Source organism: Apodemus sylvaticus, chromosome 19 (genome assembly GCF_947179515.1).
Source record: "Apodemus sylvaticus chromosome 19, mApoSyl1.1, whole genome shotgun sequence".
NCBI lineage: Eukaryota > Metazoa > Chordata > Mammalia > Rodentia > Muridae > Apodemus > Apodemus sylvaticus.
The window spans coordinates 6,436,346-6,506,618 of record NC_067490.1 but is presented as its reverse complement, the minus strand read 5'-3'; the positions used below and the strand labels follow the sequence as shown (position 1 = coordinate 6,506,618).

General features: G+C 51.5%; 1 protein-coding gene and 2 long non-coding RNA genes across 5 annotated transcripts; 1 reads left to right on the top strand and 2 right to left on the bottom strand.

Moving 5' to 3' along the window:
• Positions 1-41,632: 41,632 nt before the first annotated feature.
• On the bottom strand, positions 41,633-60,735 carry Fgd2 (FYVE, RhoGEF and PH domain containing 2). 3 transcript variants are annotated; one of them, XM_052163011.1, is made up of 16 exons: positions 60,524-60,734; positions 57,715-57,949; positions 56,593-56,673; positions 55,986-56,134; positions 54,268-54,424; positions 53,994-54,132; positions 53,172-53,230; positions 52,826-52,972; positions 52,358-52,450; positions 48,210-48,289; positions 48,086-48,116; positions 47,455-47,547; positions 46,562-46,693; positions 44,169-44,315; positions 42,867-43,013; positions 41,633-42,343 (listed from the first exon to the last, which is right to left on the bottom strand). In XM_052163011.1, exons 1-16 carry the CDS (start codon positions 60,586-60,588, stop codon positions 42,128-42,130), a joined length of 1,971 nt encoding a protein of 656 aa, XP_052018971.1. In that variant the 5' UTR covers positions 60,589-60,734; the 3' UTR covers positions 41,633-42,127. The 3 variants fall into 3 exon arrangements, with proteins under 3 accessions (XP_052018971.1, XP_052018972.1, XP_052018973.1); XM_052163012.1 differs by having other exon boundaries at positions 57,715-57,946; XM_052163013.1 differs by lacking the exon at positions 56,593-56,673 and having other exon boundaries at positions 60,524-60,735.
• LOC127669148 (uncharacterized) lies at positions 50,563-52,204 on the bottom strand. The gene is made up of 2 exons (XR_007974321.1): positions 51,321-52,204; positions 50,563-51,202 (listed from the first exon to the last, which is right to left on the bottom strand). It is a non-coding gene; the product is annotated as an uncharacterized LOC127669148 (long non-coding RNA).
• Positions 60,736-60,809: 74 nt separating the features above from the next.
• Positions 60,810-67,254, top strand: LOC127669147 (uncharacterized). Its single transcript, XR_007974320.1, has 3 exons — positions 60,810-61,296; positions 61,863-61,944; positions 64,405-67,254. It is a non-coding gene; the product is annotated as an uncharacterized LOC127669147 (long non-coding RNA).
• The last annotated feature ends 3,019 nt before the right edge of the window (positions 67,255-70,273 follow it).

Genomic DNA, 70,273 nt, shown 5'->3' with positions numbered 1-70,273 from the left:
AGGAAGGAAGGAAGGAAGGAAGGAAGGAAGGAAGGAAGGAAGGAAGATGTGTACTCTTGTAAGACCAACACTCAGTAGGCTGAATCAGAAGAATCGGAGTGGGAAAAAAAGCCTTCCTTTCTTCCTTTAAGACTGGGTTTCTCTGGGTAGCCCTGGGTATCTCGTAGACCAGGCTGACCTTGAACTCAGAAATACGCCTGCCTCTGCCTCCTGGGTGCTGGGATTAAAGGCATGCACCACCATGCCCGGTGAGACTTTTCCTAAAACAGACCAGAGACTCCTAGAGATGACGGAGAGGGGGGACACTCACCCAGCTGGGAAGTACCCTTCTGGTTAAAAGCTGCCCTTAACCTGAGCCCTCTGCTGCTGACCTGATTTCTTTACCGGGGTTCATGATGACGGGAGTTGGGGGAATAAGAAGAAACCAGCTAGACGACAGGGAGTCTGAGGGGAGAGGCCGCAGAGAAAGCCTCAACTCCGTGTAGGGTGGAGCTGGCCCAGGCCCAGGGCATTAGCTGCGTGCCAGGCCCTGCGAACAGAAATACAGAGCATCGATTTCCCTAGCCCTTCCTCCCCTCCTTAACAGACTGTAAAGAACACACTCCAAAAAACTAGGAGTGGCTTCCACATCCTTGAGTCTGTAGTCACCATAGGACTGGGCTCTCTCCCCTCTCCCCTCAGTCAAAATGCCTGGTCTTGGGAGCTGGAGCGAATACCAGTTCAGCAGCTGGGGGCACTGATGACTCCTGTAGGGGAACCAGGTTCGATTTCCATGCCTACATGGTGGCTCACAACTATCCCTAAGTCCAGTCCCAGGGCACCCAATGCCTCTTTCTGACCTTGCTGGGCACATGGTACACATATGTACACACACGCAGGCATTCCTACACATTAAATAAATACATCTAAAATGCACAGCACTAACAAGCAGAAATGAAGCCAACACCCATGTTTCCTAGCAGGTGCAATGGTTACATTGTTTCCTTTTTTTCTTTTGCGATGCAATCTTGTGTATCCCAGGCTAGCCTTAAACTTGTTTCACAGTCAGGGGTGATCTTGAAGTTCTATTCTCCTGCCTCCATCACCTGAGTACTGGGATTAGTTGGATATATTTTTATTAAGTTTTGTCTTAGTTAAGGTTTCCATTACCATGACAAAACACTAAGACCAAAAGCAACGTGGAAGGAAAGGGTTCTTTGGCTTACATACCCTCAGTCTCAGCCCTCAAGGGCTATCAGCGCAGCAATCAAGACCAGAACCTGGGGAAGGCACGAAGCAGAGGCTATGACCACAGCGTGCTCAGTATGCTTTCTGATATAGCCAAGGACCACCTGCTCAGGAGGATACCTCCAAGAGTGGGCTGAGCCCTCCCGGGTCAATCGATCTCTGAGTTCGAGGCCAACCTGGTCTACAGAGTGAGTTCCAGGACAGCCAGGACTATATAGAGAAACCCTGTCTCAAAAAACAAAACAAAAAAAAGGAAATAAGGATTTCCTCTTCCTAGATATGTCTAGGTTTGCATCACACTGACACAAAGGACTGTGTTTATTTATTTACTTATTATTCCTTTATATGTTATGTGTTGTGTGTGGACACCCGCATGCCAAGGCTACACATTTCAGGAGTTCTCCCTCTACCACGTGGGTCCTGAGGCTTGGACCGGGATCAGGCTTGGTGGCGCGTGCCTTTCTCTTACTCCGGACCCATCTCGCTAGCCTATGTTGTGCTTTCTCAGGTATGCCTGTGTATACAGGAGCTCACCTCCATGTTCCTGCCCGTCAACTTATTTTGAGGTGGTTTTCATGTATCCCGAGCATAGCCTCGAACTTCTGGCTCTTCTGTCTTTGACTCCAAATGGCTAAGCATACAGGACTACTGTGTCATATGTATGGTTGTGTGCTGCACTGGGGACGGATGGTAGCAAACGCCGTCACCTGAGCCACATCGCCAGCCTCCAACAGTCGCACATATCAGACTGTTTCCGTGCAGGCGTGAGGCTGTTCATCACAAAGCTGTTTCGAGAGAAACTCACGGAAGACAATGCTAGTGTTCAGTGACACAGCGTGTGCAATTGGCGCTGACCGCCCTGGGTGAATAATGCATGTCTTACTGTGTGTGTGAGCGCTGCATGACCCGCTGTGCATGGAGAGACGGAAGGACACCTCGCAAGACTTGATTCCTTTCTTGCACCTACTCACTAGGTGGCTCCTAGTCCTAGCGGGGACCCCAGAGACTGAACTCAAGTCATTAGTCTTGGCACCTGAAGCAACTCAGCTAATTTGCATGTCCTTTACCCCCACGGAGCTGCTGCCCAGGTTTGAACTTGCTATTCTCCTGCCTCCGCAGAGAGAGAGAGAGAGAGAGAGAGAGAGAGAGAGAGAGAGAGAGAGAGAGAGAGAGAGAGAGTGGGTTTCTCTGTGTAGCCTTGGCTGTCCTGGAACTCACTCGTAGACCAGGCTGACCTAGAACTCAGAAATCCGCCTGCCTCTGCCTCCCAAGTGCTGGGATTAAAGGTGTGTGTCACCACTGCCCAGCTGGCTATATTGAGTTTTCTAAATTGTCTTTTATTTCTGGACATGATTTCTTGATTAAGGGAAAGGGGAAACAACCCATGAGAACACCCCAGTTTTTAGGAAAAAAACTGGGGACTCATCCCTTTTGAGCCCAGAGGAGAGTGACACCCCCACCCCACCCCACCCCACCCCAGCTAAAGCCAGGTCCTTATTTGGGCAGTGCGGTCCCCAGTTCAGTTTCCATCAGGAATCTCTCCTCAAGCATCCCTCCTCCCTTTCACCGCGTGGCCAGCTGCAGCCAGCTCTCTCTTGGGGCCGGGCCTCCCTTCTTGGTAGCGGCGGTGCAGGCCAGGCTGCACATATGTACCTCGTTAGAGGCGGCCAGCACCAAAGCCGGCGCATCTGGCTGCGGCGCGACTGAGTGCATTGCGGGGCAGCGAAGGGGAAGGTGCACGTCAGGACAGGGCCGCCGGGTCCGCTGACATCTGGACGGTGGAGGGCGGCCGGTGACCGGCTGCAGGCGGTGAGCTAGCCAGCCTGGCCCGGGTCCCTGAGTGCGGCAGGGCAGAACTGTTGCTGCCTGGTCTTCCCCACCTGCAGGCTTTGCAGGCTGAAGGCTGCAAAGGGTGGAGGGGCGGGTACTCTGCTGCTTGGGGAGGCTTGAGCCGGGGGACCTACTGTGAGAACTGGAGCAGCGACTACCCCCAGCTTATGGTGGCCAGGCCTTGTGGCTGCAGGCAGCTGGGGCTTCATGTAGATGGACGTAGATGGGCGTGTTGGAAGGAAGACCGGTGGGTCTCTCCTGGACTCCGGGGCACCTGCAGGCCGCGTGTTGTATCACGTGACAGCTTCAGGGCCTGAGAAGCTCAGGGTCAGCAGTCTGCCAGTTCCTGCGTGCCTTCCGGCTACAGCAGCTGCTCCTAAGGTCCTCTTCTGAAGTTGGCCTGAGATGAAAATGACTGACCAACCAATGAAAGGCCAGAAAGCAACGAGCAGCCCCAGCCCTTCCCAGCAGCTCTGCAGCCTCGGGCCTCACTAAGTCTCTCCTGGAAGGGGCCCAGTTATCATGGTTATCATAGGAACCGCCAGCTCCCTCAGCCTATGCTCCCCATCCCCCACCCCATCCCCATCCCCACCCGTGTGGGCAGACGTAGCTATCCTAGAAAGAAGACTCAGGGTTGGGGGCAGCCATTAGGATAAAAGCTCAGAGATGAGAGAGAGCGTCCAGGAAGAGGGCTCAAGCTCTTCACTATAGGCTAGAATCCCACCCCTTCTCTGAGGCAGGATCTCATGGAACTCAAGCTGCTCTTGGACTGTGTAGCCCAGGCTACCCCTGAATTCCCAATCCTCCCTGCCACCAACTCCCAAGTGCTGGGATTACGGGAATGTGCCACTATATCCGATTTTAGGGTGGAACTTCTTACAAAACTATTTTAACTTCTGTGATAAAAATAATAATAATAATCAAAGAAGGGGCTGGGGAGATGGCTCCGGGGTTAAGAGCACTGGCTGCTCGTCCAGACGACTGGGTTCCATTCCCAGCACCCACACAGTGGTAGACATCCATTTGTAACTCTCGTCCCAAAGGATCTAACACCCTCTTCTTGGCTTTTATGGAGGCAGAAAGATCAGAAGTTCTAGGACATCCTGGGTTTCTGAGATACATAAGGTCGTCTCAAAAAAAAAAAAGACATTAAAAATATATACTCTGTAAGAGGGATGTAGTATTACTACATACATTACATACATAACATGCGGTATTCTTTTATACTTTTCTTTTCGGAATAATTTTGTCTTTTTTTTTTTTTTTTTTTTTTGGTTTTCGAAACAAGGTGTCTCTATATAGCCTGGCTGTCCTGGAACTCACTCTGTAGATCAGGCTGGCCTCAAACTCAGAAATCCTCCTGCCTTTGCCTCCCAAGTGCTGGGAATAAAGGCATGCACCACCACTGCCTGGCTAATTTTCGATTTATAGAAAAGTGGCAGAGATTTCCTCTAAACCCTTTGCCCGCCCACTTCTTCAAAGACTAGTGTGTTGCGTAACTAGGGTGCATTTGCCAAAGTTAAGAAATTAACCTTGGCATAGAACCATGAACTAAACTAGACCTTTCCTGTCACTGTTTCTCCAATACATATGTGACTTAACGCTTGCTAATTATTCACATTAGGAAATTAGGAATGAATATATATATATATATATTTTTTTTTTTCTGGGCATCTGTAATCCTAGAACTTTAGGGTATGTTGGGATACGGAAGCAGAAGAATCAACAGTTCAAGATCAGCCTCAACAATGTTCATATACATATACCCACACTTAGAAACACACACACACACACAAACACACACACACCACCCAAACCTTGGTCTTCTGCAAGAGCAGTTCATACTTTTAACTGCTGTACCATCTCTTGGCTCGGCATATTTTTGACAACAGAATCGAGTACCAGTTGTTAAATTTAAGACGAAGTGAATGGGGCTGGAGAGACGGCTCAGCCATTAAGAGAACTTACTGTTCTCCCGGAGGTCCTGAGTTCAAATCCCAGCAACCACACGGTGGCTCACAACCATCCGTAATGAGATTGGATCCCCTCTTCTGGGGTGTCTAAAGACAGCTACAGTGTGCTTATGTATAATAAATAAATAAATCTTTAAAAAAAAGATTAAGTGAATGGCTCACCATTGTGTAGGTGCTGGGAATAGAAGCGTACAGAGTAGAACAACTTGATGCCAAGGCTGATGACCCAAGAATCATCCTTGAAACCCACTTGGAGGAAGGAGAGAGCGGATTCCTGCAAGTTTCCCTCTGACCTCCACCACGTTCATGCTGTGGTTCACACACATGCTCCGCCCCCATCGCCCCCACCCCATTGCCACCCAGCAAAGAGGTAAGTGTAAAAATCTTTTCCAAAGGTTTTGGAAGTAACTTTGTTTCTAACTAGTTTCTTAGTTGCACCTGCCAGGTTTTGAGCTCGGGACAGTCACTCCAGCCTTTGGCTACTGGCCACCATGTTGGTCAGCTCAGGTCTGAGGAACTAAATGTGCTCCTGTGAGGGGCTCTAGTCATTCTTAGAGATTCAGTCTGTTCCAGGAGCAATCCAACGTGCTGTATTTCATTGATGTGTGTGTGTGTGTGTGTACACTGCAATTGTGCCCCAGAACTATGCATGTGGAGGACAGAGGACACCTTGAGGACTTAGTTCTGACACATCGGTCCCAGGGATGGAATTTAGGGCATCAGGCTTGGAAGCAATTACCTTTCTTCATTAAGCCATCTGGACAGCCCCACCTCACTGTCTGAGGCCGGGTCTCTCAGGGTGGATCTGAGGCGCATCGGTTGAGCTTACCTAGCTGCCTGCTGAGCTCCTGCTCTCCCCCACCCCCACTTTGACTTTACAAGCATGTGCTGTTATAGCTGGCCTTTTACCTGGGTGCTGGGAACTGAACTCTGGTCCTCCTGCCTCTGTGGCAAGCACTTACTGAATGAGCTATCTCCCTAGCCCTTGACTGTTTGCTGTTGTTGTTTTTGTTGTTTGTTTTGTTGTTGTTGTTGTTGTTGAGATATGGTTTCATGTAGCCCAGGCTATGTCAGAATTAAATATGTAAACCGGAATGACCAGGAACTTCTGGCCTTCCTGCCCCATGGACTGAGTGCTGAGATTCTAAGACCAGGCCTGCTCTACTGAACCTGTTTAAAGCGTACCACAAAGCACGCTACCAACAGGGCCATATCCGTCCCTGGCACTCTTTTGCTCTCTGATGGAATTACAGTCATGAGACAAAAAGTTTAACTCTTTTTTTTTTTTTAAATGATGTCTCCTTTTGCAGTTCTAAGAATCAAGCCCAAGGCCTGGGTAAGTCCTCTCCCTCTGAATGACTGGGGTAGTCCTTGACATTCCAGAATTATTCAAATCAAGGCTATTCAGCTGCTTCTCACCTTTCCCAGAGCAGCCAATGCTAACACGTTTCCAAAGAGAAGGAGAGACTGGAGAGGGCTGGCTCGTCTATTCATAGGACACGTGGGAGCTCTTGCGGAGTCGGTAATATTTGTGCCCACAGGTTGGGACACCCTCTTCCCGTCTTGAGCTACCTAGGAAACCTAATTAATTATGGAACTATGGAGCTTGGTTGAGTTAATATAGAACCAAGGCAGAGGGAGTTAGGTGTCTGGGGGATGTTTATGACAGGCTGCGGGGTACTCTGGTGAGTCACCACTGCTCCTTAAGAGGACACAATTGCCTCCCCTGAGGCAACAAGGCCACTGGGTCTCTCATCAGGTGTCCTCTTCCCAGGCAGGGCTGGAGAGGCTGGCAGGGCTGGCAGCCCTCCCCATCCCTCCCTGCTTCCTCCCCTGGCTCCCATGAGAGACTGTTCTTCTGTCCATCACAGCAGAACTTCCCAACAACGGCCCACTTCCCAGACTGCAGCCAGGGGTGCCACAGAGCAGTTGGACCCTGAGGACATCTCTCTCCCTAGAGTCCTTCTGGGAAGGTTTCCTGTGGTCAATCCCAGATGCGCACACAGGCTCCCTCCCAGCCTCCGTCCCGGCCAGTTCCTGTGTTCAGAAAGGCCAAGGCTGTAGAGAGGACAGATGTGCATAGTACCCCTTCCTGCACCCCTTCCATCCCTGGGCCGTGTTCTAGGCCAGGACTCTTGACCTCTTTCAACCTGCTCAAGAGTCAAAACAAGCTGTGTGGTTGGACACGGTGGTGCCTTCTTTTAATACATTCAAAGGCAGAAACAGGCAAATCTCCATGAGTTCAAAGCCAGCCTGGTCTATATAGTGAGTTCCAGGGTTACAAAGTGAGACTCAGTCTCAAAATAAAAATTAGTAACAATGTTCAATAAGTTTAAAGTCATTCTCAGGTACTCGGTGAGTTCCAGACCAGCCTTAGCTACAAGAGACTCTAAAACAAATGAAAACCAAAAGAACCTCACAAACACACAAAAAACTCAAGTAGATTCAACAAGCTGAGACCTAGTAGATGAAGTCAGAGGCCAGTTCACTCAGAGAGAGAGAGAGAGAGAGAGAGAGAGAGAGAGAGAGAGAGAGAGAGTAGTGACAGAAATCCCACAGCACAGGGAAGCAGCCATCGAGGCAGAGGCGGCTCCTGGGTGTGACATAGGCAGCTGGGCTTTGGGTGAGCAAGCCTCCCTGAGTTTCTGCTCTCAAGCCCCTCAGGGACTTGTGTCCTCCCCAGAAATCTCCCAGGGCCCCACTGGGCTTCTGTGAGAAACCCAGACCCACTCTGGCCACCGCCAACAAAGATTGAAGATTCCTAAGAGAGCTGAACTTCAAAGGTAGAAATCTAGGGAGGGACCCCAGGTGACACAAAACAGCTCTGGGCCACCCAGATTCCTTCTCAAGCCTTGGGAACTGAGATGGGAGTCACCTATAGCCATTGATTCACCAGTCCCATTGTCTCTGCGGCCTCCTGGCTTTTACCTCAGTATTCTTGCCCCCTAACTTTTACCACGGCCTCCCCACCTGCCCACTGTGGCTGGCTATGTCCTAGGCATCCACAGCTGTAGTGGGGAGTGGGGCCCCGCTGGCTCGGGACATCATTGTCCAATACAGAAGATCTCCCAGTGCGGTTTAGTAGTCCTCCTCCCCGCCGGCCTACTCAGCTTGTAAATAGATGCCTTGTGTCATCTGGTTTGGGCTTGGTGGCTAGGGTGTGGCTCACAAACTCAGCATCAGAGGGAGTGCCTGTGGGCGTGGCAGGTGCAGCTCACCCTCAGAGAGAGGCTGCCATCATCCCTTCATCCAGAAGGAGAACTAATTTTAAACAGGAGAGCCTAACTCAATTCATGTAGTCAGCTACTGGCTCCTGCCTGTGCAGGCGCCCACCTCGCCTCACGAGCTGCCGCGGGAGGGACAGCAGCAGGTCCAGGGTTCCCCAAGGCCTCACATGGAGGACACCCCCTTCTCTCTCTATGGTGCTCTCTGCCTCAGCCTCCTATTGTTAGGCCAATCTCTAGCCCTATGGTTCAGCCTGCTCTCAACATGTCCTTCAGAGGGTGGTCACCAAAACACTGGGCAGTTAGGGGAGCTCAGAGCCAGCTTGTGTATGTCAGGACACGGGACTGCTTACCAGAAATGGGTAGCTCTCTGTCACCGGGTGGATAGATGCATTAATATCATGTAATCACATGGCTGGAGAGAGGCCTCCGCAGTTAAGCGCATACGCTGCTTTTGCAGAGGACCCAGGTTCAGTTCTCAGCACCCACACGGTGGCTTACAACCAACCACCTGTAACTCCAGCCCCAGGTCGACCTGTATGCATGTGGATACCCCCGCCACACACACACACACACACACACACACACACACAGGTACACAACATTTAAAACTAAGTCACATGACCAAAAAATATTTGAGAATATGTCCCAGTTGGTAGAGTGCTTTATGGTGTGTCCAAGGTTCTGGGGGCTTCATTCTTGACACTCTATAAACCTAGTGTGGTACCCCATGCCTGTGAGCCCAGCACTTGAGAGATAGAAGCCAAAGGGTCAGAAAGATTCAAGGCTATCCTTGGCTACATAGTGAGTTCTAGGTAAGCCTGGGCTACACTAGCCTCAGGGTTTTTTGTTTGTTTTTCGTTTTTTGGATTTTTTTTTTTTGATTTGGTTTTTTGAGACAGGGTTTCTCTGTATAGCCCTGGCTGTCCTGGAACTCACTCTGTAGACCAGGCTGGCCTTGAACTCAGAAATCTGCCTGCCTCTGCCTCCCAGAGTGCTGGGATTACAGGCATGCGCCACCACCACCCGGCTAGCCTCAGTTTTAAAAGGAGGAAATAAAGACAAGAACACTAGCATCGCTGTCTAGGAATGTGGTTTACACCAGTACCTGTAACTTACAGAAAGGGTTGAAGATGTATGAATATTTGGTTTTTGGAGCCACTGTTTATGTGGTTTATAAAAGCTTGGTTCTGGGGTCCCAGTGTATGTCTTCACCCTTGCCCTGAAACCCTCTTACCACCTCAGCCATCTCCCTCGTCCTGAAATGGTGCGTGCTTGCGCATGTGTGTGCATGTATGTGTGGTATGTGCATGTGTATGTTTCTGTCTGTGTGTACATGTGCATGTATATGTCTTCACCCTTGCCCTGTAAGCCCTTTATCACCTCAGCTATCTCCCTGGTCTTGAAATGGTGCAAGCTCACATAAGTATGCATATGTGTGCACATGTGTGTGATGTGTAAATGTGTGTGGTGTGTGCATGTGTGTGCAAGTATGTACAACTGTATGCATGTGTGTGTGTCTGTGTGTGCATACATATGTGTGCATGTTTGTAGTGTGTGTGTTTGTGGTCAATCAGTGTAATAACTGGGATTTTTTTTTTTTCAAGACAGGGCTTCTCTCTAAACTGTCCTGGCTGTCCTGGAACTTACTCTGTAGACCAGGCTGGCCTCAAACTCAGAAATCCACCTGCCTCTGCCTCCCGGAGTGCTGGGATTAAAGACATGCACCACCACTGCCCGGTTTAATAACCAACATTTTATTTCCCTTCTGGGACACACCAGCTCTTGTCTCCTCTCATGGGAAGAAAAGGAATCTTCCAGAATTCTCTGTCAGTGCAGCTCTCCACAAAACCCGAGGGAGGGAAGAACTGGGCAATGGTGGGGGTAGAGGGGGAGGGGAGGGCATGTGTGTTCAGCTTTGTCTTTAACCATTTACTTACATTTGTTTTTTTTTTTTTAGATTTACTTATTGTGTGTGTGTGTGTGTGTGTGTGTGTGTGTGTGTTCTGCTTGAATATATGTCTCTGCACCATGTCTGTGTGCTGTCTGCGGTGGCCACAACTGGAATCGGCTGTAGTGTGGGCGCTGGTAACTGAACTGGGTCCTCTGGAAGACCAGACAGCGCTCTTAACCACTGAGCTGTCTTGCCCGCCCCGGTATTTGTCTTTTACCTTCTGTACTTTATTGGGTTGAAAGAAGACAGCACATGGGTGGAGATGTTTTATATACAATGTGGGGTTCTGTTGTTGGTTGGTTGTTTAGTTTTTTGGGTCTTATGATTTTTGTTTGTTTGGTAAGCCACAATTTTTGTATTTTGAATACAGGTTCTTTTGTGATCAGGACGTTATTAAAAAAAAAAAAAAAAGAACGAGGGGCAGTGGTGGCGCACACCTGCAATCCCAGAACTCTGGGAGGCAAAGGCAGGTGAATTTCTAAGTTCCAGGCCAGCCTGGTCTACAGAGTGAGTTCCAGGACAGCCAGCGCTATACAGAGAAACCCTGTTTTGAAAAAGCCAAATCCAAAAAACCAAAAAAAAAAAAAAAAAAAAAAAAAAAAAGAAAAAGAATCAAATAGATGTGGTTGGCCACTTGGTGGTCATCCTGTTGCCTGCTTCTGCAAACTGCTGGTTACAGCCACCATTCTGGGCCAGCATCCCTGGGTGGAGAATACAGGGCAGAGGTCCAGTGGACTTGGTTCCCACTGTCTCAGTGACCCCCAGGGGACAGCAGACACAGAGGGCTCAAACCGCTTCATGGCCTGGTGTCCCTAGCCTGACCCCATCGATGCTTGCTGCCAGGTCTCCTTGCTTAGCTGGACTCCAGCCTGACCTTTCTGATTGAGACGAGTCGTTTTTTCTGGGCCAGGCAATGAATGGCACAGTGTGGCACTTGTAGGCTTGGCTGGGCACTCAGGGCTGGCCCTCCATCTGGAGAAGGCATCTCCTGCCCTCTGGGGTCAGGGCCTACCTTAGTTTATATGGCCTTGGGTTGTAACACCGGGCCAGGTGGACACGGGTTCCTGAACCTGCCAGGGTTCCCAGCCCTCACTTTACAAGGCCACACTGATGGGGGCGTGTCCCGAGACACCTGGAATCAATGCTGGTCTGTCACATCTGATCATTGCTACCTCAGCTGTGTGACCTTAGGGGTGTCCTTTGGAAAGTTATCATGGACCTGGTGCTCCCCACATATACTCCACCGCAGTAAAACCAGAGACAGGAGCAGCCCACGACTGTACTGTGAAATCCTGTTAGGAGATAAAACGTGTTCTGGGGGTTGATTTGTTGTCCAAATCCATTCTGGAGCCAGGGATGTGACTCTGTTCGTAGAGTTCTTGCTTGGCATGCTCAAAGCTTTTGGGTTTCATCACTAGAACCATATATACTAGGCCCAATGATGGGACCCCTGTAAATCCCCCACCCTTGAGAAATTCAAAACCATCTGTACCTACACACCAAACTTGAGGCCAGGCTGTACTACACAGGTCCAAACAAACCAACCAACCATCCTGCAAGTGTGTTGCCTGCTGACTGTGTGTGCCTGGCACTGGGTTCAGTTCCTCTGACGAAGGCAGAAAGCAGGGGCCTGTGGACCTGTGGCCACAGAATTTATGCTCCCTTAAGAAACAAAGCCGGTGCCAGGCGGTGGTGGCCCATGTCTGTAATCCTAGCACTTGGGAGGCAGAGGCAGGTGGATTTCTGAGTTTGAGGCCAGCCTGGTCTACAGAGTGAGTTCCAGGACAGCCAGGGCTACACAGAGAAATCCTGCCTGGAAAAAAAAAAAACAAAAAAACTAACCAACCAACCAAATATCATCATCATCTTATATAATTGATAATTTTATATCATTTAATTGGTTAAGCTCCCTATGGATGGATGTATTTTTTTAAAGATTTATTTAGGACTAGAGAGATGGCTCAGCGGTTAAGAGCACTGACTGCTCTTCCAGAGGTTCTGAATTCAATTCCCAGCAACCATATGGTGTCTCATCTGTAATGAGATCTGACGTCCTCTTCTGGTGTATCTGAAGACAGCTACAGTGTACTCATAAATAAATAATCTTTTTTTTTTTTTTTGGTTTTTTTTTTTTCGAGACAGGGTTTCTCTGTGTAGCCCTGGCTGTCCTGGAACTCACTCTGTAGATCAGGCTGGCCTCGAACTCAGAAATCTGCCTGCCTCTGCCTCCCAGAGTGCTGGGATTACAGGCGTGTGCCACCACTACCCAGCTAATAAGTAACTTTTTTAAAGGTTTGTTTATTATATGTAAGTACACTGTAAATATGTTCAGACACTCCAGAAGAGGAAGTCAGATCTCATTACAGATGGTTGTGAGCCACCATGTGGTTGCTGGGATTTGAACTCAGGACCTTTGGAAGAGGAGTCGGTGCTCTTAACTGCTGAGCCAGCTCTCCAGCCCGGATGTATGTATTTTTAAATTTTATTTATGTATACGCGCTTTTGGTGATAAAGTCTTACTAGGTAGTCTTGGCTAGCATGTAGACCAGGTCCACTGAGATCCCACTGTCCTGCTCCCTCTGAAGCTGGGGTTAAAGGTAGGTGCTGCAACACCACATGAGTTTCCTTCTCCTTCAAATGTAAATAAACAGGATCATGGAGCTGTTGTGAAAGGTCTGCATGACTGTCAGAGTAGCTGCTGCCAAATTGTTCTAGCATCTTCCAATCACAAGGTTAAGAATGCAGAGAATGAGATGGGAACCCAGTCGGTACAGCGTTTAACCAGCACGCAGGAAGTCCCGGTTCTGTCTCCAGCACTATCTAAATTGGGCATGATGATACACACTTGTAATCCTGGCACCAGGATTACATCCTGGAGGAGGAGGCAGGTCAGGAGGTCAAGATCGGCCTCAGTGGCATAGGGAATTCAAGGCTAGCCTAGGCTACATGGGAGCCGGTAGATGGATGAACAGATAGATTGACAGACGGATGATAGACACACAAAGAGATAAAAGATGGGTTTGTCGCTGGTAGGGAGAAGAGAGATCAAGATGTTTCTGGCCAAAGACCTCACAGGGAGACCCGTGAGGAGGCTCCCGTTTCTAGGCTCTCTTCATGTCCTCCCCGATCTTTTCCTGGCTTCCCGTGGCTCTCCTGCTTGGGAGGAGGAGTCCTACATTAATCTGTCGTTTTCCACTTCTCAATGAAAATGTCTCAGAGACACAGAGTGTCTTTAGGCTTTGAAACCATCCCGGTGTCTAACCGAGCCCGGAGAACTAGTGGGTAGCCAAGCGGCTGAAGGCTTAGGCTAAATGGAGACACCTCAGCAGGCGGCCACAGGCTGACTTTGATTGTGGCTGCCACCTGGGGGCGGGGGCATTGTGAGGTCCAGAGTTCTCTGCAGGTAGCTCAGATACCACTCAGCCAGCCTCTTCCTTCCCTTGGAAGTCTCTGGGCACACCTGTGCTGGTAGGTCTGGGTGGACATGTGACCTGGGGCAGCAGAACCCACCTATCTATCTATCTGTCTGTCTGTCCGTCCGTCTATCAGCCCGCCTGCTCATCCATCCACCCACCCGCCCGCCCATCCATCCCCCCCCCCCCAGTGCCACATGATGTGTCCCAATGTTCTCACACTTCTGTGCTTTCCAACCCAGACCTGCTCTGTATCCAAAAAAAAACCCAAACAAACAAAAAACAAAAAACAAACAAACAAACAGATCCCGTGAGCGCCATTGGTTCAGGAGGCGGAGACATCCCTTGCCCCTCACAGGGCACGAGACAATAGGAGCTGGACCGGCAGCCCAGGCTGAGCTTGGGGCAAGGCAAGACCCTCTTCCGAGGGCCTCCGTGAGCCTAGCCTTTGGTCGTGAATGCCTGTCTGGGCCATGACTTTTCTCTGAGAGTCAGGAAGTTTCGGGATTCCGAGGTTCCTGCTCCTTTCGGGACTCTGGGCAGGCACTGTTTCCATCCACGGACATGACTTTAAAACAAGGAAGAAAAGCGAGGTGGGGCTTTGGTACCCACTGAGGCAGGAGCCAGGAAGACAGCTCAGGAGCCAGGACACAGGACAGTGAAGGCCTCACCTGCTCTCCCCAGCCCAGCCCCAATACAGCCTGCAGAAAAACCTAATAATCAGAGTTTTGTGGAGGGTTTGAGGCTAGCCCTCAGCACTGGGGTCTATCTCCCAGCTGGGAGGTGGCAAAGCCCCGAGTGGAAGTAAGGGGTGACTCAGGATAAGTCACAAGGACCCAGGATAAGAACACGCCCTGCCCCCAGCATCCCCCGCCCCGTTCCCCCCCCCCCCCCCCCACAACTTCCCCCATCTCCCCGCTGGCCATGAAGCCAGGATTTCTGCTTCCCATCAGAAAGCAGGGAATTTGAAATTTTTACTTCGGGACTTTGGTAAAATTCTGCAGAATTTTTCAGAGAAAGCATCAAGCCTTGGGTATTTTTGGGGGGAAGTTACTGAAAAACAAAATTAAAAGCAAAGTTCACCTTTATATCTGTTTATAAATTAGCTGTTTCTCTCTCAATTCCAAATTATATTCATGTCTTATATATTGTTGTTGCTGGGGTTATTTTTTTCTTTCTGGGACAAGGTTTCTCTGTGTAGACCTGGAACTCACTCTGTAGACCAGGCCAGCCTTGAACTCAGAGATCTGTCTATCTCTGCCTCCCCAGTACTGGGATTAAAGGTGTGCCCCCACCGTGTCCAGCTTCTTTCCAGTTTTTAAAATGTGGGTTCTGGGGATCAAAACTCAGGTCTCTGGATTTGCATGTGTGTAAAAAATAAATAGGCAAACATTTTAAAATTATATTTCCTGGCCTGCTGCTCTTGAGAACTCAACTTCAGACTCTACCACCTGTGCCATATAACTTCAGCTCCGTGGGAACTGCCAGCCTCCTGTGACCTCTGTGGGTTACCACACTCACATGGCAAACACACAAACCACACACACACAAATAATAATAATTTTTAGAAATGACAACTCCCATCTCCTAGTCTCCTTGGCTTTATTTTTCACTATAACATTATCTACAGGAGATTATTATAGGGGCTGGAGAGACGGCTCAGTGGTTAGGACCACTAACTGCTCTTCCAGATGTCCTGAATTCAATTCCTAGCAACCATATATTGGCCCATGACCATTCATAATGAGACCTGACACCCTCTTCTGGTGTGTCTGAAGACAGCTACAGTGTACTCACATACATAAAATAGATAAATTTTACAAAAAAAAAAAAAAAAAAGCCGGACAGTGGTGGCGCACTCCTGTAATCCCAGCACTTAAGAGGCAGAGGCAGGCAGATTTCTGAGTTCAAGGCCAGCCTGGTCTACAGAGTAAGTTCCAGGACAGCCAGGGCTACACAGAGAGACTGTCTCAAAAAGCCAAAATAAATAAATAAATAAATAAATAAATAAATAAATAAATAAATAAATAAATAAGATTATTATGCATTGGGCATGGTGGGACAATGCCTTAAATGCTAGCACTTGGGAGAAAGAGACAGATGGAGGTCATCCTGGTCTATGTAGGCTAGCCAAGGATGCATACAGAGAGCCTGACTCAAAAAAAAAAAAAAAAGGGAGCAGGGCGGTGGTGGCGCACGCCTGTAATCCCAGCACTCTGGGAGGCAGAGGCAGGCGGATTTCTGAGTCGAGGCCAGCCTGGTCTACAGAGTGAGTTCCAGGACAGCCAGGGCTACACAGAGAAACCCTGTCTCATAAAAACAAAATCCAAAAAACCAAAAATAAATAAATGAATAAATAAATAAATAAATAACAAAACAAAAAACTCACACACAAGAAAGATCCTATAAGCCACTTATTTATTTATTTATTATTTATTTATTTAGGTTTTTTGTTTTGTTTTGTTTTTTTGTTTTTGAGACAGGGTTTCTCTGTGTAGCCCTGGCTGTCCTGGAACTCACTCTGTAGACCAGGCTGGCCTCAAACACAGAAATTTGCCTGCTTCTGCCTCCCAAGTGCTTGGATTAGAGGCGTGCGCTGCCACTGCCGGGCTCACGCATTTCTTTATTATTCATATATCTATTTAGTTTATGTTGAGCCAGGGCTCACTGTTCTGGGTGTCCTCGAACCCCCGGGGCTCTGCAAAGCCTCTCTCCCAGCGGCTGGAATCCTATCCATCTGCCGACTTTCCAGCAGAGAGGACTGGGGTTTCCCTGGTTTCTTCTGCGCCTCCCACACTAAGCTCAACGCCTGAACTACAGCGGGTACTCTGTAAATACTTGCTGATCGAATGGAAGAACTCTAAATTCCGGGTGGCAGGCGGGCGGGCGGGCGGGCTCTGCCCTGGGCATCGCCGGGGCGGAGGCAGAGCAGCCGGAAGGACTCTATGCCCGCCCGTCGAGGTTGCCTGTTCAGCTGGTTCCAGTGGCGGGGAGACAGGTCCTTGACAGCCTGGTGAGTTCTGGGTGAATCACCCCTAATGAGCCGGTGAGGGCCACGCCAAGCCGCTTCCCACACAGGCAGCCTGCAGGTCACTGCCTGTCCCCAGGAAACTCCTCTGTAAGGAGCGAGCAGGACCCTGAGCTGGGGTGGAAAGAGCGTCCTGCCTTTTGTCAGACCCCACCCATTCCCGAGTTCTGAGTCGCTCCCGCGGCTCCTCTGCCCAGGAGTTTCCATCCATCCTGCACCCATCCCTGGCAGGGCCTGTGTGTCCACTGCTCCATCTGGTCCCTAAGACAGCAGAGGGAAGAGGTGAGAGCAAGGGGGAGCCCCCAAGCGGCTCAATGGAGACTCAGCCGACCTGAGCGAGGCACAGGACTGGGTCTGAGCAGCTGGGCTACTCAGCCTTCTGAGCAGAGTAGGGTAACCTCCAGCACCACGCTACACCTGATCCACTGGCACCCAGGACCTATCGGAGGGCCTGCCCAGACCCTGTCACCACACAGGGGAAGGGAGTCATGCCCCTGTCTTTGGCAAGGGGCAATCCCTCCTGCTCTGCTGGGTGAGGTCCTGAGCACACACAGGGAGGAATGTGAGTGGGCAGCCTCGCCTCCTCCCTCAGAGGGAAAAGATGTGACCAGTGTGACAGGTCCCCAGGAGGAGGCTGGCCAGGCCCCATCCCTGAGTTAACTTAGCCAGCCTTCCTCCTCCTCCTTGGTGTGACTGAGGCTCCCCACCCCAGAACCTGAGTGACTCGGCCCCCTCTGCGTGCAGTATGCTATCCACTGTGCATTGACAGCCCTTGATTTCCTTAGGTGCCTAGGAAGATTGGCACTATGGAGATGCAAGGAGGGGCAGAAGCACGAGCCCTTCTTCAGGGAGACCCCGAGTAGGAACCTGCAAGAATAACAGGGGCTGGGCAGTGGTTAGTGGTGGTGCACACCTTTAATCCCAGCACTTGGGAGGCAGAGACAGGCAGATTTCTGAGTTCGAGGCCAGCCTGGTCTACAGAATGAGTTCCAGGACAGCCAGGGCTACACAGAGAAACCCTGTCTCAAAAGAGAGAGAGAGAGAGAGAGAGAGAGAGAGAGAGAGAGAGGAGAGAGAGAGAGAGAGAGAGAGAGAGAGAAAAGAAAAGAATCATAACAGGATAACAGGGACTCCACCCCCCACCACACAATCCTCGTGGGACCCTTAGGGGCTCAGGGGAGGGAATAATTGCTGGGAACCCACATCTGGAGTCAGGCAGCCTGTGTCTTGCTAACCGACATCCTTCTCGTCACCGGCTATCGCCAGAAACACAGGTATAGTCATGCCCATTTATGAGTGACACCATCAAGGCACAAAGAGGTCAAGAGAGACTCACCCACCCCCTTCAATAGTGTGAGTGGCTGATCCCGCCACAAGAGCGAGACAACCTTGCCTAAGCAACTGTTTGTTAGTTGGACCCAGAGCTTCCTGTGGGCCAGGCAATGGCAGACTCTAGGGCCCAGCAGATAACCAGTCTTTGGAGTCCTACAACCACAGGGGCGTCCTCTCAACAGGAAGGCAGTGTGATGGGTGGGTCTGCAGAACCACACAGGGTGTAAGGAGTGAAGGCTGCCCCTGATCTCTGAGATGGGGCAGGTAGGGGGAGTCTTGCCATTTGATCAGGGAGCCCAGCATCCATCTGAGGGGAGTGTGTGGAGGGGGGTCATGTGTGTGAGGCAGGCTTGAGTGTGTGCGGAGGGGGGGGTCATGTGTGTGAGGCAGGCTCGAGTGTGTGTGTGTGTGGGGGGGGGGCTCATGTGTGTGAGGCAGGCTCGAGTGTGTGTGTGTGGGGGGGGTCATGTGTGTGAGGCAGGCTCGAGTGTGTGTGGGGGGGGTGGGGGTGGGGGGGTCATGTGTGTGAGGCAGGCTTGAGTGTGTGCGGGGGTGGGGGGGGGTGGGGGGGGTGGGGGGGTGGGGGGTTGGGGGGAGATGAGGGTGGGAGGGTCATGTGTGTGAGGCAGGCACGAGGTTGGAGTGGTACAAATCAATTGGCTCGCATTTCGCGGGCTCTCCATGCTAAGAAATGATTGGTTTGTGATTCTCGGGCTCTGCCGTAAACTTATAAAAGCTGTCTCAATTCGGCACTCGGGGTCCATAGTCCTCTGACCCTGCGTGGTGCATTGCTACGGAACCCAGAATTCTGGAATAAAGAAATCCTCATGTTATTGCATCGAGACCGTTTTTCTCAAGTGATTTGGGTGTCGCCTTCCGGGGTGTGGGGTGCTGGGGTACCCTCGGTTTTTGGGGTCTTACATTTCGAGACGGGGCCTCTCTCTCCTTAACTGTTTAGGCTGGACTGGCTGACCCCTGAGTCACAGGAAGCCTGGTGCCTCCCCTCCAAGCTCTGCCATCACCAGGCCTAACTTTCCACGGGCGTTCCAGGAGTGGAAGTCAGGTCTCCTGCAAACACTGGACAGATGAGCTCTCCCCCAGCCCTTGCTTAGCCTGATTTCAAACTTGCTATGCAACCGAGAAAGGCCTTGACTTCCTGAGCTCTCTGCCTCCATCTCTCAAATGTTAGGATTAAAACACACGGCTCCTTGTTCAGTCTTGGGGGCGGGCAGGATTTAATTGTAGCCCAGGCTGGCCTCCATGTCACAGTTCTCCTCCTGTCTCTAAATCAGCTTCCGAGATTACAGGAGTGAGCCACTGTGCCCAACTCTTTGTTAGTTTTGAGACATGGTCTCACTGTGTTGCTGGTCTGGAACTTGCTGTGTAGACCAAGCTGGCCTAGAAGCTCACGGTTCTAGGGCTGACAGCACTCACTGTCACTCACACCCTGCTTCCTGGCTGGGCTTTGGAGAAATTCCTGGCCACGTGGAGGGTGGAGGACCTGCCAAGGAGACTGGGGATGGAGCTGGGGGAGGTGGAGAGAGGCTATGAGGTTGCTGAGTAAGAGGTGGGGTGGGGGCTGGAGAGATGGCACAGCGGTTGAGAGCACTGGCTGCTCTTCCAGAGGTTCTGAGTTCGATTCCCAGCAACCACATGGTGGTTGGGCTCTCAACCACCTGTGATGGGATCTGATGCCCTCTTCTGCTGTGTCTGGAGACAGCTACAGTGTACTCATTTAAAAAAAAAAAAAAGAGAGGTGGGGTAGGGGATATTGGGGGGGCTGGTAGGGGGTGTATTTTGAAGTTCTGTGTGCAGACTGGTCTTGGTTAGGGTTAGGGTTAGGGTTAGGGTCAGGGTCAGGGACAGGAAAGGTGACCTGGACAACCTTGGCGTGCTTCAGTGTACAGCTGGCTGGCCTGTGCCAGGTGATCGCCTTGTGTGTGTGTGTCCTTCAGTATCTTCCTGTATCTCCCAGGCAGGCATGAGTTGGTCTAGCAGGGTTTGATACCACTGACAGCTGCCACCACTACCCCCCCACCCCCCGCACCCCCACTTCCGCATCCCCATAGTACCAGCAACCTGGGCAACCTCTTCAGAAAGCGGTTTGTTTAAACACACAGAGCACTCACACCCCCAGTGCCCTTTGACCCAGTGAGTCCCTTTCTAGGAAGTTCCCTGGGGCGAGCCTTCTGAAAAGCGAGGCGGCACTTAAGGCCAACAGCCCTTCCCTGGGGTTATTTAGAGAAGCTAAATAAATAAATAATGAGCCTGCGAGTCTGCCACAGGAAGGGGGGCGCGAATCCCACGGGTGCCTCCTCCTGTCCTGACAGGGCCACACTGGGGGCCTTCACCTCAGTCTTTCTGTGTATTTTAATGTCAGAGGTCCATTGCTCACCCTACGATGGCGATTGGATTTACTGTCGTGTGCCAGGGAGGCACACAGCCAGGAAAAAGCGAAATCAACTTTATGAATGTTATCACCAGGTAGTGTGCAGCACGTGGGATCCCTGTAATTCTGGATGCAGAGGCAGGAGGATCACAGGTTTGAGGGCGGCTTGATCGTTGGAGCAAATTCCAGGGCAGCCAGATCTATGGAGTGAGACCTTGTCTCAAAAGTCAAACAAGGGCTGGCAAGACGGCTCAGCGGGTAAGGTCATATGCCACCAAGCCCGAGTTAGAGCCACACACCTCACATGTTGGACTGATTCAACCAACTGTCCCCTGACTACTACACCCGCTCCTCTCCACAAATTAAAAAAAAATTTTTTGTTTTTGTTTTTATTTGGAAGACGAACAAAAAGCTCCTCCCCCAAGGGTCTGGGTGTGGAGGTCAGCAATGGTGAACACCCATGCCAGCATTTAAGAAGGTGTGGGCTAGAGGGTCTGAAGTCCGAGGCTAGCCTAGTTACTGGCGACTCTGTCTCAAAGAACCCCTAGTGACTTTTGTTTACTACAGGGGTTTAACCTCAGCCTTTTGAACACCAGACAAGCTCCCTGCCACCGAGCTACTGGCCCGGTCCTGAAGGTCTGTAATTATTCAGCAAACACCGGTCTGGGGTGTTACTGTCATCTTTTTTTTTTTCTTCCTTTTTTTTTTTTAAACTTTTCCGAGTTGTACTGATGCGCGCTGTGTCGTTGGCCGCGCGCTATTTTTAACGATAATCTGTTTAAAGTCTAATATTGAAAAGGGAAAGGAAAGAGAAAGGAAACGTGAATTCCCAGAACCAGAGGCCCAGCCGAGGCCAGGCGGAGAGGGTGGGGAACGGATCCACCCGCCTGTTCCAGGGAAACGCTGCAGCCACGTGGCTCGAGGAGGCTGGCCGTCTGCTTGGGCCAGCGCCGGGGTCCACCTCTTCCCTGCAGGGCCTGCAGGGGGCGGGGCTGGCCATGCTGACAGATGTGGCGGGAAAGGGTGATCGACCCTCCTCCATTTCCTTCCGCCCAGGCTCCTGGTGGAGGGGGAGGTGTCTCCTCCCCAAGGACCCTTGCTGCCCTGGGGTGTGCCCAGCTGTCTCCTTGGCCTCTATCCGCGCCTCGCTGGAGGCGACTGATGTTTGCCTGGTGCAAAGCCTGGCTTTGCTGGGACTGTTAGCCTCCTGTGGCTCTCACCGGGAGTCTGCCAGAATCACAGCACCAGGGCCACCCAGGAACTGGATGGAAGTACACACTGCACCCCAGATCCAGCCAACCTGCAGCTTGGGGGGGGGCTGCACAGATGTATTCTAACAAGCCAGACAGCACCCGCCCCTCACCCCCACCCTTCACCCCCGTTTTGCTTAAAGAAAAAAGAGTTAAAATTATTTATGTGAATTTGTTTGTCTCCCTGCACTGTGTGTTACATGCACGCATGCAGGAGCTAATGAAGGTCAGAAGGTGTCAGATCCCTTGGGATCGGGAGTCACAAACCATTGTTAGCCACCACGTGGATACTGGGACCCAAAGCTGAGTCCTGAGTTACAGCAGAAGAGCTTTTAAGCATAGACCAGCCTCTATCTGAGCCTCTTCTGTGTTCTCACATAGCGCTGGCGGGTCCTGAACTGATTGATGACCCTTAAATCGGCCTCCGACTTCTTACGGATTACAGGCACAATTGAGAGTTCCTGCCCCGCAATAGACCACCATAGCCTGGTGCTCACAACCCCACTTTAGGGATTGTCATGACCCTCTTTCAACAACAACAACAATAACAATGCCAATAATAATAGATATACACAGCCAGGCAGAGCCAGCAATGGGACTCTAAGACCGTATTTCTTAACCTCTGTGTCCAGAGCTGCCAAAACTTAAGAGATACTTAAGGTTGGGTCCCCTTCAGGTCTGGCTTTAGACTAACACGGCTTAATCAGAGTTTGGGATCGGAGGCATCAGATCCCTGGTTGTTTGATAGGAAAATCAGAATGATCCCCCCGGGAGCCCCTAAACAACCCAGATCCCCTGTTGGGCTCTGTGCCTGCTCAGGCCTCTTCGTTGGGTGGACCAGCCTGCAGCGGAGGCACATAGCACCACCTGCTGGCCAGAGAGTAGCACTGCTGGTGTCAGGGAACAAATGAAAGGACCCCCCACCCCCACCCCAGACAGCATCCACACTGCAGCAGGTGCTCATGTCCACACGTGGCTGTCTGAGTCCGTGGGCAGGTGGCACTCTCAGCGCCAAGGCCTCGGAGCTAGAACTATATTCTTCCCTTTATCTGCGTATTTTGTCATCAGTGTGGACATATGCCAGGCCCACACAGGGTGCCACCCAGGGGGACTTGAGGAAAAAAATGATAGGTGATCTCAAGGTGACATGAAATGGATTCTGGATGTAGCCAATCTCTCATTTGGGCTGGCGCTGGAAATCTGTCTCCTGAAGATTTTTTTGTTTTGTTTTGTTGTTGTCTTTGATACATAGTCTCACGTGGCACAAACTGCTAGGCTGGTGGCCAACTCTCCCAGTAGTTTAGCATGACCTTGAACTCTTCTTCTGCTTCCACACAGGGCTGCTAGGATTTGAAGTGTGCAGTCACCGAATTTGGTGGTGGTGGTGGTGGGAGTGGGGGTAGTGGTGGTTGTGTGTGTGTATGTGTGTGTTTGTGTGTGTGCTATTTCTCTCCCACATAGGGACTTACCTTATAACCAAATGCCGCCCCTCCCCTGCCAAGAGCTGGGAAGCCAGGCACGCGGCACCATGAGGACTCTTGCTATCTGCAGAATTCGGCTTTTTGTTCCCAACCTGCTGGCTAGATTCTGGGTCACAGGACTCCCTTGTCGTGAAGCTGGAAGCCCTTTGAGGGCTTGGCCTTAGTTAGATTTGATTGTCCACAGAAACCAACCCTGCCCTGCTACAGCTGTAGCATCTGTCCTTGCATGAGTCTAGGGCAGGCGACCCCTGATTCCCAGAGAGAGGGGTCTGTGTGTCCCCTCTAGAGTACAGATCAAATGGTAGTCACTGTTACGTTCCCATGCAGGCAGCAAGCAGCTTCCCAGGTACCCTGGGTTATCAGCTATGATCACTCTGAGATGTACAAGATTCCAAATCCCAGCTTCTTGTCCCCACTAGGAACCCTAGTCCTGACACTGGGCTTTCATAGGGATGGTACCCTGCATGGAGAGGGAACTAGAAGCGGATAGGATCCCAGCTGGACAGGAGCACCCAGCAGCAGAGGAGCGTAGCATGGCCACCTGCAGAGTTGAAGATAGTGGCTTGTTGCAGGTCCCCTGGCCTGCCCCCACCCCTGCCTGCGGTTTTCCTCAGCACGGAAGTGGCGGTGGATTCCCAGAAGCCCCACTCGAACTTTCCTGTCAGGGGAGTCCAAGTTCCTCCTTCTGGGGAAGGGGAAGTGGTGGAGTTTCTCCTACTGGCTTTCAGTTTCATTCTAAGAAACCCGAGTGTTGAAGGAAGAGAAATTGGACTCCAGGGGTTTTCCCAGCTAGGCTCTAACTGAAGCGCGCTAGCTGGGGCCTCTGGGTGGGCCTGGCACAAGAGGAAGTGAGCTGTGTTCTCTGGAGCCATTCCAGATCCGCCAGCCTGTCCCACCAACACACTCGGGAGCTACTATAGGAGCTTATCTCGGGGCATAATGGGCCCTCAAAACCAAGCCACAGGGCCAGAGTCTCGCCCTCTGGGCTTTGCTGACAAAAAGAAAAATCTAATCAGAACAAAGATAGGAAACTTCCTGTAGCTTCTGGTCCTGACCTAGAACCACTAATGAATAAAGAATTAAACACCCTTCCTACCATTTCTCTGTTTCTCTCTGTCTGTCTCTGTCTCTGTCTCTCTCTCTCTCACACACACACACAGACAGACAGGCAGGCAGACAGACAGACAGTCTCAGGAAGCCTACATTAGCCTCAAGGAGAAACCCCAAAGCCCTGAATCTCCTGCCTTCGCCTCTTTATTTTTATTTATTTATTTATTTTTTAATTCTTTTTGGTCTTTTGGGTTTGGTTTTTTGAAGACAGGGTTTTTCTGTGTAGCCCTGGCTGTCCTGGAACTTACTCTGTAGTTCAGACTGGCCTTGAACTCAGAAATCTGCCTGCCTCTGCCTCCCAAGTGCTGGGATTACAGGCGTGCACCACTACCACCCGGTCCTTTGCCTCTTTAAATATGGGGTCCCAGGCAAGTATCACCACACTGGGAGCAGAGGGTCCAACCCAGGGCTTCCTGCACATGGGGGGGTCACTGTCACCTGCTGAGCTACATTCCCTCCCTAGAGGCACAGGATCTTAAGAGAGATCACCTGGGCAACAAGTACAACTCAGAACGAACAGACACCACGTGCTAAGAGCTTCCTTCCAACTGATCTCCTATAATCCCCACAACGGTCCATGAAGACAGAGACACCATCGTCATCTCCAAAGCCGGGAGCCTGTCTTGGGAGGGGACGCTTCCCTCCACAGGCTCTGCCTGGAAAGCGGCTCTCTCTACTATCCCGCAGGCACGTGGAGCCAGCTGTGCAGGAGCCAGCCGTCCAGCTGTGGACCCCTCCAGGCCACTCCACCCTAAGGCACTTCTGCTCGTCACCTTTCCTATTTCCAGCCCACGACATTATTTGGGGGTTTCTACTATGCCAACGTATGTTTTGATGACAGCTGGGGATTCCCCCAACCATGATGCTATTTCCCTTCCAAAAAACATTTGCCTGAAGGTCACCGGCCATGTGACTCAGGCTGTTGTGGTAGCGAGAGAGTGCGCAGCTGTGGCAGTGGGGTTAAATCGGAATTTCAGATAAACAACTTTGGGGAAACGGCATATGTCATTAAGTATTATTCTTTTTTTCTTTGGAGGTGTTTATAGTTAGCTAATGTCCTGTTTTGTTTTTAAAAGTAGGTGATCCTTTGCCCTCCGCACCTGGGGCAAAAAAAAAGGGGGGTCACAGGAACCCCACCCCCTTTAGCCCCACCCCCAGGTATCGCGCAAGGCTCTGGGGTCGGGGAGACTCACGCTCCGGAGCCTTTCCTTGAGTCAGGCCAGGAGTTCCGGTTCCACCCCAGCTTTCCAATGTCAGGCCTGGCTTAGGAGCTCGAAAGGCCATCCTTTCTCCTTCAGGCGTCAATAAACTCAGCTCTACGGTGGGAGGAGGCTCGACGCTGAGGTGGGCAGTCATCCACCAGATCTGCGGGGAAGTGGGGTGGGGTGGGGGTGGGGTGTTTTCTGGCCTAGTGGAAAGCAAGCCGGAAGCCACACCCCCCACCTCTCTGCAGCCCCACAATGTGTTGTCACAGATTCCTGAGTACTTTGCTGGGGTTCCCCTCCAGCCCATCCTGGGATTTCCTTGGAAGAGTCTTAAAGGGTACACCACACTCATCTCTGGTCACAATGCACCGGGCCACTGACAGCGCTTCAAAGGTCTGCAAGCCACAGCAGGGGAGGGGTTTTTCTTAGTTCCACATTAGAACAGGTTGCCACTCGGATTGGCAGTGTGAACCTAGGATAGTGGAGCCGGCAAAACCAGGACTAGAGTCTCACCGAACAGCCAATTTTAGAGCGGCAAGCTAATCCGAGTCACGTGAGTAAAATATCCAATCACAAGGAAGGGTGCGCGTGGTGGGCGGGGTAGCCACACTGTAGAGTAATGCGCTGCTTGACCACATGTGGCAAAAAATGCTTTTACATAGAGGCATATAAACAAATAATAGCCAGCTGTAATAAATCTGAAGTAAACGCACTTCTAGCTGCTACACCTGTGAGGGGCACCAAAGTAGATTTTCAAGGACAACTCCGTGGTTTTGAAGAAATCAAGTGTTCTCGCAAGTATTCAGAACTCACCTCTCAGGACCCCATTCTTGAACCATGTTCCGTAGTAAGAATGGAGTTATCAAATATCCATCCAACGTTAACTGCACAATTAACAGTCAGCATGGCTATGTAAATCATACACGGTGAGGCTGTATTTAAATGCAGGGTCTACGGAAGCATGTGTACATGCACTCGTTCAGGCCTTTAACATCCCCGCAGGTCCCCAGGGGTTATGGGGACCAACCATCTCCTAGGACCAGGAGTGGTGATAGGGGTGTGGGGGCGAGGGTGACCCTCAGCTGCAGGAAATTCTGGGCTGAGAGGCATAGACCGAAGAACAGGGAAGCTCTGAGCGAGTCGCATGGACCAAAGCAGATCCGGCACAGTGACTTGAGAGGGGACGGAACAGTCCCATTCAGGAGATGGAGTTGGGGGTGTAATAGCCCTGGGTTCTGGGTGCTCGTAGCTCGTTAAAGTAATAGCTCCTTAGACTTCTGTCTGCTGAATCAGCCACCCAGGGACCTGGGGAACTCAAGGCCCCTGTCTAAGTTAGGGTTTTACTGCTGTGAACAGACACCATGACCTTATAATACTCATAAGGACAACATTTAGTTGGGGTTGGCTTACAGGTTCAGAGGTTCAGTCCATTATCATCAAGGTGGGAGCATGGCAGCATCCAGGCAGGCATGGTGCAGGAGGAGTTGAGAGTTCTACATCTTTATCCTAAGGATGCTAGTGGAAGACTGACTTCCAGGCAGCTATGATGAGGGTCTTAAAGTCCACACCCACAGTGACACACCCACCCCAACAAGGCCATGCCCACTCCAACAAGGCCACACCCACTCCAACAGGGCCATGCCTTCTAATAGTGCCACTCCCTGGACCAAGCATATAGAAACCATCACAGCCCCTCTAATTACCACCATCAAGTTCCTTAGTGACCAACAGAAGATTTCATTCTTTGCCTTGCTTCAGAAAATGCAATTCAATCTTACTCAAATAAATGAAATATCCCTTATGGCTGGGCGGCAGTAGCGCACACCTTTAATCCCAGCACTTAGGAGACAGAGGCAGGTGGATTTCTGAGTTCGAAATCCTGGTCTACAAAGTGAGTTCCAGGACAGCTGGGGCTACACAGAGAAACCCTGTCTCAAAACAAACTAAAAAAAAAAAAAGAAAGAAAGAACGAAAGAAAAAAAGGAACATCCCTTATGAAATCTGGTGTCCATCTTGTTTAGAGACAAGGTCTCCTCTTACAGTGGGCAGCTTATGAGGGCTCAGAACAGCTTGCAGATGCTTCTCTTCCTCCACCAAGTGTGACTTGCGGAGCAAACTCGGGTCATCAGGCTCGTCAGCCTTACCTGCTGAGCCGTTTTGCTGGCCGCAGAATTCATTTTTTTTTCTTTAAGATTTATTTATTTTATTTATATGAGTACACTGTTGCTATCTTCAGACACACCAGAGGGCATCGGATCCCATTACAGATGGTTGTGAACCTCCATGTGGATGCTGGGAATTGATCTCAGGACCTCTGGAAGAGCAGTCAGTGCTCTTAACTGCTGCTGCGCCGTCTCTGCAGCCCTGGCCACTGAATTCTTAGTGCTTGCATTTTTTTTTTAAAAAAAACAGTGGAGCACATGGGTATTGTTGAAAGAAGAAAAGCAGATTTAAAAGAAAAGAAAAAGGAAAAAAACTAAAGATGCAGAGGGATTGGAGAGAAGGAAGCCTCCCTACCGTTTGGTTGCTGAGGTCTTATCTGCAAATGTCTCCTCATCTCCATCTTCATCTCCAGCTCTGTGGAGAGAATTAAGCTGACTTCTAAGATAAGATTGCAGGCCGGAGTTTCACAGCCTCTGGCCTGCCACTGAACTGTGTTCACTCTGGAGAACATGAATGATATGGTTTTCTGTGGAGCCATGTACCACAGAGGCAGAGGGAATTCGGCAAGGCAGAACCAGTTCACGCGTTTTCTACCCACTCCCCTCACTGCAGAACGGGCTTCAGACTCCCTGGGCCGCCAAGGGTGACCTGGACCTGCTGGCCCTCCTGCCTGTGCAGTGCTGGGAGTACAGGTGTGTAACTCTGTGTCTGACTGTAATCAGCATCTTTGTTTTCCCTTTGAGACAGGCCAACCTCAGACATAAGGCAATTCTCCTGCCTCGATTCCCTCAGTGCTAGGATCCCAGGCATGGGGCAGTGTACCCCGACTCAAGTCCACACACTTTCTGTCGATGGTCTCTCGTTCCGGGTGTTGGATGAAGCGTGAGCAGCATCGTTTTGTTCAAATCTTTAGCAAAAATCTTACACTCCTAAGGAGGAGTAGAATTTGTGGGTTGAAGAGAAAGCACTGTTAACATATTTTAACTTCATTTAACTTATTTTGGTGTATGTTTTTAGGTTATTATTATTATTATTAATATTTTGATTTTGATTTTCAAGACAGAGTTTCTCTGTATAGTCCTGGATGTCCTGGAACTCACTCTGTAGACCAGACTGGCTTCAAACTCACAGAGATCCACCTGCCTCTGCCTCTCCAGTGCTGTGATTAAAGAGTGGGCCACCTTGCCTCCTGCAAAGATTTAGTTTTGTTTGTGTGTGTGTGTGTCTGTGTGTCTGTTAGTCTTGGGTCTGTCTGTCTATGTGTCTGTCTGTCTGTCTGTGGGCTACATAGGTTGCCACATTTGTTCCCAGTCCCAAACACAGTATTTGTTTCCCTAGAGCTGTCTTTACCAAGGATTTGTAAGCTTCCTGACAGGGGTGCTGGGAACTGAATTTATATTTCTTGGAGGATCAGCAAGCGCTCTTAACTGCCGAGCTGTCTTCTCAGGCTGTTATTTTGACTTTTGTGATTTATAGGGTCTCACAGTTGCCTCAAAATCTGGATCTCCCTGTCTCAGTCTCCTGAGTGCTGGGATTAAAGATATGCACCACAACCACCACAACCAACAATTTTCGTTATTTGTTATTTATTTATTTATTTATTTATTTATTATCCACTTTTTTTTTTTGATTTTTTGTTTTTTTCGAGACAGGGTTTCAGGGTTTCTCTGTATAGCCCTGGCTGTCCTGGAACTCACTCTGTAGACCAGGCTGGCCTCAAACTCAGAAATCCACCTGCCTCTGCCTCCCAGAGTGCTGGGATTAAAGATATGCACCACCACAACTAACAATTTTCGTTATTTGTTTATTTATTTATTTATTATCCACTTATAATCAATCCACTTGTGTGCAAGAAAGAACTGGAATGCGCCCAGGCGAGTCAGAGGACAATTTGTAGGAACTGGCAACTCTCTTCTCCCACCAGGTGGGTTCTGGGGGTTGAATTCATGTCATCAGACTTGGTGGTGACCCAAACCCTCACCCACTGAGTCTTCTCTCTCTCTCTCTCTCTCTCTCTCTCTCTCTCACACACACACACACACACACACACACACACCACACACTTTTGGTTTTGAGATAGGGTCTAGCTTAGGCTGGCCTCAAACTCACTCAGTAACCTCCATCGTCATCCACCTCCCAAGAGCTGGATGGCTGGTAGACCCCACCCCACCGTAGTCATCTTTCCTCTTTCTGTTCAGTATTTTGTCACAGGGGTGAAAGAAGAACCACGAGATGCCCTGTGAGCTTGACCAGTAGTGGAATGGGGGTAGCAGTGTGTATCAGCTACCTGCTGCTGTGTAACAAAACTCCCGAAGCTTAGTTACTCACAGCGGGAGTGGGTTAGTTCTTCAGTTCTGCGGGTTGGTGACTGACGGACAGCTCTCCCGCTGGTCGTGACTGACGGACAGCTCTCCCGCTGGTCTCAGGGGTGTGGCTGCAGGGCTCCTGGGTGCTTGCTCAGTGATTTTTTAGGCTGGGAGAGTTTCAAAAGAGCAAATGTAAAAAGCCTGGCCTCATGAGCTGGACAGCATCGTTTGTGGCGCCATCTTCTTGGTCAAAGCAAATGACAAGGTACCCAAAGGATGAAACCATGCCCCACCATTCCAGCAACGGAATCTCATTACAAAGCAGTCTGGGCACAGGGGTGCCATTCTGCCGGGGACCCCTGCAGTCATAATTCTCCCCAAGGGTATGTGTAAAGCCAGAGGCGTACATCCCTGTCACGGTACCCCACGCTGACAGGGCATGGCCACGCTGACGCAGCGTGCCCTACGCTGACAGGGCATGGCCACGCTGACGCAGCGTGTCCCACGCTGACGCAGCATGCCCTGGCTGCGGCCATCAAATGCTGACTTCACTCTCAGCAGCGACTCCAGTGTCTCCCTGCTGGCTGGCTCCTCGCCCCACTCCTTGCCCTGCTTGGCTGCCCAGATGCAGAGCCTCCTGGCCGGCCAGGGCACCGACTTTGCCGATTGGAGGAGGATGTGATTTGGACCCTCTGGGCTCATCCCACCCGTCCCTGGCCTGGTTCTGATTCCCGGAACTCACAGACCAAACCCTTGGCTTCCCTCTGGCAAGCCTGACCTGCCCTCCCCAAGGAGGAAGCCCCAGCGGCACCAGCCTGCAGTGACCAATTTCCCAGGAAAAATGCACAATGCCCTTTTGTATGGTCTGAGTCTTTCCTTTTTTTTTTTTTGGTTCTCTCCCCGCCCCCTCCCTCCCCGCCCCTCCCCAATGCTGGGAATTAAACTTACAAGGCCGGCTCTCTAACACTGACCTATATATTCCCATGCCTTGTTTTCTCTCTTTAAATTTGTTTGTTTGTTTGTTTGGAGATGAGGTCTCGCTGTGCATCTCTGACTGGCCTCTGAGCTCAATATATAGAGTGGGTTGGCCTCGAACTCACAGATCCTTTGTCTTCTAATGGTTGTAATTAAAAGTGTGGGCTACTCTATACATATACAACTTATTTTGTGTATATAATTATTTGGGGCTCTTAGACGTGCATACCGTCTGTTGTCTTGGCCATTTTTTTTCCTTTTATGAGACAGGCTCTCACATAGCTCAGATTGGCTTGAACTTCTAAAAGCCTTCATCTCCTGCCTCCTGAGCGCTGGGATCACGGTCCTGAGCCAACATGCCCGGCAAAAGAATAAAATGCATTGAAAATATTAAAAAACACTTGGGGGCTGAAGCCGTGGCTTGGCTAAGAGTGCTCACAGCTGCCAGCGCCAGGTGGTGCCCACCTTTACCCACTGCACTTGGATATCTCAGTTTGTGGCCAGCCTGGTCTACATAGCTATTTCCAGGCCAGTCCACGCACACGCACACGCACATGCATGCATGCACATGCACACACATGCACACATACACACGTGCACACACACGCACACGTACACGTACATAGTGAGACCATGGTCTCCTCTCTTCCTCACAGGAAAGCACTTGCCTACTTGCTCTCTCAGAGGACCAGAGTTCCGACCCCAGCACCCCAATTAAGCAGTTTGCAATCCTTTATGGGTCCGTCGCCAAGGGGTCCCAAGCCCTGTTCTGTCCTCCACGGATACCCACACACAAATAAAATAAATCTCAGAAGCAAGAAAGATTGGGCCACTGAAGTGTCTCAGCTGGTATAAGTACCTGCCACCAAGCATGGTGATCTGAATTTCATCCCAGGACCCAAGAGTTGGTCTTCTGAAGACACACACACACACACACACACACACACACACATGCATGCATGCACATGCACACACATACACACGTGCACACACACGCACACACACACGCACATACACACACACATGCACACACACACACACAAATACATTTATAAAGGGGATCTTTTGTCCTTAAAGAATCTTCTTGTTACATGTTGGCAGAGTCCAAGTTGTTTCTTCCTCTCTCTCTCTCTCTCTCTCTCTCTCTCTCTCTCTCTCTCGTAGGTGTGTGTATGCTCATGTGCACATGCATGTGAGTATATTCATGTGTGTGTGTAACGTGTCTGTGAGAGCCAACCCAAGGGTCTCATTCCTTGGGAACCATCCACACTGGTTCAGTCTGGATTAGACCAGATGGGCTGGCCAGAGCACCCAGGAGTCCCCTGGTCTCTGCCTTCCCAACCCTGGGATTGATGGCAAGTGTGCCTTCACACCTGGATTTTCACAGTGGTTCTAGGGTTGAACTCGGGTAAATATGGTCTTTGCACTTGTGCAAGAAGTCCTTTGCCTATGAGCCCTCTCTCCCCAACCCCATCCTTTAAAACCTAGCTTTAAAAATCAATACCTGGCCTGGGGAGATGGCACAGAGGTTAAGAGCACTGACTGCTTTTCCAGAGGTCCTGAGTTCAAATCCCAGCAACCATGTGGTGGCTCACAACCATCTGTAATGAGATCTGATGCCCTCTTCTGGTGTGTCTGAAGACAGTGACAGTGTATTCACATACAAAAATAAAAGTAAATAAATCTAAAATTTTTTTTTAAAGCAATATATTTACTTACTTTGAGACAGTGTCTCACTGCATGAATCCCTGGCTGGACTGGGATTTGCTATGTAGATCAGGCTAGCCTACAGCTCATAGAGGTTCACCAGGCTCTGTCTCATGATGGCTGAGGTTAGAGGCCTGAACCACTTTGCCTAGCCTCCTGTTTCTTGAGTCCGACTTGCTTATATCCTAGGAGGTCAAATTTGCCCTTGAACCTCTGTTGTAGAAAATATTTCATCTCAACTGGGGATTTCTACCCCAGTAGCTCTTAATTTCTTTTCTTTTTTTCTTTTTTTCTTTTCTTTTTCTTTTCTTTTCTTTTCTTTTTCTTTCTTTCTTTCTTTTTCTTTTTCTTTTTTCTTTTTTTGAGACAGGGTTTCTCTGTGTAGCCCTGGCTGTCCTGGAACTCACTCTGTAGACCAGGCTGGCTTCAAACTCACAAATCTGCCTGCCTCTGCCTCCCAAGGGCTGGGATTAGAGGCGTGTGCCACCACCGCCCAGCTCTTAACTTCATTTGGCCATGTTTTCTTGACTCTCCTACCCCATGGCATCTTCTCCTCTCTCCATCTCCTGCAGTCTCCTGCCTCAGCCCGGGAACCAAAACTCCACCTACCTCTTTTCTACCACCTATAAGCTGTTGGCATCTTTTAAAAAAACAAAACAAAACAATCTATCTCGATATCTATCTATCATGTATCCAGCCTTCTGTCTGCATGTATGCCTGCAGGTCAGAAGAGGGCACCAGACCACATTATAGATGGTTGTGAGCCACCACATGTTTGCTGGGAATTGAACTCAGGACCTCTGGAAAAGCAGTCAGTGCTCTTTTTTTTTTTTTTTTTTTTTTTTTTTGGTGTTTTGGATTTGGTTTTTGTTGAGACAGGGTTTCTCTGTGTAGCCCTGGCTGTCCTGGAACTTACTCTGTAGACCAGGCTGGCCTCGAACTCAGAAATCTGCCTGCCTCTGCCTCCCAGAGTGCTGGGATTACAGGCGTGTGCCACCACCGCCCGGTGCAGTCAGTGCTCTTAACCTCAGAACCATCTCTCCAGCCCCTGGCTGTTGGCATCTTTATTCAACCAATAGTTTTAAGTTAAAGAGCAAAGTCACATTGCTTTGCTTTGTGTGTGTGAGGATTCTCTGGGCCAGCATTTAGCATTACAGTACATAGCAACAGACCAAACCTCAACAGACCTGAATCCTCCTGCTGGGGACCAAGGGGGCGGGGGGAGCACTACACAGAGGGCACGGGGCGGGGTGGCGGTGGCAATGCACAGCAGGAGGAGGAGAAAGGCAAAGACAGAGACTGGCTGTGGCACCCAGTCTGTCAACCCAGCACATGGGAGGTAGAAGAAGGAGGATCAGGAGTTCAAGGCCATCCCTGGCTACAGCCTGGGCTGGACCAGACCCATGATCCAGCTCAGTTGGAAGTGTACCTGCCACCATGTGGAACCTCCAGTCCCCAGCACTGCAGGGACTGAGTGTGACATTACATACAAGCCCTTTAGAGGCTGAGGCAGGAGAATCAGAAGTTCAAGGTCTTCTGTTACATAAAAGCTCTAGGCCAGCTGAGGCTGCTGGAGATGGCTCTGCGGTTAAGAGGACTTGCTGCTTTTTCAGAGGTCCTGATTTGGTTCCTAGCACTGACACTGGGCAGCTCACATCCCTCTGAGACAGCACCAGAGGATCTGAGGCCCTTTTCTGACATCCTCAGGACCCTGCAAGCACAGCACATGTACACACACACACACATACTCGCACACACACTCACACACACAACTAAAACTAAAATCTTAAAAACAACAATATACAAAACTACAATAATAAACACAAAACACAGACTCAGGGATGGAAATGTTGTCACAGAGAGACTCGGGTGGTGGGGGGATGCTCCGGCAAGCCCTGCTCAGCTCCTGGCCAGGCTGTGACAACAGACATGGGGTGACTGGCAGAGGCCAGGGTCAGGTCAGGAACAGAGGCAAAGTGTGTCCTCACCCCACCTTGGCCTTCAACCTTCAAGAGTTTCACCAGCTGCCAAGGCCCGCAGCCAGCTGGCAGCCAGCCAGGAGCACAGGGAGATCAGGAAAGCAAGAGAGGCACCGGGGGAAGGTGCCTTGGTCCCCCAAGGGGTTAGTGGTGTCCAGGTCAGCTCAGGCCGTTGCCCAGGGCTTCCTGCGTCTCCAGAGACAGAGGCCTCTCCCTCCTTGTCCTGTTTTGTGTCTGGTGTGTGCCGATGACAGTTTGACATGGGCACTTTGATGGGGGTGGGGGCCAGAGAGACTGATTTGCCAATGTCTGCGTTTGCTAAATTCCCATGGTGTGACTACACCCACGGAGGTCAGTGTCAAAAGCTGCCCCAGGGGAGGGCCGAGCATGTGAGAGGTGAGGGCGAAAGGGCAGAATCGAGAGCAGTTAAGGGGCTTTATCCTTGTTCCCCAGTCTGTGACCTCAAACATGTGGCATCTGGTCACCCCGACAGAAGACAGAGGACACCTGTCAAAAGGTGGGCCAGAAGACCCAGCAGGAGGCTAGCGCATGCAGGGTATCTGTGTTCTTTCCCCCCCCTCCCTCCTTCCCTCCCTCCCTCTTTTCATTGGTTCCTCCCTTCCTCCCTTTCTTCCTCCCTTCTTTTCTTTTCCTTCCTTCTTACGTTTTTTAAAAGATATCTTAGCTACTTTTATTTACGCGCGTTCGAGTGACCCGGGCTGGGTGCACATCATACAGGTTCATAGCACTGGAGATCGGAAGATGGCTCCAGATCCTTTGTGAGTTACCCGATGTGCATGCTGAAAACTGAGCCTCGCCCTCTGAAAGGGTCTCAAGTGCTCTATAATACTGAGCTGTCTCCAAGCTAGCCCCTTCCTGTTTTGAGTTTTGGGTCTCAGGGCGTCCAGTTGGCTCCAAACTAGCTATATTGGCCAGATTGACCCTTAACTCCTGATATCCTTGCTTCTACCTCTGTAATGCTCGGATTAAAGGTATGTGCCATCATGCCTGGCTTAACACATGCTGGGTGTCTATACTGGCTGGTTTTGTGTCAACTTGACACAGGCTGGAGTTATCACAGAGAAAGGAGCTTCAGTTGGGGAAATGCCTCTGTGAGATCCAGCTGTGGGGCATTTTCTCAATTAGGGATCAAGGGGGGAGGGCCCCTTGTGGGTGGTGCCATCCTGGGCTGGTAGTCATGGGAAAACAGGCTGAGCAAGCCAGGGGAAGAAGGCCAGTAAGAGACATCCCTCCATGGCCTCTGCATCAGCTCCTGCTTCCTGACCTTCTTGAGTTCCATCCTGACTTCCTTTGGTGATGAACAGCAACATGAAAGTGTAAACTGAGTAAACCCATTCTTCCCCAACTTGCTTCTTGGTTATGATGTTTGTGCAGGAATAGAAACCTTAAGACAAGGTCTAACTCAAGGCTCCATGCATGATGGGCTAACTCTGTCACCTGAGATGGGAGTCTCAGTCCCAACAGTGTATTTCCAAGCCTTTTCTAGTTGGAAACCTCCGGGAAACAGTGCTGAATTAAAGAGTGGGTTCTGAGGAAGCTGACAGACACAGAAACCCTGTGACGACATCATAACAGTGACCCTGAGGCCACTGTCGTCATCATAGCTGAGCTACACAAATCATTCTGTCATTCTAGTGCCTGCTACCAGGGAGTCAAGGACTCTGCTCTCCAGAAACATGAGCTTAATATTTTTAGAGACAAATACTATTCAGACAAATGGAAAACAGACCAAGCACCACTACCGTCAGGGCAACAACTACAGACAGTTACGGAAGCAAAGTCAAAAGGCAGCGTGGGAAAGGGGGAGCAGGAAGCTGCTCAGGGAGCCTCTCCGAGGAAAGCCATTGAGGCAGAGGCCTACGTCAACCAGGGATGTGCTGGAAAGTCTCCACCGAAGGACAGGCAGATGCAAGGGCCCTGGGGCGCATCTGGGAGCCTTGGTTGCAGAGAAGGTTACCTTTTGAGAGGTGACCCGGGGCCTAGATCGCAAGGGGCCTGGTGACCCACAAAGAGAGGAGTCCATCAGACTTCTAACCCGTCACCACTGTCGGTGGGAATCACCTCCTGACACACATGTCTTGGTCACTTTGCTATTGCTGTGATAAAATATCATGATCAAGCATCTTTAAAGATGTATGTATGCATTTATTTATTTTATGTATGTGAGTACACTATAGCTATCTTCAGACACACCAGAAGAGGGCATAGGATCCCATTACAGATGGTTGTGAGCCACCATGTGGTTGCTGGGATCTGAACTCAGGACATTTGGAAGAGCAGTCAGTGCTCTAAACCACTGAGCCATCTCTCCAGCCCCATGATCAAACATCTTTTTGTTTTGGTTGTTTTGGTTTGGTTTTTGAGACAGGGTTTCTCTGTGTAGCCCTGGCTGTCCTGGAACTCACTCTGTAGACCAGGCTGGCCTTGAACTCAGAAATCCACCTGCCTCTGCCTCCCGAGTGCTGGCACTAAAGGCGTGCGCCACCACTGCCCAGCATGATCAAACATCTTATGAAAGAAAGGATTTATCTGGGCTTACAGTTCCAGAGAGAAAGAATCCACCATCACACCATCACAGCAAGGAATTGTAGCAACAGACTGGCAAGAAGGAATGACTGAGATCTCATACCTCTAAAAACAAGCGCTAAGGAGAGAGAGAGACAGACAGACAGACAGAGACACAGAGACAGAGACAGAAAGACAGAGAGAGACAGAGAACTACGCATATCGAGGGGCTTTTGGAACCTCAAAGGCTATCTCCAGTGACATACTTCCTCCAGCAAGGTCACACCTAAACCTCGCCAGACTCACCAACCCAGGACCAAGTGCTCAGATGCCCGGCCTATGGGAGACTTCTCATTCAAACCTCAACAGTTTCAGAATTAGAAGGATTCGTGTGATCAGGTGTGGTATTAGCCCCGACATTCTGGAGACAGAGGCTGGTGGATCTCTGAGTTCAAAGTCAGCCTGATCCACATAGGGAGTTCCAGGCTTCATGGTGTGTCCCTGTCTGGAAAGAAATCGAAAGGATCTGTGTAAAGAATAACCATCATTCTTTACACAGGGGGCAGTGGGAACCAGGGAAGGTTAAGCAGGTGTGTCATGGCTTAGAGCAGGGGCAGCATGGCGGGATAGGAAGTGAAGGGGCAGGAGCTCCCTTTGGAATCCATACTGACAGGGAAGCTGTCAGACTTAGGGCTGGAAGGACTTATTCTGAGAAGGGGGTGATTTGGTTCAATCTGTAGAGAGCCGTCCAGCATACAGGATCTCTGGGATCCAGAGTATCAGGACTTCAATATCACACAACCCGGGCACATGAGACCCAGAAACCCTGGGGATCCAAGGCCTCTTCTGGTCTCCTCCACATATGCACACACATAGTACATGTACACACACACACACACACACACACAAATAAAAAGAAATGAAACCTTAATTAAAAATAAAAGTGGGGGCTGGAGAAATGGCTCAGTGGGTAAGAGCACCGACTGCTCTTCCAAAGGTCCTGAGTTCAAATCCTGACACCCGTCATGGGATCTGACGCCCTCTTCTGGTGTCTGAAGATAGCTACAGTACTTACCTGTCATAAATAAATAAATCTTAAAAAAAAGAAAAAGAAATAAAAATAAAAACTAAAAATAAAAGGCCACCGGGACGCTCACATGCTAGCCTGTCACACAACAGACATCCTCCTCTCCAGCCTCAAGGGTGCAGGAGCAGTGTAAGGTAACCCAATCAAGGGTAGAGATGTCCTGCCTTGGTGGCCACAAACTGCAGGGGTGGGGGAGTGGCTCTATGATTGGCTGGACACTAACTCCTGGGAGATGCTGCCCCCTAGTGTTGGCTGGGTGTGACAGAAACTGTCAGTGTCGCGAGACAAGTCATCCCGCCTTCCCTGGCCCTTCCTCTTCATCTGTATCTGTGTGTATTCAGACTGGGGTCTACAGGCTGATTTGGAACTGAGGGTGTGGCTCCGGATGGAAAGATGCTCTGTTGGCAACACAGGGCACTCAGAGCACATCAAGAAGAAAAGAGAGAATGGAGCTAGAAGGTCGTCAGAGCCCGAGTGCTGGTGGCTCAGATCCTTGGGTGGAAGACTAATGTCCCAGAGGGGCAGTCAGGAGAGGCAGGCTTTGTCCAGGCTCTGGCGGACGGCCATGATCCATTGCAGAAAGATTCCCTCCCTAGCTGGGGACTGAACCCGTGTCCCCTGCAAAAGCCAGCTCTCCAACGCAAAGATCATGTGCATGTGTGCGTGCGCACACGTGCGTGCATGTGTGAGTGCGTGATTGTGACTGTGTGTGTGAGAGTGTGTGTGACTGTGTGAGTGTGTGTATGTGTGTGTGTGAGTGTGTGTGTATGTGTGTGTATGTGTGTGTGAGTGTGACTGTGTGACTGTGTGTGTGTGACTGTGTGAATATGTATGTGTGTGAGTGTGACTGTGTGTGTGAGTGTGTGTGTATGTGTGTGTGAGTGTGACTGTGTGTGTATGTGTGTGTGACTGTGTATGTGTGTGAGTGTGACTGTGTGAGTGTGTGTATGTGTATGTGACTGCGTGAGTGTGTGTGAGTGTGACTATGTGTGTGTATGTGTGTGAGTGTGACTGTGTGTGTGAGTGTGACTGTGTGTGTATGTGTTTGAGTGTGACTGTGTGTGTGTAAGTGTGTGTGACTGTGTGTGACTATGTATGTGAGTGTGACTGTGTGACTGTGTGTGTGTATGTGTGTGTGTGTGTGTGTGTCCTTGGTGGCCAGAAGAGAGTCCTAGATCCTCTGAGGCTCTAGTCACAGGCAGCTTGTGGTAACCTGCCTGCCCTGGGCTATTGGATCTGAAGCCACCGCCCTTCACTCGAGCTCTCTCTCCAGCCCCTAAATTAGTTTTTTTAAATTATCATCATGGCTTCTCCTGTAGCATCCCTGCATGCGTGTTGTTATTTTCCCCGTCCTCTGCTCCCTCCCTGTGTCCCCATCCCCCGCTGGTCCCCTCTTACCCCCTTGTGCTTTCATGTGTCCTGCGCTCACTGCTTACTCTTCCCCCTAGGATCTCTTCTCCCTGTCTCATGGTTCCCTTTTTTGTTTGATGACCTTCGTTATCCTATATAGACATATTTATACATTTTAAAATCCAGGTCCCATGAAAGAGAAGAAACACGCCTTGTCCGGTGTCTGTCTTATTTTGCTTAAATGCAATAATTTCTGCCCATCTCATGCAAATGTCATGACTGCATTCCTCTTCACAGCTGCATACAATTCCACTATGTATGTAGAACACATTTCCCTTATCCTTCATCTGTTCATGGACACGTGGGCTGGTCCGGTTCTCTAATGGACAGAGGTAGTGCAACAGGGAGCACAGATGTGCAGGTGTCCCCGTGGGGTGCTGACTCGGGGTCCTGATGTGCGGCCAGGGGCGGCACAGCCGGGCCTGACGGCAGTTCTGTTTTCGATGTTTGAGGAACTTCTATCCTGGCCTGCTGAGCCATCCCGCTGCCTCCAAGCATCCCCGAGGGGAGCAGGGGGAAGATGGAGATGTCCGTTTCATCCCCATGTCTCTCCAACTCCTTCGCTCTCTTTTCTATGCCCTCATGTCTCTGGTTCTCCGCCACACCAGCTGTGTGACCCAGAGACAACCAGGTCACCTGAGGAGATGTCCTCATCTGGGAAACAGTGGTCTTAGCTCATAGTGACTGATAAAACACCCAGAGCATCCTGGTGTGGACTTGAGTGCTTTTTCTCTTTTTTAAAGATTTATTTCTTATTACATGTGAGTACACTGTTGCTGTCTTCAGACACACCAGAAGATGGCACCAGATCTCATTATGGATGGTTGTGAGCCACCATGTGGTTGCTGGGATTTGAACTCAGGACCTTCGGAAGAGCAGTCAGTGCTCTTAACCACTGACCCATCTCTCCAGCCCCAACTTGTGTGCTTTTAATTCCAGCACTCAGGAGACCCAGGCAGGGGGTTCTCTGTAAGACCATCCTGAGCTACTTAGCCAGTTTCAAGCCAGCCAGGGCTACAAGGCTATATACTGAGACCCTGACTCAAAACACACATGCACACACACACACACACACACACACAAGCATACACACAAGCACACACAGATACACCACACACAAATCATACACACACACACTCACACACATGCACACAAATACACAAACCACATACCACACACACACACAAGCACACACACACACAACATACACACACAGAAGCACACACCACTCACACACACACCACACACACACACACACCACACAAGCACACACACACCACACACACACCACACACATACCATACACACACCACACAAGCACACACACCACACACACCACACACACACACACCACACACACACCACACACACCACACACACCACACAAGCACACACAGACCACACACACACCACACACACACCACACACATACCATACACACACCACACAAGCACACACCCCACACACACCACACAAGCACACACACCACACACATACCATACACACACCACACAAGCACACACACCACACACATACCATACACACACCACACAAGCACACACACCACACACACCACACAAGCACACACACACACCACACACACACTACACACATACCATACACACCACACCACACACACACACACACACACACTATATACACACCACACATACAATACACACACCATACAAGCACACACACCACACATACACACAAGCACACACACCACACATACCACACAAGCACACACGCACGCACACTGTGGCCTAACGAGATCTGGCTGCTATGACCATGGTTGCACGGGCTTTGGCAGGTGTCCCGAGTGGCTTTCAGTTTCCTCCCCGCCATGCAGCCTGGTGCGTAGGCCCCTCCCATGGAGGCCCCTCCCTCAAGTTCTCTTGCCTCCCCCTTCTCAGACCAAGCAGATAAAAGGCCTTGCTAATAGACCTGGACATTGTTTAGTTTCAGAGTTAGTTGGTGTCTATTTTCCCCCCAACCCTTCCAAAGCTTCCTGGGTGACTCACACCCAGCTCAGATCCTCGCTAGGGTGCCAACAGTCCTGGTTACCGGCACTTCTCATATTTTATTTTAATTGGGGGGTGGTGCTCAGGTTCTCCTGTAGCCCAGGCTGGACTGGAACTCACTATTTAGCCGAGGGCAACCCTGACCTTTTGTCCTCCTTCCTCTACCTACCCACCTGCTGGCATGCATTACCATGCCCAGTTTATGTTTCACTGAGGACCAAACCCAGGCCTTCATCCGTGCTAGGCAGGCATGCTGCCCACTAATCTACAACCCCGGTCACACTTCCCCGCTTTAGCAATGGTCTGGGGACACCCCCCTCCCCAGCCCCCAGCCAGCTGGGACACTTGGTTGTGTCTTCCTGAAGGAAAGGGCCTGTGTCTTCTGGATGCAGTCAGGACCAATCATCTCGGTATAGACATCAGATGGGTCGGGGGATAGCCCAGCTTGGGGTGAAGTGACAGAGCCGTGGGCTCAGCCTAGGAAGGCTGTCATGGACAACCTTTGATGTTCTTTGATGGGTGGCCAGCTGTGATTCAGTCAGACATGTCTTCTTCGTCAGGTCCCTCAGGGGTGCGGCCGCTGGCCGCACGCTTGACAATTCTCACCCAGCGGCCCTGCAGCTCCGCAGACTCAGCCTTGAAGGTGTACTGCTGGCCTGACTGTTGCAGCTGGAAAACCCGAGGGTCCCCCTGGGGCCCCGAAGTCACCTGATAGCCCAGCAGGGGGATGGAGGTGTGAGCCTTCGTGTCCTGGAGGAGAGGACAGCTGTGGGTAACGTCCCTCAATTCAGCCCTGCTGCTCCCACAACCACACACATCTGCTTGAACCAGAGGCCCCTGATGGCGGGTCTTGTCAGAAGATGGAGAAAAAGGAGGAGGGGGAAGAAAAGAGGAGGAAGAAAAGGAGGAAGAGAGAAGGAAGAGAAAGAGGAAGAAGAGGAGAAAGAAGAGGAAGAGGAGGGGGGAGGGGAGGAAGGAAGAAGAGGAGGAGGAAGAGAAGGAGGGAGAAGAGGAGAAAGAAAGGAGGAGGACGAGGAAGAGGAGGAGGAGGAGGAAGAGGAGGAGGAAGAGGGGGGAGGAGGAGGAGGAGGAGGGAAGAATGAGTTTTCCTGTAGTCTGAGCCCAGCTCTGAAGCTCAGTAACCTATAACTTGAGAAAACCATGTCCTCAGAGGCCTCAGTTTCCCCGTCTTCTCTGTAGGGCAAACAATCCCAAGCCCACTTTTGCCTACTCTGTGAAAATGGGGAGTCTAGCCAGAACCGACGTGGCATACCTGGGGGGCTGCATAGACATACAGCACAAGGGGGTCATCCCGGCGGATCACACACCAGCTCCGGGGAACGCTCCTGCCGCATTTGTCCCCCAGGAGCTGCAGGAAGCTGCACATCAGACTCTGGTCGGGCCCTGCTGAGGACTCTTTCTGAAAGTAGAAAAGACAGTCAGGGGGCAGAGTGCCCACGAGGTGTCTTGGGACCTGACATGAGCCATGGGACCTCACAATCACTACTTTTTTTTTTGAGACAGAGGCTCATGTAGCCCAGGCTAACCTAAAATTTGATATGTAGCAGGGGATGGCCCAGAACTCCTGATCATCTTCCCCACACCCCAGGATTCTGGGATTTTGGGTATATGACATCACTCCTGACACAATCACTATCTTTAACCTCTGCATGATACTACAAGGAATGACAGATCATTTGTCCCTGAGGCTCAGAGACACTCCACACCGTCCTGGTTCACGCTGTCCAACAGCAGGCAGAACTGTAGGAGCGATGAAGCGTGTGTGCTCACCTCAACAGACGCCAGAGTCAAGGCTGTCCTCCTGAGCTAGTCAAGGGACAGAGTTGGGGCCTGGCAGGCTTGAGACTCCAGGAGCAGGCCTTTTGCCCAGTTGTGGGGCTGGTCCGAGGGGACACATGGGGTAGAGAGGGAGCGGAAGTCTGTGAGGAGAGGCCAGCTTGCTCATGGGAGAGTCTCAGCTGAACTAGGCCAGATTCCCTCTTTTTTCCAAGGGACTGTGGGGTGTCAGCTTAGCCTTCATGGGGGAGACAGTGTAGCTCAAAGATGACCTTGGCTGGTAGCCATGGCTCGCACTCATGGGATGGGGCGTGGTTCTGGGAGGGCTTGAAGCTGGTACACAGATCACAGAGACCAGGAAGAGCTGAATGATGTTAAGAAGGCCGCCTCTCTGGACTGGTTTTCCGAGGCCCCCTCCTCGGAAACGGTGCCTGCAGTCCGCCTGACTGGAGCCTGGGTAACCCTGTCTATCACATGAGATCACTGGGCTCATTGGCCGTCTTTGCCTTGCAGAACTGTGGGTGGGTCCTAGGAGGGTGAACTGGACCAGGCGGCCATGCTGTTAATGGATGGAGACACAGAGTGGGGGAGATGGAGTCATAGCTATACAGTCCATAGCTCCCGGCTGTTGTCAGGTCTGGTGTGTTTGGACTGGAGGAGAGGGGGCTGTCTGTGGGTAGAAAGCTGAGGGGAGGGGAGTGGTGACGGCTTCTTTCTCAGAACCCGTGACAGAGCCTTCTGCAAAGGGAATTGTGGGACGGATGCTTTCAGCCCTTACCTCCAAGATGCCTCTTCTCTTGTCCTCCTTGCTGTCAGGAAGCACGTTTCCAGTGAGAAACGTGTAGCAGGCTAGGCAGACGCGGTTGGGCCGGTTGCCGTCATATTTCAGTTCCGCACGGTAGTCCGAGCACTTGGCACACACTACCTGAGGATGGGGCAGTGGGATTAAGAAAGCCTGGTTGAGGCTGGAGAGATGGCTCAGTGGTTAAGAGCACTGACTGTTCTTCCAGAGGTCCTGAGTTCAAATAACAGCCACCACATGGTGGCTCACAACCATCTTGTAAAGAGATCTGATGCAGACAAGCGGTGGTGGCGCACCCCTTTAATCTCAGCACTTGGGAGGCAGAGGCAGGCGGATTTCTGAGTCTGAGGCCAGCCTGGTCTACAGAGTGAGTTCCAGCCAGGGCTACACAGAGAAACCCTGTCTCGAAAAAGCGGGAAAAAAAAAAAAGATCCGATGCTCTCTTCTGGTGTGTCTGAAGACAGCTACAGTGTACTTAGATAAAATAAATAAATCCTTTTTTTTGTTTTGTTTTTGTTTTTTTGTTTTTTTTTTTCCGAGACTCAGAGGGTGACTCAGAGGAGAAAGTGGCTGGTCAGGCCACACAGCTAACTGGCAGTCCTGGTACTCCCAAACAGTGTCTTTAAGGTCCTAGGGTTTACAGCTGGGGATATAGTGTGTTTACCTACTATGTACAAAGTGGGGAGAGTGAGGATGGGGTGTGAAGGGGGAGGGGGTGTATTCAAGGCCAGCCTGGACTATATGAGGTTCTGACTCAAAAACAAACAAACAAACAAAAAAAAACCCCAAAACCAATGAGTTTGTCACCTTGTCACCTGCTGTAGAAGGGAGGGGCAGGAAGACTCTCCAGAGGTAATCTGGGGAATGCAACATAAAGCTCCCTGCCAAAGGTGTGTACGGATCTTCAGCGATACTAGGTAAGAATGGGTAAGGAGGTGTGGGGAGAAACTCTGGGTACCAGGAGTGTGCCTCTGTGGAAGACCGGGGTGCCCCAGGCATGCTGGGTGTGGCCACTCTCGGGGAGTCACCGTGTACCCCACCTTCACAGGATGCCCGAGGCAGAAAGGGAAGACAGAAACTGGCAGCTGAGCACGAAACGAAAGGGTGACTCACCAGCTCCCCAGAGAGGACATGCACGGGCCCGAGACACCCGGGAGTCAGGATGAGGCCACCCAGCCCGCGTGCGTGCCTTGGGAACATATCAGGCTTTTATTGAGAAAGTTAGACTTTTCTTATTTCCTATTTATGTCTTCCATGTGAGTGTGCCCCACATGTGTGGGGGTGACTGTGGAGGCCGGGAGGGGGTGTCACTGGAGCTGGGGTCTTCTGGGAGAGCACCAACTGCTCTTGAGTGCTGAGTCATCTCTCCTCTCAAATTTCATTGAGAAATTTGCTTCATATAATTATTAAATGCTTATTTTCTCTTCATCAACCTTTTTGTTCATGTAGCCATGTTCCAGGCTGACCCAGAACTCACTATGTAGCCCAGGCTGACCCAGAACTCAAGATGTAGCCCAGGCTGACCCAGAGCTCACTATGTAGCTCAGACGGGCTAGGAACTTCGGATCCTCCTTCCTCCTTCCATGTGCTGAGATTACACGCATGCGCCAGTCCATTTGGTTTTGAGCTGTTGCTGTTGCTTTTTGTTTTTTAAGCATTTAGTGTTTGAGAGCATGTACAAGAGTGTGGGTGTACACACACACACCATGGTGTAGGTGTGGAAGTTGGGGTAACCTTACAGGAATCAGCTTTCCCTTTCACTGTATGAGTTCCAGGGATTGAACCCAGGTCCTCAGGTTTGGTGGCAAACACCATGACTCCTGAGCTGTCTAGATGGCCTATTGTTGTATTTAAAAGACTTTGAATACCAGGGTCTTGCTATGTAGTTCAATCTGGCAATGAACTCACGGCCTTCCTGCTCCTAACTCACAAGATAGGACTCGGGTGGGGCTCGGGTGGAGAGACAGAGCCCTTCCCAAAAATCTGGAGTTTGCAACATATAAAAGGAGAAGAGAGAGAATTAGCCACCCTGAATACCAGGTGCATACCAGGCAGTGGGACTGGCAAATTGTAGGTGATGGGTGGGTGCCCGGCCGGGGGTAGAGACCCTCTCAGCTACGGGCAGGGGAAGGGGAAGATCACAGAAGGAGGTTTCAGCAGGCCAGTTCACTCCCTGAGCCCACCTCCCATCCCTGAAGCAGGAAGCTTCGCACCACATCACGGGTGGGAAGTGCAAGGGTGGTGGACACACCCAGGTCAGAGAGCTGCCCACCAGGACGGGGATCCAGCTTCAGCCTGATGCTGGAGGCGGGACTGTCCTGAGCAAAGGCAGGTTCTGGGCCCCCCCAGTCTCTGCCTGTGTTACTCACATAGCCACAAGCCCGGCAGTGGTGTCGCCGACGAGTCAGGGCGTTGAAGGGCTCCTGGCAGCGCATACACATGGTCACCATCTTGTCTCGGACCCACTGAGGCGCTCGGAGACCCAGCTCCTCCACCTGCGGCTGAGGGAGGGGAGCAGCTGGTTGGGCAGGTGCTTCAAGGCATCTTATACCCCTTGGGGGATCTGCAGCCTCTGTTTGAGGTAGTTTACTGGCTAATATTCTTACTGTACAGGTGAGGAAACAGGCCCAGAAGGGTCTCACAACTTGGGAGCCTCACCCAGAAAGCCTAGTTCAGAGCTGAGATCCAAAAGCCCACCTTCAACTCTCCCTGCCTCTCTGATCCGTTCAGAGCACTTGCCAAGCCCAGGCTATGCAGGGGTCCTCCCCGGTCTTCACGCAGCTTGACTCGAGGCTCCAATGGCAGAAATTTTTGGTTTGTTTGTCTGTTTTTGAAACAGCCTCACCATGCTAGCTAAAGCTGGCCCGGAACTCACTCTGTAGACCAGGCTGGCCTGGAACTCACTCTGTAGACCAGGCTGGCCTCCAACTCACAGAGCTGGGATTATAGGCCCGATGTCATGCCTAGCTAAAGGCAAAAATTTTTTATTTCTATTTTTGAAGGTTCTTTTTGAGTTAGGGTCTCATGTGGCTCTGGTTTGCCTTGAATTCACTAAATATCAGAGGGTAACCTTGAACTTCTGATCCCCCTGCCTCCACACTCTGTGTACTGGATCACAAGACAGAAACCACTAACTAGGAAACTCTGGGCCTGGGTGACCTGAGGGTAATGTTGGGTGGAAGGGCTTCCTTGAGCATTTCATGTAATGTCAGTTCTGACACAGTTCCTGAAACTCATCTTGAGGTGCAGAAGGTCCTCTTACCTTGGGCTCCTGTGTGTCCCCCTGAGGTCCCTGGACAGCAGCCTTGAAGGTTTCACTCCGCCTCTCCACCTGGTCAATAGCTGCCTGGCAGGCCTGAGAGGAGGTGAAGTTTGGGGAGGTGAGGGGTGGGCGGTGCCCAAGGCGTCCTGCCTACATCCAATACATCTGGCTAAGTGTGTCCTGGAGTAGGCCCAGGCTCTACACGAAGAAGCTGTGGGCTCCAGGTTACACATGCCAAAACCGAGTCTTAAAGAAGTTATAAGGGCTGGAGAGATGGCTCGGCTAGTAAGAGCACTGACTGCTCTTCCGAAGGTCCTGAGTTCAAATCCCAGCATCCACATGGTGGCTCATGACCATCTGTAAAGAGATCTGACGCCCTCTTCTGGGCTGTCTGAAGACAGCTACAGTGTACTTACATAGAATAAATGCATCTTTAAAAAAAAGTGTAAGAATTGCTCCTGACTTGCTCCTGCAAGGCAGTGAGGCATAGCAGGATTTGAAGTCAGAGCTGGCTTCAAACTCTACAGAAAGACGAGGCAACCACACCCAGGTATTAGAGTGCACATCCCCCCACCCTACCCCTCTTATCTCTCATGTAGTCCAGGCTCAGACTCCCTTGGAGTGTCCATACCTGTAACCAGGAAACCATTTCCTCTCGGGACCTGCTCAGAAGGAAAGAGAACCGGATGCTGAGGACAGTACCAGATGGCTGCTTCATCTGCTGGTGTCCCGCAGCCCCGCCCGTGAACACCTACCGCGCCTGCAGCTCCAGTGTGCGCTGCTTCCCGGACACCAGGAAGGAGTGTGGGAACTCAGCATCGGTCAGCTCCCGCACCTGCGGTGGAGGAAGGAACTGTCACACTCACACCCCAGCACCCCAGCACCGCGGGCCGGAGCAGCCCTTCCCCACCTTCCAGGTGCCCAGGCGCCCGGCTCTGCACAAATGGGACTGAAGACTTCGGGACTACGTTAGCAGCACCGACTCTGACCCTGACCCAGTGTGGGGTGGAGGAACCGTTCCAAAGGGTCACCAGAAATAGAAGCTGGACCTTGACATAACTTGAATCTATGAAAACTTTGGGAGTTATTTTCTTAGCTTAAATATTTCCATAATGAGTAGCACAGGCGTTCTCACGGGAGTCCTGGGAAGCGGGTCTCATCCTTAGTTACGTGGCTCTGGATCTGGGAGCGCCACACCACTTTGAGACCTGCCTGGGGCAAAATGAGGCACCTTGCATTGGATTTCTGCCATCAAGAGTGAGGTTAGGGGCTGGAGAGATGGCTCAGTGGTTAGGAGCACTGACTGCTCTTCCAGAGGTCCTGAGTTCAAATCCCAGGAACCACATGGTGGCTCACAACCATCTGTAATGGGATCCGATGCCCTCTTCTGGTGTGTCTGAAGGCAGCTACACTATACTCATATAAATAAATGAACAGAAGAAGAAGAAGGAGGAGGAGGAGGAGGAGGAAGGCTGGAGAGATGGATCAGCGGTTAAGAGCACTGACTGCTCTTCCAGAGGTCCTGAGTTCAAATCCTGGCAATCACATGGAGGCTCACAACCATCGTAATGAGATCTGGTGCCCTCTCCTGGAGTATCTGAAGACAGCTACACTGTTCTTACATATAATAATAAATAAATCTTAAAAAAATAAAAGACGCCGGGCAGCAGTGGCACATGCCTTTAATCCCAGCACTTGGGAGACAGAGACAGGTGGATTTCTGAGATCAAGGCCAGCCTGGTCTACAGAGTGAGTTCCAGGACAGCCAGGGCTACACAGAGAAACCCTGTCTCAAAAAAACAAAACAAAACAAAAGCAAAAACAAAAAAGACTGAGGTTGGAGACTGTGCCGCGTGCACAGACTCCCATCGAGGCGGGCTGGGTGTGGTCGGTACCCTGTGTCCTGCCTGGGGGTGGGGGTGGGGTGAGTGCTGTGAATGGTGGACGACGCCTGCAGCCCCAGCACACACGGAATGACAGGCAGAGCCTGGGTGACGTGGAGCAGAGCCACCGCTTTGCAGCTCAGGCCTGTGGCGTCAGCTGCAAAGGAAAGATGTCCCGGGACGAAAGGGGCGGGCGCAGAGGGAGCGGTGTGCGTGGGAGACCTGGATGAACTGTTACCATCCCTGTCAGAGGAGCGATCAGGAAATGCAGGGAGAGGCCTAAAGCTTGCAGGAGGCCAGGCAGGAAGAGCTACAGAGCTTTGGGAGGAAAGGGGGACCCCAGGGAGTTCTGGGCCTGAGTCAAGGTGCCCTGGGATTAGAGCCTCCGGGTTTTGGCTCCCCGCTGGGCTGGCTCAACCACACTCTGGAGGTCTGGCTCAGGGCAGGGTCTTTCTATCCCACACAGTTCTTTGGGCTCATCACCCAAGGGCCCCCTGCCTCAGAAGGCTCTCCTGACATCTGTGGCCAACTGGCCCATCTCCAGATCTTGTCAGCACGAAATATTTGACTGCCACCTGCTGGTCAGCTCACACTGTCAATCTGCAACCCATGCTATATCACAGCTGGCTACTGAGGGCCCCTCTGCCATGAGGTATCCTGGTGCAGGGCACAGCCTGTCAGGTCATGTGTGAGATTCCTGGATGGCGTGCCTCTGTAACCTCTTCTTCCTTTTAGGCTGGGCAACACAAGGACCACAGACCGCAGACACAATCACCTCATACGAATGCTGTGCTCCGGGCACCAGGTCATACATAGGTCATAGGCCGGTAGAACAACTAAGGTGTCCCTCAAACCCGACTCAAAACTTTACCCACCACGTCCAGCAACGTCCAGCAGAGGGTGCTCTGGGGCCGCTAGACAGTGAGACAGGCTTGCCAAACGGTGGCAGCCAAGAGCAGGCACATAAGGAATTAGTGGACCTCTCACGTGGCCAAGGACGGTCTGGAACTCCTGTCCACTTGCCAAGGGCTGAGATTACAGATGGGCACCGCCGCCGTCCCTGGGCTCTAATCCAGGCTCAGTGAACGTTGAACGTAGGAGCTACATTACAAACTCTGGTTTGTTTTGTGGTTTTGTTTTGTGTGTGTGGTTTTGTTTTGTGTGTGTGGTTTTGTTTTGTGTGTGTGGCTTTGTTTTGTGTGTGTGTGGTTTTGTTTTGGGTGTGTGTCTGTGTGTGGTTTTGTTTTTTGTGTGTATGTGTGTGTAGTTTTGTTTTGTGAGTGTGTGTGTATATGTGTGTGTTCTGTTTTTGAGCTGGTCTTTCTGTGTATTCCAGGCCAGCTCGGAATTCACCACAATCCAGACTGCCCTGGATTTGCAGCAATTCTCCTGTCTCTGCTTCCTAAGTGCTGGGATTACAGGTATGAGCCACGGTGCCAGGCTCCGAATCGCCTTTGGTTTACGTATCTGTTGTCTCCTGTTCTTCCTCCTCCTCCTCCTGAGACAGAGTTGCACTCTGTGACCCTGGATAGCCTGGATCACGCTGTATGGATCGGTCTAGCCTGAAACTCACTATGTAGACCAGTCTAGAGTCAGGCTCACAGAAGTCCCCCTGCCTCTGCTTCCCAAGCACTGAGATTGAACTCCTGTACCTCGTGCACCATCACATCCAGTCTTGGTTGGCTGATCTCAGCTACTGGCTGAGTCTGTTCCTCCAATGTCTTCTTCTCACCCATAGTTAGGTCTACTTCCTCCCTCAGTCTTGCTCACTAAGGGCCCTCTCTACCTCCTCCCTTGGTCTTGCTCACTAAGGGCCCCTCCTCTACCTCCTCCCTCAGTCTTGCGCGCTAAGGGCCCTTCTCTACCTCCTCCCTCAGTCTTGCTCACTAAGGGCCCTTCTCTACTTCCTTCCTCGGTCTTGCGCGCTAAGGGCTCTTCCTCTACCTCCTCCCTTGGTCTTGCTCACTAAGGGCCCTTCTGTACCTCCTCCCTCAGTCTTGCTCACTAAGGGCCCCTCCTCTACCTCCTCCCTCAGTCTTGCTCACTAAGGGCCCTTCTCTACCTCCTCCCTCAGTCTTGCTCACTAAGGGACCCTTTCAGACACACCTGCCTACTCTCCAGCCTTTGGAACTCTCTGGCCACCTCAGGATGGAGGCAAGAAGCTTCAGGTAGGGGATTCACATGTGAAAGACTCCAGCTAACTCATGTAAAGACACTATGACCCCTCAGGGGTGCTCACACCCTGGAGACCTTCACGGTGCAGATGGGGCCTAGATCCTGGGCTTCAGCTGTAGTACCTCTGAGCTTTTGCCTCTGGCTTGGGCACGCTTGCCAGGGTCTGCCACCTGACTTCCAGGGTTCCCAGGACTGGGATTGATTGCAGATGTGCCACCACCACCACCACCCTCCCTTCCATTTGTGCAGTGCTGGGGACCGAACCCAGGGCCTCAGGCATGCTGGGCAAGTACTCCACCATCTGAGCTCCATCCACAGCCCACAATTGTCCTTGGAAAGCAAAGAGATGCCTGACCGGGGATGACAATACCCTGCATCCGAGGGATGCGGAGAGGCTCTGCTGGGAGACCGCAGGGCTGTCTCCTCTCATTTGAGCTGCACTCTAGGTGAAGCTCCAGCCAGCCAGGGGCTGGGCAGGATTGCCCTCCAGTCCTGTTCACATGCGAGCATGTGGGCAGGAGGACCAGGGTCCCTTGGGGTTACCTAGAAATGCAGAACTCCAGGGATGGGCTAAGGCTCCACAGAGAGTGCTTGACAGCCATCTCAGGCCGGGGGTCCATCCCCAGCAACACTGCAGAGGAACCCTGGAACCCTTTAGGAAGAGCACACAGGGCACCCCACTCCTCAACCCTCTCCCCCACCCCTCCCCCATCCCCACCCCCACCCCCGCTGCTAGGCCCACCTCGAACTGCCCCCAAGGAAGCCATGCCCCCCCTTACAAGGACCTGGTCTCCCCCCTGCTGTCACCCACCCTGAGGCGTGCATCTTTGGGAGGGACAGCTCACCTTCATGCCGGCCACATCAATGCGGGTCCGCACCTGGAACTGGGCACCCACTTGGAGGACGCGGGGTACACAATACAGAAGCATGTTGTTGAACTGGAGGGACATGGGGTGGTATGGGCAGCAGCTCAGGGCCCTTCCTGTGACCTGACCACCACCCCTCCCCCTCCCTTCTGGTTCACAGTCTAGGCTGGCTCACAGGTGATCTGGGATGGGGCTCTAAAGGTCCCCCTGCTGTGAGCACTGGGGGTGGGGGTGGGGTGGGGCAGGGGGCAAAGCAGCCAGAGGAGGGTCAACCCAGCGGATCTTCCAAGCTAACTTATTTCCCTACCACTGTGCTGTCTTTAGCGCACACACAAGCAGCACAGGCTTTAGAGCCAACCTGAGCTCCTCCACCCCCACCCCCACCCCCACCCCCGCCTCCAGCACATCTGGCTGCAGCTGACCGCTCAGCTACCCAGCAGCCCCTACCAAAACCAGGTAGCGCTCCATTGGGTCGCTGCGGCGGAAGGAGATCTTGAGGACAGGACCCTCTCGGAGCAGGGTGTTGGACGGGTCCACGATATCATCCTCTAGGCCCAGGCGCTGGTACACGTCCCACAAGCCCTGCAGCCGCTCCTGGAGATGGGGCACACCTTCAGCTGGGCGGAGGCCCAGCCTCTTGATATTGCGCCTGAGGGGGTGGGATGAGGGAGCCAGAGGCAAGGAGGTAGCAGCATGGGGCAGGTACCCTGGGCAGCATCAGCGGATACTAGGACCGAGAGACGGGGCGTGTCCAGAGTTGTGCCCACGCCCATTCCCAAGGCAAGTTACTCACCATCTCAGCAATGGCTGCGTTAGAGTGCTGTGCAGCTGAGAAGATCATGTCAAGCGCCCCTAGAAAGAGAACAGAGCCCCAGTCACCCCTGGAGACCTGCAGCCTGGGGCTTGGGCTCCACAATAGGATCAGGCAGGGGGCGGGCGACCTGCGAGGGGGGCGGGGGACCTGCGAGGGGGCGGGGGACCTGCGAGGGGAGTGGGGGACCTGCGAGGGGGCGGGGGGGACCTGCGAGGGGGGGTAGGGGACCTGCGAGGGGGGTGGGGGACCTGTGAGGGGAGTGGGGGACCTGCGAGGCGGGTGGGGGACCTGCCATAACTCCTACCAGACACAGCCCAGCCCGTGCTGGCCGGCATAGTGAGTGTCTAGAAGGTGGAAGCCACCAGGATGGGGCCACTGAGGTCACTTTGAACCTGTTCTTTTCTGGACTGTGTGACCATGGGCAAGTCACTTAACCTCTCTGGGCTCTGTTCTCATCTGTGGCTGTGATGTGGATACATGGATAAAGGGCCAATGATGGATCATCAATCAATCAATCTTCAATCAGGTCATCGGAACCATTTTTTTGTTTTGGTTTGGTTTGGTTTTTTTTGGTTTTTCTTTTTTCTTTTTCTTTTTTCTTTTTGGTTTTTCGAGACAGAGTTTCTCTGTATAGCCCTGGTTGTCTTGGAACTCACTCTGTAGACCAGGCTGGCCTCAAACTCAGAAATCCTCCTGCCTCTGCCTCCCAAGTGGGCCACCACTGCCCGGCCTCATCAGAACCATTTTAGCAGGTCCTCAGGCAAGCCCTCCCTGGTTCCCTGGGCCCCAGGGTGTCCTCACTCTGGGCATCTTCGAGGTCTGGGGCCTGGGCTGGCAGCTTCTGCACATATTCCTTGAGCAGCAGTTCGTACCGCGGGATTCTCTGCACAGGCTCCAACATGTGGTGCTGCAGGGTCAGGCTGCCCGAGGCCTCGCTGCGCTTGGGGAGCAGGGGGCAGGGCCGGAAGCGTGAGAGCAGAGAAAATGAGGTGCCAGGCCTGAGAATGTCCAAACCACTAGGGGGTGGGGGAGGGGCGTGAGGGGGAGGGGTGGGCTCCTCCCCAGTGTCCCTCACCTGGATGCGCGTGACCACCTCCTGGAAGGGCTGAGACTTGTCCATCCAGGTGGCCAGCAGCTCCGCGGCCCTCTCAAAGTTCTTCACATACTCGCTGTACATTTTCAGAAACGGGGCCAACTTCTGGATCACATCCCCAATGCGGGGCGTGGCTGCCCTGAGTGGGGGGAGGGGATGCTCTCAGCCTAGCCACCTCGTGTCTCAGCTCCTGAGCCAGACTCCCCGTGCTCCCCAGCCCCTCCCCCACAGCCTTTCAAGTATCCTTGGGGCAGATGTAGAATGGCTCCTCCTTAGACCCTGAGCCTCTGGTGCCGGGCTAGCCTCCCTCTGAGGCGTGCAGAAGGCAATGTGTAGCTGACAGGTTTCAGGAACGGGTTTCAGGAAAGTACTGCTCGGGATGGCTGCCTGCCTCCACTCTCATGACTCCACCTGTGTGTCCTGCGGAAGCTTCTCCGAGTCTTGGTTTTCTCCTCAGAAAACCCTCCCTTGCTTCTTTTGTTTTTGTTTGTTTGTTTTGTTTTTTGGATATTTTGGATTTGGTTTTTTTCAAGACAGGGTTTCTCTGTATAGCCCTGGCTGTCCTGGAACTCACTCTGTAGACCAGGCTGGCCTCGAACTCAGAAATCCGCCTGCCTCTGCCTCCCAGAGTGCTGGGATTACAGGCGTGCGCCACCATCGCCCGGCACTTCTTTTTGTTTGAGACAGGCCTGTTTGTAACCCTGACAGACTTCCAGGTCTGTGCAGACCAGACTGGCTTTCACCCCACTCCATCTCTCATTTTTAAAGTTTATTTTTATTTGTTACTGTTATGAGTGAGTGTGCACTTCTGTGTGTGTGTGAGTGTGTGGTGGGGGCGGTGCTTGTAACGCACATGTAGAGGTCAGAGGACAGTTTTGGGAACCTGTTCTCCTCCTCTTTGACTGTGAGTCCCAGCAATTAAATCCGGTCTGTGGGCTTGTTCAATAGAGCTTTACTGATCGGGTCATTTCCCTAGTAGTCCATCCCATACATATTTCTCTCTCTCTCTCTCTCTCTCTCTCTCTCTCTCTCGCTCTCTCTCGTTTGTTTGGTTTTTATTTTTGTTTTTTATTTTTCAAGACAGGGTTTCTCTGTGTAGCCCTGGCTGTCCTCATACTCACTCTGTAGACCAGGCTCGCCTTGAACTCAGAAATCCACCTGCCTCTGCCTCCCAAATGCTAGGATTAAAGGTGTGTGCCACCACTGCCTGGCTCAATCTTGTCTCTCTTAAGATTTATTTATGTATATCAGTGTTTTGCCTGTATATATGTATGTATATATGTATGTATGTATGTATGTATGTATGTAAGTATGTATATATGCACTCATGTGCATGCCTGGTGTCCACAGAGGTCACAAGAAGGCTATTGGACCCCTTCTAACTGGAGTTACACACGGTTGGGAACCAACGTGTGTGTGCTGGGATCAGGGCTTCTCATATAACAGTAACATGAACACCACACCGTCAGCTAGGAAACCAACCAGCCTGTCAACAGATGCCAAGATCAAGGCCAGGGACCCAGTCAGTACCACGACACCCCTGACCTCTTAAGTCACAAAGCCTAGGATGGCCCTGTCTTCCTCAGCTGTGTGAGGGGTAGGGGCCTGCAGGAGACAGCCACAGCCTTGAGAATTAAACTCAAGCACACGGGCCTCACAGGCTCTTCACTCTGGGTCTCACCCTCAACCTGGAACCTCACCAGTCATCCATGCGCCTCTGCAGCTCTGGAAGGAAGAACTGTGCATGGAAACAATAGATGGAAGAGATGTTGGAGAAGATGAGCTTTACCACGTCCTCAGGGAAGGCCTTGCTGCGGCCTGCCTCCCTCAGCAGCTCCTGGAAGAACACCTGCACAGGAAACCAACACACCCTACTCAAGAGGAAGCCACCACCCACCAGCCGTGCAGCCCCAGGGGGCAGCACAACCCCAACAGAATCAGGCCTGCATCCTTGCCACACTGCTGGGAAGACTGGATTCAAGCCACCTTACAGATGGGCAGACAAGCAGAGCGTCCCTAGGGCTTGGCTAAGGGAAAAAGGGAACAGCCCCATTTGTGTCTTCCTAGGCCTTGGGCATTCCTTGGCTGAAGTAAAGAGCGCCTAGGGAGGGCAATCAGTGGTGAAGCCAAATGGGGCTGCTGTATGTGAGTCTGGTCAGGACCGAAGGCAATGCATGAGGTGCTAAGGGGCCCAGTTCTGATGCTGCCTCACAGCCAACCAACGATGTTAGTGGGTTGAGCTAAAGCCAAGTCCTGGGCTGGTGTCAGCACTCCTGACATGGTGGGTGTTGAGGAGTCCCCACTGGCCTGGTCAAGCAGGTGCAGGCGAGCCACATAGGCCTGCTCTGTCTCCAGAAGCTCCCGCACGACCCTCTTCTCCTCAGGTTCCTACAGGGGTTGAGAAGGGTGGATGATTTGGCTTGCCACTCCTTGGAAGACAATGTTGCTCTGCCTAGTGAGCACACCCTCTGGCATTCCCGTCCTCCTGGTATACAAGGTCTGGCACTGGACCAACTTTCATAGAATATAGCCTGGAGAAGTGCCCTGCTCCAGGGCTGAACCTTAGGGATAAGCGGCCTCTGCCTGGGCTTTCATGAGAACAGGGAGCCAAAGAACCACTGTGGAAGAGACCTGGCTGCCTGACAGGGAGCTTCCCTAGGAGGTCACACATGCAAACACATGGAGAAGAAAGGATCTAGCATCCCAGCTGAGCCAGCTTCCGGCCCCTCCCTTGGAGCTAGGGGAGCATCAAGGTTACATGAGACCATAAGGAGGGTGTTTTGGATAGCCCAGAGCTTGTATTTTGATGCTAATTTCACTCCTTAGAGGGGTGTAGATGAGGAGTTGCCTTGTGAACCTTTTCTCCTCACCTTAACTTTTTAAATAAAAGCTTGAGCCAATGATTGGGCAGGAGGAAGTGGGAGGAGCTGAGAGTTGAGGGGAGGAGTCACGGGGGATAAACAGGAGGGAGAGGACCTGGGGGGCGGGGAGGAGGGATCGACAGAGAGGCTGCAGAGAGAGAAGCTTGTGGCCTGAAGAAACCACAAGTTATATAGGATAATATAGATGGAAATAGAGTAGTGTAGTGGGAGATCTGCCTAATCTAGGCTTGTAGCTTGTTTTGTTAACTGATTGAGTTGAGATTTGTTTTACAGGGGAATTGGATTGGAAACAAAGTAACAACAGGAGGGGGCCACAAATCAATGTGGTTTTAAGGAGAGTTAGAGCGACCCTGTGACACCTCCTCCCACTACTGGGGACACAGAAGCAGGAGAGTTTAGGGTCAGCCTGGGCTACACTGTAGGATCCTGCCTTGAATAGGAGGAAGAAAAGGGTGAGGAGAGAGAAAGAGGAAGAGAGACGGAAAGCTGAGGGGTCCTCCTACCCATCCCCCAGTCAGAGCCAGCAGTGCTGAGATCAAACTCTCACCTGAGGCTCTGGCCCTGGGCTGTCCCCAGCCTGGTAGGATTTCCTCCAAGCCCCACTTGATAGCTTATTCTTGAGGGAACTCAGATATGTCCTGCTGACTGGCCGGAACTCAGACTTCGAGGCCTCCCCAACAGGGGTTGCCTCCCAAGGCTCTGGGGACAGGGACAGCTGGTGTTCAGGGCTATGGGGCTGGTCCTCAAGGCTATGGGGTCCAGTTGCTGCTCCTGGAGTCCTGCTGAGAACAGACCGCACTTGAGGGTCCCCTCGGGGTAACTGACGTGAGCCGCTGGTGTTCATGGGCTCCCCAGTGCCTGGCACAGTGTGGGAACTTGTCAAAACTTCTGAATCTTCCTCAGACTTCCTCCTCCTCCTCCTCCCCCCTCTTTTTCAGCCAGGGTCTCATGTACCACAGGCTAGCCTTGACCCCCCCCCTTTATAGTGGAAGATGACCTTGGACTTCTGGTGCTAGGATTACGTGCACGAACCACTACGTCTGGTTTATGTGGTATGGCGGGCAGGGTTTTGTGCATGCAAAGCAAGCGGTTTACCAGCTGAGCCATGATCCTGGTGCCGCCACCATCCTTCTGACCCTCCTCTGGGAGGGAACTCCATCAGTCCCTAAATGAGTCATTATGGCCTATTTTATTCTCAGGGGAACTATACACTTCCCTGTTTCTAATGCAAACACATCTAGAGAGAACCCCTCCTTTGGCACACAGATTTTTTTCAGGGGCTCCTTCAGAATCACCCCCACCTTTGCTATCCATCCCTGCTTTCATTTCTGCATCTCTCCTGCTGCATCAAGGGAACATGGGAGCCACAGAGTAATTCAGAACAGGGACACAGATGTTGAAACCGGGGCTCTTCAGGGACACCTATGCCCTTTACACCATTACCAGGGGACAAAGTCAGCCTGGGGAGCAGGGCCCCGTTCCCCAGGTTTGGTCCTCACAGAACAGTTTTGCTCCTGCCTCACCAACCAGTCCTGTGAGGCAGAGAAGCCCGCACCGCCAGAGCCATCCCTGCCAGGCATGTGCAGGGGAAATGCCCAGGATGACGTCGCTAGGAAGGCATCCCCATGAGAAAGACAGACAGGGAAACAGGGGCCAGACAGGTACCAAGTCTCCAAATGGGATGAGAAAGAACATCCCCGCACCCATGCTGCAGATGTGGAAACTGAGGCAGAAAGGGTGGGAACCTGAAAGTGGAGTGGGTGGAGGCAGCTAAGGCCCAAACCTCCATGCTAAGTTCTCTTCTCTTGATGTCAACGACAGAGAGACCCAGAGAACTGAGGCGATTGGGCAGGTCACGGGGCCTGGTGGAGGCAGAAGGGATATGGGGGCCCATTCCAGACACAGGAAATGGAGCTCCTTGGCCTGAGGCCCGGCAGCTAGGGAGATGGGGGTGGGGTGAGAGGGTGCTGAGTCTCAGGTTTTCTCCTGTGCATTTGGTTTCAGCTTCTGCATTTCTAAGCACTCAGGCCTGTGCCTGTTTCCTCTCTAGCCCTCAGTTTCAGATCGGATAGGTGCCAAGGGCCCCCTCAGAGAGAGAAGCCTGACTCTCACACTCCTGACCACGCTTCTTGTGACCCACTCCTCCGTACAGTTCCTCTACCTGCAAGGTGCAGCCGGGCACAGCTCAGTAACCCCAAGGGCAGGCATCCACACGAGCCTACCCACGCTCTAGCACTCTGGGTGTGGTGGGCCACGAAGGTGGTGGGAAAGAGCTGTCCCGGGTGCTGACTAGGGTGAGCTCAGCCAAGCTCCTGGAGAGGCAGAGTCAAGCAGCTTGGCTCCGGAAGTGAAACTTCTGCTGGGGTGAATGTGGGGTGGGTTCTACGTGGAGGCCGCAGGCACCTCCTGTGCATGGCCTGCAGGTCCACAGCACAGCGTGGAGGCCTTCCCAGAGCATCTAAAGCCTGTGGCCTGGTGTCTCAGCAAGACAGAACTTTGTGTCATAAGTAGAAATCTACCCCTGCATCCTCCACAGACCCCTGGGCTCCCTAGGGCTGGGGACACCAGTGGCTGAGGGTTATTTATAGGCAGACTCCCTCTCTTCATGTAGGAGAGCCGCTTTACCCAGCGTCTAGCTGCTGAAGGCATGGGGACTCAGCTAGGACCACTGTGGGGTACCCAGGTTCTGGAACCGTCTAGCACAAACCAGGGCTCAGCCCACCCCTCACCTGCCCCTCTTCCCCTCATCTCTCGGGTCCTTCCAGCTTCCCCCCCCACCCCCAGCCTCCTGAGGCCAACCTCTCTCTGGCACGTGCTTCCAGAGGACAATACCAAAGACACTCCCAAACCATAGGCCTGCAAAGGGGCTTCACGTTTCACACTCATGCCCCTCCGACACCACCTAGGACCCCCCACACCCCCGCTTTTTCTTTTCCCTTCAGACACAAGCATCAATCTCAAAGCTCAGAAGCTTAAAGAACCTAGACCCTGTGTCCCCTCTTTATTCCCTATGATGGGAACAGAATAAGACACACAGGGCCATCAGGGTAAGCCCTGAGGAATGGAAGGGAACTTAGGAGCGTGGCCTGGTGAGCGTGGCTCTGCTCTGTCCCAATCCTAGTCCATGTCTCACCCTCTTGTTCCCATTTGTATCCCGGTGTGGGTGTGAGTGGGATGTGTGTGCATGCTTTGGAGAGCTCCCAATGCATGCTGCTAGCCCACCCTTGTCAGCTTACTACCCCAAGAGCAGCAGTCGGCTGTACTGCCAGCCACCCAGGATGGAGGGACCCCGCCCCGGTGTTGCCCAAAGTCCCAGGCCAGAGAGAAGAGCTCGACTCCTCCCCCACCATCTGTACCTGCTGTTCTCAAACACAGCCACCAGGTTGCACACTGAGTCCTGCTTCTCACAGGCTTGCTCCATCCTGCTAGCCTGCAAGGTGGTCCTCTGCTACTCCAGAAGCCTGGAGGAGGCAACAGGCAGGGCGCCCTTATCACTCCCTGGGCTGGGAGCAAAGCCGGGCTACCACAGCCAGGAATCTGACCATCTCTTCAGACTGCCCTGGGGCCGTTCCTATCTTCAAAGAGAAAAAAGAGGAAGTGGTCCCAGTGACCTGGAAGAGAGGCCAGTACTGTGGGAGGAGCCTGTCAAGCTCTCCCTATTGTGGGAGGAGCCTGTCAACCTCTCCTGGCTGTGGGAGGAGCCTGTGAAGCTCTGCCCCGCCCCTCTTGGCATCTGGCCTTTACCTTCCAGAGATTTCTACCCTGCCCTGTTAGAGAAGGCACTCGCAGCGGCAACGGGGGTCACGGGACGTTTCTGGAGCCGGATCCTGGACTGAGCAGCTTCCTGGATATCCAGTTCTCTGCACGGGGGTGCTCAGGGATGTTTTACTTGGTACCATTCTCGGCATCTTCCCTGCATCTGGTGCTGTGCACTGCTGAAGAAAACAGCTTCTAAGTTAAAAAATGGACCACGGGGCTGGGGGTGTAGCTCAGCTGGTAGAGTGTCTGCCCAGCATGCAGGAAGCCCAGAGTTTCGTCCTCAGCACCGTACGGTGGTGCATGCCCGCGGTACCCACTTGAAAAGCGAGGAGAAGCAGTGTCCAAGTTCTTCCCTGACAACGTAATGCAGGTAAGACTAGCCTGGGCTACATAAGACTGTGTCTCAAAAAACCGGAGTTGGATGCGGTGGGCTTTTAGATGGCTCAGGGGTCAGAGTACTTGAGGCCAAACCTGGCAGCTTGAGTCTAACCCTGGGGCCTGGGCTCTAACCTCCCAGGATACTATGTCCTTTGTATCCCTCGCCTAAAAAGAAAAATGTTAAAACGAAATCACAAGCTGATGTGATTTCCGGTGGTGGTACACACCTTTAGTCCCAGCATTCCCGAGACAGAGGCAGGTGGATCTCTGAGTTTAAGGCCAGCCTGGTCTACAAAGCAACTTCCAAGACAGCCAGGGCTGTACAGAGAAACCCTGTCTGGAAAGAATCGAAAGCAAACAAGCAAACAAACAAAAACCAAAAACCCCACAGACTGTGAGGATGGGCAGGGAGGGGCCCTGTGGTTCCCAACACCTCTTTGGATGCTCTTGCCTTAATGCTGTTGCTCTTGCTCTAGTGCTGCAGGCAGGGGAGCCTCCAGGTTAGAGCTAACAGGTCTCTTCTCATTTACTCCATTGCTGTGTTAATATCCTTACCAGAAATGGAGGCTCATGGAGGACAAGACACCTGACAGAGGTCACCCAGGAAGCACGGCGGAGAATCGCCATTTCTGAAGCCCAGGTAGGTGTCCTATGACTCCAGCAAAGATCTGAGGAACCTGGAGAGTGACCTTTGTGCGCTCCATCCTCAGGGTTGTTCCCTGATCACAGTACTCTGGGGAAATCTGCCAGCCTTGGTCACTCGGGGGTTGCTAGAACACGTGACTAGTGCCTCTGCTCTGCTCATTCAAGCCGGAAGGCCATCCATCCATCACTCGCCCATGGATCCTGAGCCAGGACCCTCCACTGAAGCTAGCCTTTGTCCTAGGATCAAGTGAGAGCCTCCCTGGAGCCTAGAGCACTTGGCACAGTTTCTGCTGTGGCAGCTGTGAGCCTGGAGCCTCCTGTCCAGCAATGCTACATCCCTGAGCTTCCCCCAGCTGTGTTTTCCACCAGAGGCCAGCTCAGTCCTGAGGACTAAGTCTCACTTACCCCAAAGCAAGTCCTCTGCAAGAACAGTCAGTGCTCTTAATCTGTTGTGAGCCACCACTATGTGGTTGCCGGGATTTGAACTCAGGACTCTCTGCAAGAGCAGCAAGTGCTCTTAACCTCTGAGCCATCTCTCCAGCCCCACAATGCCAGAGGTGCATGCATTCAGAGGATGCAGGGCTGGCCAAGCTCTGTACCCACTGAGCAGCATCCTTAGACCCGCTTGTACTTTTTGTCATTAAAAAACGGCCGGTTGGCCGGGCGGTAGTGGCACACGCCTGTAATCCCAGCACTCTGGGAGGCAGAGGCAGGCAGATTTCTGAGTTCGAAGCCAGCCTGGTCTACAGAGTGAGCTCCAGGACAACCAGGGCTATACAGAGAAACCCTGTCTTGAAAAACCCAAAATCCAAAAAATAAAAATAAAAAACGGCTGGGTGGTGGTGGCATACGCCTGTAATCCCAGCACTCTGGGAGGCAGAGGCAGGTGGATTTCTGAGTTTGAGGCCAGCCTGGTCTACAGAGTGAGTTCCAGAACAGTCAGGGCTACACAGAGAAACCCTGTCTTGAAAAACAACAACAAAACAAAACAAAACAAAACAAAATCCCTAAACGTAGAAGGTACATGGGATAGAAAGAATAGAATAATTCACCCCCAGGAGCCCTCAGCACACACCAAAGTTCAGTCCCCGCCTGTGTGTGGCTCTCTCCATTTCCCTTCTGTGTCCTGATTAAGCAAACCCCACGTGCCAGAGGACATTATTTCTGTATGTATCTAAAAGTCACGGGGACTCCTAATCAATACTCACACACCCATGTAAATGGACACATGATACAATGTAGTCATATTGTTTTATTAACATGCATGTTTATACATTTGTACCTACCGATAAAACAATGTTGCCACGATTGAATCTCAAGGGATACTTGGCAACAATCTGTGTAACTGAGTATCCATTCAGTAAGCTCAGGGTCAACAACCATTAAAAAGTGTATGTGGGGGGTGCCAGATATTGAGGCCCAGGCTGACACTGAGTTCCATACCTAGAACCCACATGGTGGGAGGAGAGAATTGATTCCTGAATGTTGTCCCCTGACCTCCACCTGCATACCATGGAGTATGTATACATGCATACATACATGCATCCGTACACACCCACATATATGTTCTTGTAAAAGGCCCTCTCCCTGCTCCCTGAGGCACTCCCTGCAGCTGATGGTCACTAAGGGAGAAAGTGTCACCTTCTTTAGCGATGATGGGGCCAGAGACAAGCTGCCCACTGCCCAGTGGGCTCCGGCTCATGTTCACACAAGCTATGCTAATTAAGCTCAGTGGGTCACATATATTTCTGTAGTCCTAGAACCTGAGGGGTGAGGTGGGAAGATCAGGCTTGGCTACATAGTGAGTTGAGGCCAGCCTGGGCTACATGAGACCCTGTCTCCAAAAAACAAGAACAGAACAGAAAACACCCAGGTACAAGTCTGCTCCACAGCCATGCCCGTCTTCCTCCTGAACTCACGGTCTTGGTTTTTTTTTTTTGTTTTGTTTTGTTTGTTTGTTTGGTTGGTTGGTTGGTTTTTCTGGTTTCTCTGTGTAGCCCTGGCTGTCCTAGAACTCCCGCTGTAGACCAGGCTGGCCTCGAACTCAGAAATCTGCCTGCCTCTGCCTCCCAAGTGCTGGGATTAAAGGTGTGTGCCACCACAGCCTAGTCCTCTCTTCTGGCCTAATCCGGCTGTCAACCTCACACAGCTCGAGCAAAAAGACAGACAAGCTAGCGAGAAGAGAAGGGCTGACTGACACACTGTTCCACTGTTACCCTGCTCTTCGGGAGGCCCGGGGGCTGGGTGGGCCTGGTTGGTCACACGCAGGCAGAGGGCCACTTCCCACCGCTGCTAGCGGGCAGTGGGCGCCCAGGCGCCCAGTCCCTGGCTGTCCAGGGAGGAAGAGGGGCGGGGAAAATTCCAGTCTGTCCAATCAGTCTGTCTGAAGCTCACCCCCTCCCCAGGACAGCCCGGCTATTTCTACTTGGTTTTGTTTTTGTTTTTGTTTTTCCAGAAACGCCATCATTTGCTCAGGCTTTCCAGCGGAAGGGTTTGCAGCTGGGTGTCCCCCTCAGCAGGCCAAAAGGTCCCTCTACCCTTCCCGATGTCACCTTTCCTTGGAGCTTGCCTATGTTCTGGCTGCCGAGTGTTCCTGTCTTTTACTGTTAATCTGGGCAATGTCATCATTGGTTAGGCGGCCGTGGTGTGAGGACGGTGACGGGAAAGCCCTGGAGCCGGGGCTGTGGCTTGGTGGAGGGCCCACTCTAGTTTCTGCAATGACACAAAGCCAGGATGACTGCAAAGTACGTGGGCAGGCCCGCCTTGACACCTGCAGCGCGTCAGCGGGCCACGTAAACAGCCTTTTAATCTCCCTTGCGTTAACTATCCAGTTTCAGAGCCGAGAGTTGGCTGGGACCAGGCGAGGCTGTTGCCAGGTCCTCGGGAAGGGCTCAAGGTCATAAGAGGTGGCGCCTGAGCTGGCTGGGGGCCAGGCCTGGGCCTGGGGGAATCACATAGTGGGGCCAGCCTGACAGAGACAATATGGAGCCGGCAGGTTTGTCTCTGAGCCTGGCGAAAGCAGGGAAGCAGGGAGGGAAAGGCGGGGCCAGAGGGGATCCTGGGGCGTCCGGGCAGTGCCTGAGAAGGAAGGTCCCTGTGCTCGCAGAGGCCGGTCCCTGAGCTGCACGCAGGGCCAGCACATGGGGCTCTCCAGGCCTAGCTTGGGCTTCTCTATATTCAAGATCCTGGCTGCTTTAGCCTTAACAGCTCAAGAAGAAATGGCTTGGAGAGGAGCGGCCAGGCTTCCAAGTGACAAAAGGACCTCTTGTTCCTGCCTGTTCCAGCGTCTCCGCCCATTGTTGCTTCGCAGCTACCCGCCCCCTTCCCAGGCTGCACCCCTCCACGCCCCCTACTTTATGCCCCCTTACCCCTCCCCCAGAATGTGCGCGCGCACGCGCGCGGGCCTGCACACACACACACACACACACACACATCCACACACACACCACCACACACCACACCACACACACACATACACACACTACACACCACACACACACACACACACACACCTACCTGGGCTTCACACGCAATAGTAAGTAGATTGCCCTCCCACAGCCTGGCCTGGTTATCCTTTCCAAGTTGCTAAGTGCCTGTGTGAGGGCTTTCTGAGAGAGCTATTAGGTAAGCAAGCTCACACGACTCCCAAAGCCATTTGTGGAGTCTAGCTCAGCGGTACAGAACCTGCCACCTTCCCGGAGGTCCTGGGCTTTCATCATCACGAGGGACTGGGCAAACTTACAAGAGGGCACTCACCTGTGGATTTAGTCTTCATAAAACCCCCAAGAGAGAGGGTGGACACAGCTCATTTCTCCCTGTCCCCAGAGGCTAGGACAGAACATGCCGACCAGACCAACAGCAGATGCACCACAGATCTCTCCCAGAGGAAGGACCCAGGTTTGCTTTCTTGCACAGGTGACTTTTTAACCAACGGCATCCATCCATCCCCAGACCCTCGGGTCAATCACCGGGTGCCAGTATTTCACAGTCCCCAGTCAGGCTGAGATGGCAGCAGAATTACAGAGAGCTCAGTCACCTCTCTGAATGGAAGCCTGAACTTAGCTATTTCTCTTCAGTGACTCAGTCCACGACACAGGGTCTCAGGTAGCCTCGGTCTCAAACTCGCTGGGCACCTGAAGATGATCTTGGCCTTCCAGCCATCCTGCCTCTTCCTGACAAGTGCCAGGGTTGCAGTGTGGATTGGCACACCTGATCTCTGTGGCTCTGGGGGTTCTGGCTTTGTGTAGACTAGGCAAGCCCTCGATGTACGGCCACATCCCCAGCCTCCTTGCATTTGAGACAGAGCCTCACTCTGTAGCCAAGGTTGGCCTACAATCCAGGATATAACCCAACTTGATCTAGAGCTCACGTGAGTTTTCCTCCCCTGCCTCGGTCTCCTGAGAGCTGAGGTTGCAGACAGGAGCCACCATGTCACACCTGACAAATAAAAAGTTGTTGTTTTTAGTGACTCAGTCTCACTAAGTCTCTCTGGCTGGCCAGAATATTCTATGTAGACCAGATTGGCCTTGAACCCTGCTTCCACTTCTCAAGTGGAGAGTTAAAGGCCTAGCCTGACCCAAAGCTTGCTGGTGGTTTGTTTGCTTTTTTTTTTTTTTTTTTTTTTTTTTTTGAGACAGGGTTCTCTGTGTAGTCCTGGCTGACCTAGAACTATGTAGTCAGGCTAGCCTCAAATTTAAGAGATCTTCCTGGTTTTGCCTCCCTGGTTCTGGGATTAAAGGAGTGTGGCACAACCACCACCACCACCACCACCACCACTACCACCAATTTGAAAATGTGTAGGCCAGGCTGGCCCTAACTCCTGATTCTCCTGCCTCTGCATCTGTCAGCAAATCCTACCAGTGTGCACCTCTACAACTGGTCCAAAGCTCTTAAAAAAAAAAATGGTGCTAGGCAGTGGTGTCGCACACCTCTAATCCCAGCACTTGGGAGGCAGAGGCGGATGGATTTCTGAGTTCAAGGCCAGCCTGGTCTAGAGAGTGAGTTCCAGGACAGCCAGGGCTATACAGAGAAACCCTGTCTCGGAAAAAAAAAAAAAAAAAGGCTATTGGTTTGTATTTACTTTGTAGATAGTACTAGGTTTCAAGAGGAAAATGTCATACAGCTTTATACTCCTGACTATGTTTATTTGCACACTGGCATGTCCCCTTCCAGTCCTTGTCCACTAGCTCCAGCATTGCCCTAGGTAGCTTTGCTTCTGCTAGAGACACGACTTTACGAATCTGTATAAAACCGGATCTACACATGAGTTTCCCTCTAAATGACATTTTTTAAATCTCTTTGCATAACTGAATAAAATTTCACATTTTAAAGATTTTTTTTTTAATTTTATGTGTCTAAGTGTTTTGCTTTCATGCTTGCCTGCATGTGTGCACTTGGGGTTTGGAAAACGCCACCGGACTCACTAGAACTGGAGTTCCATATGAGTGCTGGGAACCGAACTTGGGTCTTCGATATGAACAGCAAGTGCTGTTAACCACGAGTCATTTCTGCAATCCCATCCTTTTTTTTTTGAAACAGGGTTTCTCTGTGTAGTCCTGGCTGTCCTGGAACTCACTCTCTTTACCAGGCTGGCCTCAAACTCAGAAATCTGCCTGCCTCTGCCTCCCAAGTGCTGGGATTAGAGGTGTGCGCCACCACTGCCCCTGCTAATTCCATCCTTTAAAAAAAAGGTTTATTTATATTATTATATATATATGAGCACACCATTGCTGTCTTCAGACACACACCAGAAGAGAGTGTCAGATCTCATTGCAGATGGTTTTGAGCCACCATGTGATTGCTGGGAATTGAACTCAGGACCTCTGGAAAAAGCTGTCAGTGCTCTTAACCACTGAGCCACCTCTCCAGCCCCGTTTGTTTGTTTTTGAGATCCATCTTAGTGTTCCAGTGTTCTAGTGCTGTGAAGAGACTCCGTGTGACCAAGGCAACTCTTACAAAGGAAAGCATTTCACTGGGACCTTGCTTACAGACTCAGAGTGTTAGTCCAGTAGCATCTTGCAGGGGCGAGTGGTGGAGGCAGGGAGGCTTGCTGCTAGAGAAGTTGCTGAGTGCTTTACATTCTGATCCCTGGGGGTGGGGGTGGAGAGAGAGAGAGAGAGACTGGCCTTGATCCTGAGCTTTGGAAACCTCAAACCTACTCCCAATGACACACCTCATCCAATATGGCCGCACCTTCTCTAAAATCATAATCTTTTCCAAACAGTCCACCAACTGGGGAGTGGGCTATGGGAGCCAGTCTCATTCAAACTACCACAGAAGGGGATTTTACTAAGTAATCAAAGCTGGTTTTATTTATTTATTTATTTATATATTTACTATAAATAACACATTGTACATTAATATAAATATGATTATCTATAATGCAGAATAAATAAAAATATAAAAATATAAATTTAAAAAATGGGTCAATAAATACTTATTTATTAGCCAGGCGGTGGTGGCGCACACCTTTTTTTTTTTTTTTTTTTTTGGTTTTTTGAGACAGGGTTTCTCTGTGTAGCCTGTAATCCCAGCACTCTGGGAGGCAGAGGCAGGCAGATTTCTGAGTTCAAGGCCAGCCTGGTCTACAGAGTGAGTTCCAGGACAGCCAGGGTTATACAGAGAAACCCTATCTCAGAAAAGAAAAGAAAAAAAAGAAAAGAAAAGAAAAAGAAAAAGAAAAAGAAAAAGAAAAAGAGCCGGGCGTGGTGGCGCACGCCTGTAATCCTAGCACTTGGGAGGCAGAGGCAGGTGAATTTCTGAGTTCGAGGCCAGCCTGGTCTACAGAGTGAGTTCCAGGACAGCCAGGGCTACACAGAGAAGCCCTATCTCGAAAAAAACCAAAAAAAAAAAAAAAAAAAAAAAAGAAAAGAAAAGAAAAAGAAAAAAGAAAAAAAAGAAAAAGAAAAAGAAAAGAAAGAAATACAAAAGAAAAGAATGGGGAAACCTACAGCACATGGGTGCCCTGAAATCACCCATGACAGTAAGGGCCAAAGAGACGGCCCAGCCATCAAGCACTCTTGTCATTCTTGCAGAGGAATTGGGTTCAGTTTTCAGCTCACAACCATTGGCCTCTCCTAGGGTACCAGGCACACATGTGGTGCACTTAAATATAAAGGCAGACAGCACTTAAATATAAAGGCAGACAAAACACTCATGCCCACAAAACAAAACAAACCATGCCTCAGAACGTAGCAGGGCAGACCAGGAAAGGGTACAATACTCTCCCCTGGACCTCATAGAAAGGAGGGCCCCTAACACTGGATGGGAGATCTATCTCAGTGTATACTATACATCAAGGGACAGAGGAACAGAGAACTGGCAGTCCCGAGGGCTTCCGTTTGGCTGGGTCCCCAGGTCATCCACCTGTCTATCTGTTTGTTCACCTGCCTGTGCTGTCCTCAGCAATGCCTAGGAGCCTCTCGAGTCCCGCAAGCCCTCAGCAGCTCCACACCCCCTGAGCCATTCTCCAGATGGGCTGGTTCATATCTAACCTCGGAAGTGGCTTTCTCTGCCTCTGCCTCCAGTAAGGTCTGTCTCTTTCAAATCTTTGAGATCTGTGGCTTTTGTAACCCTTTGAAGTCATTCTGTAACACACTTTTTTTTTTTTTTTTTTTTTTTGGATTTTTGAGACAGGGTTTCTCTGTGTAGCCCTGGCTGTCCTGGAATTCACTCTGTAGACCAGGCTGGCCTCAAACTCAGAAATCCACCTGCCTCTGCCTCCCAGAGTGCTGGGATTACAGGTGTGCGCCACCACGCCCGGCTGTAACACACACTTATAATCACAGTGTGATTTGTATCTTGAGTTAATATTAGAAACTAAGATGTGAATGAAAGAACTTGTGATTGCTAACAGCCAGCTGTCACTTGCAGTCAAGGATATTGATGTAGCAAAGTGCACATCCCAGGCTGCCCTTGAACTCCTGATCCTGATGCCTCTGCCTCCTGAGTATTGGGCTTACTTTATAGGTGTGTGCCACTTCAACGGATTGTTTCTTTGTGTGGTTTGTTCGTTCAATTAGGAATGTTTTCCCTCGGGCTGGAGAGACGGCTCAGGGGTTAAGAGCACTGACTGCTCTTCTGAAGGTCCTGAGTTCAAATCCCAGCAACCATATGGTGGCCACAACCATCTGTAATGAGATCTGATGCCCTCTTCTGGTGTGTCTGAAGACAGCTACAGTGTACTTACATATAATAAATAAATACATCTTTAAAAAAAAAAAAGGAATGTTTTCCCTGAAGATGTACTCTACACGCATCCTTATATTTGCGGTGATAGAAGACAGATATTAATGCCAGACAATATAATATGATTCAATATAATA

Bases quoted from the DNA above. Each gene is read 5' to 3' on its own strand.
- Fgd2 (XM_052163011.1), bottom strand. From the start codon at position 60,588: ATGGAGCAAGCCTGTGAGAAGCAGGACTCAGTGTGCAACCTGGTGGCT. The intron at 48,290-52,357 runs GTGAGCTGTCCC...CCTCCACCGCAG, and splicing joins TTGATGTGGCCGGCATGAAG to GTGCGGGAGCTGACCGATGC. The intron at 46,694-47,454 runs GTAAGAGGACCT...CCCCTCCCTCAG, and splicing joins GGGACACACAGGAGCCCAAG to CCGCAGGTGGAGGAGCTGGG.